Raw genomic sequence first — 72089 nt, 5'->3', positions numbered from 1 at the left:
AATGAAGAAGAGAAAAGTTCATGACCAATAAAGGAAAGGAGAAGATCACAAAAGACAAAACTATTTTTGATTATATAAAATTAAAAAGCTTTCACACAAATAAAATCAATGCAGGTAAACTTAAAAGGAAATAATTAACTGGGGGAAACTTTTATAGTAAATTTCTCTGATAAAATTTTGGCTGTAGAATTGATTCAAATATTTAAGAACAAAAGCCATCCCCCAACTGTAAAAAAATTGTCAAGGGATATGAACAATCAATTCTCAAGAGAAGATATCCAAACTATCAACTAACATGAAAAAATGCTCTGACAAGGTAAATGTAAGTTAAAACAAGTCTGAAATTCTAGCTCAGCTCTATTAGATTCACAAAGATGACGAAAAAAGAAAATGAAAATTATCGGAAAATCCTTGGGAAGCACAGGCACCAACTTGAGCTTCCCCTTAACGAAATACGCCACTGGATTGGTCTGAAGTGGCACTACACTTGAATATATTTATTTGTCACAAGAAAGACTTTTTAAAAAATTGCTGGGGTGGAAGAGAAGGGGGGATTTGGTGGAAAAGGAAGATAACCATAATGATAACCAAAACATTAAGGGAAAAAAAATCATTGCAGCACTTTTTTGTAGTGCTAAGGAAAGAACTAAAGGTAGTTCAAAAGAGAAAGACAAGCAGGACAGCTTGGAAAGTAATATGTTGAATTTATTATGTACTTTTAAAAAATAAGTGGTATATATTAGGTTCCTGTTCTTCATTATATATGGAAAGTCCATGTTTGCTGTTGTTTGCTGTATTTTTTAAAAATAAAGCTCTTCTCACAATCCTGTAAGACATGTAATATAAATGCTGTATTGTTCCCATTTTAACAAATGAGTAAACTGAGAATCTAAGTGGTTAAATGATGTATCTGAAGCAGGACTCAAACTCAAATCCCCTGACTGAGCTGAGCTGCCAAGCCCAGCACTCTATCTACTAGGTCACGCTGTCCCCCACAGATGGAAAGCATGAGTACTATATGGCATTCACAGAATATTCACAAAACCAAGGAAGGGTTTCCAGTGCTCTGAAATGACGTATTTATTGAAATTCCTGACTGTTTCTAATTCCAATTGCTATTTTACTCACCCCTTCTCAAATGACCTTATATTTACCTGCATTCCTCCAGAAGAATATAACATGCTTCAAAGCAGGTACTATTTTGTTTTGTTTTGTTTTTTTTTAACTTGTTATCTCTCCCAGCAACTCTTTGAGGGCCCCGTGTCTAGTAGGTACTTGACAAAAGTGCTGAATTGAAGACCAAGATAAAAAACATCAGATAAAAATGCAAGGAGAGATTGTAGTCTGTATTAATGGAAGTGGTACCCATACCAAAGAGATCACATACGTATCAAGCTATCCTTTAAAGTTAACACTAACAGCTTATCCTTCAGTCCAAAGAAATATACTTTGTCTTTGAAAATATGCTGCTCACATACAGACACCTACACAGACCTAGCAAGACCAAGAATCCTGGTATCTCCAGAAACCTTAAGAGGTCTTCCTACTGCCCCAGCCCCAACTGCAGCCAGATGCTTCAAAGGATTGCTCCATGTAAAAGCTCCATAGTGCAAAGCCCCAGAAGATTCTTAAGAAACATTGCTAATTACCATCGCCAAATATACAACCTTGCTTTGGGCACAAATTCTACAGATGAGATACACAGTGAAAACCTTCCATTTCACAATTCTAATGACTAAAGCCTGAAATGTAACAAATTCACAAGAAATGCAGCACAGAAACCTGTTTGGATTGGCTGATTGCCCATCAAATTATGTCAAGGTCTACAACTAGCCCTTGAAAAGGCCAAGAAAATTCCTATCTGGTGAAAACAACTGAACATATTCAAGAGGCTTTTGAATAAAGTTTATTAAAAAATTCATACATCTAAAAAATCCTTATTACCTAAATTTGTGTTTAAATTGGTGACATCAAGTATATAGCAAAGTCTACTATGTTAAAGTGGGTATGTTGGGAAGAATCCTTATGAAATAAAAATTATACTGTATTGATCTGGAATAAAGGCCACTTCTAATATAGGATATATGTATGTAAATGTATGTGTGTGTGGGTATACACATATATGAGACTTTTTAGAAAGGAATAAAAATGCATTTATTGATAAACACTAAAATTACATAACTATTGAAGTCCACACTCAGGTTTCCTACAAGACAGTCTTGGGGGGAAATTGCAGGATATGTTTGGACTAATATAATAGTAGTTTAAATTATTCATAATGCATGAGGTAGGAGTCTCTTACCCACACAGGAAGAAATTGATCTTGAGGTTGTAATATTTCATTCAAAACAATTAAGTTCAAAGTTTGGCAAGATTTCTCAACATAATAGATGTTCATGTGTATATCTGTAATGTATATTTGGTACCCTTCTTATACAACTAAGAAGGGAAGAAATAAGAAAACACACATTAGAGTAGCAGTGGGGGTTTTTTTAACCCACTAAACCCAAAATTATTATCACTTGGGTAAAAATCAAAATTTTCATACATATATTGGAAGCATAATCACCTACATTTACTGAAAGTTCAAAAAAACTTCAGCTAACTCAACCTTTTCTTTATTTGTGGCAGGTACTCACCTTTCCCTTCCAAAAAAACTAGAGCAGGCCAAAAAAATTGGCAATTACTTTGATGAGTTCACCTTTTAAACCTAACTGCTGGATGTGCTGATCATACTTTTTCAAAGTATTAATCAGTTTTACTGATTTTGTCTTCTTTTTCTTTTATTTCTTTATTTTTTTTTATATTGGATGGCTGTCTGGAGAGGGGAGAGGGTCAGGGATATGAGGAAAATTATGATGATATAACACCATTTCCACCATAGCAGATACCACAAGGTGTAGACAGAAGCCTAGAAATGAAGGTCTAGACAATCTAGAAGTCAATATTCTCCAAACCAATAAGCCACAGAACATAATGGAGATTGAAACATATTTGCAAAGCTCACAAATACTGGTCTTGGGAGTTACTAGAGCATAGAGTAGCCTGGAATGAAAGGATAGAAATTGTAAAGCAAAATATTGGGATTGATGCCTATTTTATGTCATAAAGTTGCCATATAAGTATTTTGATATAATTTCATATTTAAAATTTTAGAGGGCAAACATGACCTGAACTTAAATCCCAGCATGACCACCAACTGTGTGATACTGAACAAAGCTGAGACCCAAAGTTCTGAGACTCAGACTTACAGCATCATGGGACCTCGAATGTCATCTAGTTCAATTCCCTCATTTTACTGAAGAATTTCTAAACTGAGATTTAGAGAGACTAAGTGATTTGTTCAATATCATACATGCAATAAGGCAAATTATTCAGTTAAACTCTGGCCCAAGTCCTTTGACTCCACAGGTAACATGCTTTTCACTTCACCAAGAAGCAGCCTCCTTTCAATTTACTTACCCTCTCTATGCCTCAGTTTTCTCAACGTTAGCATGAGGGAAATCATTGCACTGCTTCCAGCACAAAGGTGTGAGGAAAATAATCTGTAAATGTAAAATATTATCTGTCGCAGTATAGAGCTGTGACATTTTAGTCTTTTACCAAGTGGTAGGTACAGCTCATAGTGTTATCAGAGATATCAAAGGCCCCTAAAACATTACTTCTGTGTACAATACCCACATTAACTGGGATCTCTAAACTTAAAGCAATGAATCACTTGCTGAATGGTTTAAAACCTCACTAAAGCCACAGGCCAAAAAACACAGCTAGTTCCGCTCTGCATGGGGAAAATACAAAAGATAATGGTGAGAAACCTAGAGCAAAAGGAAATAGCTCCTACAAGCTTTCTCTTCTCACTACACCTCTTTAATTTATTTTGAAATTGATAAAAGACAGGGAAGGTCTTTCTGAAATATTTGCTTTGCAGCCCCACGATTTCTAGCTCTTACTGAATAGCTCCTTAAACTAACCAACCACCTAGTACCAAAAATCTTTACTGCTGTACACCAAGGGCAATCTCCTGCCACAAAAATATCTAAGATAGAAATCTGTCTGGGTTGGTTTAGGTACCAGCATTGATAGGGTGGCCTCTCAGTAGAAACTTCTCCACTCCCATAGCCTACATCTTCACTCATCCTCACCATTGAAACTGCTGTCTCCAAAGTTATCAACCATCTCTTAATTGCTAAGACCAATGTGCATTTCTCAGTCTTCATCCTACCTGCCATACCTGCATCTTTTAACAATATTAACCACTTATTTTTTGTTAAATTGAACTGAATGACATTTAAGAATTCTCCAACCTTTGAATTACAATTTTTAAGTCCTCTTTGAAAATAGCTATACATTTCATCTGTTCAAACTGATAAATGGAAATTCATTTTCCTGAGTAGCTCCAATTCAAACACGGCTTCATTTTCAAACACTTTATATAAGAACTTTTATCAATCAGTCAGTAGCACTTATTAATCAAGGCACTTATTACGTATCTACTCTGTGCCAGGCACCCTGCTAGGTGCTGGAGATGTAAAAACAAAAATGCCCTGATGGAGTTTACATTCTACTGGAAGACATAATATGTACAAAAATAAACATATATAAAATAAATCTTTCACAATATTGGTATTCCCTTTTCTTGGCATTTTATATCATTACCATGGCTGGTAAGGCTGTCTGTCAGTTTTGTAATGAAAACACCTGTTTCCATTCCAAGGCAAAACATCCAAATTTCTAAAGTGACATAATAAATTTCAAATATGCTTACCATTTTTTTCTGAATTCTAAAATGGAAGAAATACTTCTTTGATACCATTTCCTGAAGTTTATTTTGACTTGATGTATTTAGTGTCTATTCCTTTCTGGTACATCTTTAGACTAAGTAGTATGCAGACTGATCAGCTGCAGCATAAAGGAGACATGATGGCCAAACATGCATCCTTTTATTCATAAGTCCAAGTTACAGAGAGAATCCCTATAGATGGTGAAGCCTATGAACAGCAGTTGCTAGTTGCATCAAGCTCTAGAACACTGCAGAGCCTCCTGGATAAGATCAATAACCACTCATGATCATCCATACAAGAAAAACCAAGTGGATGAAGAATACCAATTATCCAGATACACAACCTATAGAGTTTACCCACAAAAGAAGAGGACAGGAAAAAGGAAGAGGAGAAGGAAGAAAAGGAAGAGTCAGAAGGAGAGGAAGAAGATGAGGGGAAGAGGAATTTCACAGGTAGGTGTAACGGTGGATAGACCAGTGCCAGGACTGGAGTCATGAAGATGCGAGTTCAAATTCAGCCTCAGGTACTTACTACTGTGTAACTCTGAGTGAGTCACTTAACCTTTGTCTCAATTGTCTCATCCATAAAATAGAGATAATAATATCACCTTCTTCCCAGGGTGGTTGTGAGGATAAAATAAGATATTTCTAAAGCACTTTGTAAACCTTAGAGTTACATAAGTACTAGCCTTTAGTACTATTAAACAGCCAACCTTTCATCGTCATTCCACAAATCCAATCAGTTGCCATGTCTTCATTCTACCTTAAGGACACCTCTCAAATACCCTCCCCATCTCTCCACTCACACAGCTGTCACACCAGTTCAGATTATCATCACCATTTACCTGCTCCACCACAACAGTTTCCTAATTCTTATCCTTGCCTAACTCTCCTTCACAATCCATTCTCCACACAGCTTCCAAATTTATAGTCCTAAAGCATAGGTCAGACCAGGTCACTTCTCTGTTTCAAGAAGCTGTTCCTAGACACCAGATCATGCTTTACTTTCACATCCCACCCAGCCATCCACACTGGCCACCTTCCCATCTGCCTGCCTCCTTGTAATATCTTCTACCGACCCCACTTTCAAACTCTCTTTCTCTGGCTATCACTCCTTGACAATATATATTGTCTTCCCCTTTTAGAACACAAGTTCCTGTTATCACCGGCACTTGGCACAGTGCCAGGGACATGGTATAAATGATGTTTCTCATGAATGAATGAATAAGGACCAGAATTCAATATAAGGAGAGCAGACCAGATTACCTTTGGAAAATTGCAAAGCTCCTTTAATGACTACATAGATGCGTTAAGGTCTATATCACTGGAAGAAATGACCGCAACAAAGAAATCACAGATCTTTATGAGTATTTGGGTATGGAAAGACAAGCAACATAAAATGGAAAAGAAAGGAAAGAGGAGGGAGGGCGGGAGAGAAGGAGAGAGGGAGAGAGAGAGAGAGAGAGAGAGAGAGAGAGAATTCAATTGTTCTGCTTTAATGTGACTTTTTTGAGTGGCAAGACTATAAAACAGCATTTGAATCTTATCTGTGAATACAAAGCTCTAATCCAAACTTTTTAGTTTGGTCAGTATTATATTCATTATGCTAAGATCCTAAGACCCAAAAACAAATTTCAACAAAATGAAGGTAGAAGATACCAACGTTAAACATGATAAAACTAAGGAGAAAATAAGTCTCTTACAAATATGAGAAAGTGACAAAAGTCCACCAATCAATCCAGTTTTTAGCTCTAGAAGGTAAAAAATTTCTCTCAATATAATTCTTCAATTTTTTTGATGGAAATTTTTTTTCAAACAATATAAGTTTACTTCATGTACAAGTAACATGCCATGTATAAAAATTCCTTTTCCTGACCTCCCAACAAATACCAGAAAATAGATTTAAAGTGAACCTCTCCCTTATATAATACATATTTGTAATATATATTATACATATATTTATAATATGTACATATGTATATATATGTGTGTGTATATAGGCATGTACCCAATATATACATATATACACATACATGTATACATATATACATATATACATATATATGTACACATGTATATGTGTGTGTGTATATATATATATATATATACACACACAAAGAAATCCTTACAATTAACCCTTTTCCCCTATGAAATCACCACTTTAAGGTCTGCTTTTCCACATGTGACCCTTAACTCTTGCAATTTTTCTACTGAGTCTACATTAGCTCTCTGCTGTACATACATCACAGTCAGTCCCACCACAGAAACAAGTAGGGATTGACATAATGTCTAAACAATGTTGGTTAGCCCTTTCTTCTACCAATGGTATTGTATTAATCTTCTCCAAGTTCAGTTCTTTTGTCACACATAGCGTTACTCCCCTCTTCTTTTGCCAAGTTCCCTAGCTAGCTGCTTCCAAGATTGGAGAAAGCAGATACGAAAGGGAAGGCCATAGAGTCCAACTGATAAGCCACACTATCTGGGTACAGACTCATGACCCTAAGATTAAGAGCTACTCTAGAGATTTTAAAAGTTATAATAGAACATGTACTACTGACTAAGCCAGAAAAAATTCAACACGATTTGATTGAACACATTTAAATTTATGGCTTTAAAACATTTTAACTATTTCAAAAACTACACTAAGATATTGCGACCATTATTAAAAATAACATTGCATTTCTTCCCCAATTACATGTTACAACAATTTTTAACATTTTTTTAAGTTTTGATTTCCAAATTGTATCCCTTCCTCCCTCTCTCCCTTCCCCTCTCTCCTTCCCCCTCCCTCCTTCCTTCCAAGTCCAGCACCATACCACCTAGCTGTCTGCAGTAAGCTGGGCAGTATACGATCACAAGATAAAATAAGCTTGCCTCGTCTTTATTTGATGGGAGAGCACACAGAATAAAACCTGAACACAGAACACCTATTATTCAAGTTGCGTTTTCCTCATCTACAATAATCTTTTCCTCCCCTAAAGTCCTGTAATGCTTACTTATCTATCAAGGTTTATATACTATCACATTTTATTGTTTATCTTCTAATATATATTCCTTATCTTAATTATTTTTACAATCTCGCTTAAGGCAGAGAATATGTCATAAGTATGTTTGTACCCTTAGTACTTAGAATAATGCCTTACACTTAGTAAACTCTCAATAACCTTTGACAAGGATGGTGCTGGCATAACTAATTAACCCTGTATTTGCCACTGACTGCAAGAAGAGGGCTGTATGACTGCCCACTACCGTCACTTTTAAAGCTGTCTCACAGCTAAACCTGGCGCAAATTTTTCAAGCCATATTTTAATTTTTGCAGGTAAACTGATCTAACACACCAAAATCCAAGTTACATCTACTCAGATAGTAAATCTGAGAGGTTCTGTATCTTCTTTTTATAAGGAAACTTTCCAACAATTACAGGCTGCCCAAAGACTGAGTGGTCTGCTTCAGGAAGCAGCAAGTTCTCCTATGGAAGATCTTCAAAGGCTGGACATGTCCAGATGTTGTAGCTAACGCACACTTATATAGCACTTACCATGCGCCAAAAACTGTGCTAAATGCTTTACGACTGTCATCTCATTTGAGCCTCAAGACCACCTTGTGAGGGTATAGTGCTGCACTGGATGGCCACAGTCATCTTCTGACTAAGTTTCTATACTTCTTTCTCTAGTTGAAGCACAAGACCATATATGGGGGACTCAAAACCTTCCCCAAAAATGTGTCCACATACAAGTATTACATTAAAACTAGGCACAGGAGTCTTTTACTAGTCAATCAGGTCAAAAGTCAGAACTGGACCCAACTTCTGATTTTTTTTTCCACTGGCACTCTGAAGGTACCCTCATCATCACTCAGCTCTAACTTAAAAAACAAGATTGCTGCTAACATTTCTATGAAAGCAATCGTATCAAAGTCCTTTCCTCCGGGGGGAGGGGAAACACTGGGGACTTGAAATTCTTCACTTGATTTTGTGTGGTCTTTATAGTAACAGTAGTGGCTGCCAATCTTCTGATTAATTAGTTTCCTTTTTAAATGTACAGGTTTTATTCTCTGTGCTCTCCCATCAAATAAACTTCAAACTCAATCTTAGGGTCAGGTGGGCCAAAGGTCAGTAGATAAGGTTTCAGACTTTTCTTCTGAAAGCACTGAATTACACTTTGCTTTGTCATTTGCCCACTGACTTAAACATGCATTTAATGTCTGGTATCTATGCAGGACAGGGAAGCATCCTAGGATCTACCACTCAAAATTCCTAATTAAATCCAATCTCCTTTAATAATTTTTCTGAAATTTTCTAGTTGGAACAAAATTTCTTTAGTTTTCTTCTCTAGAATAGAGTATTAAAAGTATATTAGATATAAAACTTTAGAGCTTTATTAGGTGCTGACAGCCTCCAAGTCTACCTTTATGATTGAGTGTATTACATTTCTCGAACACTATTCATCATTGATTTTCATTTGTCAATGTCAAGTTGTTTTCTTTGAAAAATGTTTTACTTAATATTTACTCTCAACTATACTACAGGAACTATAAGCAATATATGCCCCTACCTTTTCTCCATCCCAACCAATTTACATAGTAGCATTATATTTTTGTTTTCCCCATCACAGCCTCATGTCATCTGAATACATACCACTTTCAGTCATGTGGCTGTTTCTCCCCATTTCGAAATCTCCCTTTACAAGTCTTAACACTGGTTATATTATAACATTATATAATTATAGTATAATATTATAATTATATATAACACTGGTCATAAGAGCTTTGTAGTATATCAAGTCTATTATACATATGATATTTATTGATGAGTTAGAAAATATACATGTGAAGTATTTCTCTTCTCAGGATCCTAAGAAACATCCTTTCTTTAGTAGGCCAATTTATATGTAAAAGTTAACTTGTTTTCCACAAAGTTCCCGGGATCCCCAAAATTAAAACCCTAACCAACTGCCCTAGTATCCAGATATGTTTGGAAATAACTTAAAATATTAAAGTCCCGCAGAGAGGCATCTGAGGTAGGATAATATAGTGAAAACAACACAAGGTTTGGAGTTAAGAGTTTGAACCTTGTCTCTCCTACTTGCTTATACAATCTTGTGCAGATCACTTAATCTCTCTTGACCTCTGTTTCACCTTTAAAAAAGGGGGTTTGGACTAGATGACCTCTAAGGTACCTTCCAGCCCTGAATCCTATGATAATCTATGATAAAGACCAGGACTATAAATTGAGCTGATCAGGAACAGCCTTAAGTTACTACAAACCTATAGATACAAAAGGCCAACTAACTCAGGAAAAATCAGGCAAGTACCACAAATTGAGGGCTCAGAATCCAGGTCAGAGTTAGAAAGACTAGGACCCGAGAACGTGACCAAAACCTGATCCTTGGCTGTTTGTCTCCTGCTCTATTTTATGTTATCTTCTTATTATGGGCAGCCCCGGATGAACAGGGGTTGACAACAGCCAGGGGAACAGAAGTCAAGAGATGAAATCTGTCCCTAACTGGGGCAAGGGAGAGATGCCCTAATTATCTCTGGCACATTCTTTCACTATAGTACACAATATTCATAACCTTGTCATAGAGATAGGTAATGTGACAGGACTGCACCTATAATTTCACTTGTATAAGAAATTCCCACGTGAGGAAACTCCACCTACCAATTGTAATTTATAATCTGGCTTCCAAGCTAGCTCAAGATTCACTTGAGACCAATGAAAAGAAGGACAGGGTCAAAAAATAAAAATAAAAACCATGGGGGGAAAAATCAAAGGAAACATGACTTAGCAAGAAAAAGAGAAAACTGAGAGATAATTGTGTTGCTCTTAAGTAATGAAAGGTGATTTAATTAACTAAATAGATCAGAATTTTGAACTCTTTATAAACCAAAAGTAAAATTTCTAGATCATATAATATTGCACATATAACATTTTCTGTAGTACTACCCTTTTTGGCTTTTCCTCTGAGCTTTCAAAAATAGATCTCTAGAGAGCATTATGAAATTTAAAATGGATCATTTGATTACAATAAATTTAAAAGGGTTTGCACAAACAAAATCAATGCAACCAAAATTAGAAGGAATGCAGAAAACTAAGGGGAAAAATTTTTATAGCAAGTTATCTCTGTAAAAGGCCTCATTATTGAAATACATAAAGAACTGGGTCAAATTTATAAGAATACAAGTCACTCCTGAATTGAAAAAGGGTCAAAAGATACAAAAGGATATAAACTCGCATTTTTCAGACATGTAATCAAAGCTATTTATAGTCATATGAAAAAATGCTCTAAATCACTACTGATTAGAAAATCTGAGGTACCACCTCACACCTAACAAATTGGCTAGTATAACAAAAAAGGCAATTGATAAATGTTGGAAGGGATAAGGGAAAACTGGGACACTAATGTGCTGTTGGTGGAGTTGTGAACTGATCCAACCATTGTGGAGAACAATTTGAAACTATACTGAAAGGGTTATAAAACTGTGCATTCCCTGTGATTCAGTAATATGACTGCTAGGTCTGTATCCCAAAGAGATAAAAAAGGGAACAGAACCTATTGGCACAAAAATATTTATAGCAGCCCTTTTTGTGGTGGCTAAGAATTGGAAATTGAAGAGATGCCCATCAATTAGAGAATGGCTGAACCAGTTATGGTATATGATTATAATTGAATATTACTGTGCTATAAGACATGACAAACAGGATGATTTCAGAAAAACCTGCAGAGTGAAATGAGCAGAACCAAGAGAACATTGTACACAGAAACAGCAATAATGTACAGTGAAGAACTGTGAATGACTTTTTGGCTATTCTCAGCAATACAATGATCCAAGACAATCCCAAAGGACTCATGATGAAAAACATTATCCACATCCAGAGGAAGAATTGATGTTGTCTGAATGCAGACTGAAGCGTACCATTTTTCACTTTCTTTCTAATCTTCATGTACAAAATGACTAATATGGAAATGTTTTACATGATTGCACATGTATAGCCTATATCAAATTGCTTACTGTCTCAGGGAGGGTAGAGAGGGAGGGATAGAATTTAGAACTGAAAACTTTAAAAAAAAAGTTTAAAAATTATTTTTAAATGTTATTAGGGAAAAAATAAAAAATATTACTTTAAAAAAATAGATACACAGAACCCATGGCCAAAAAGGAATTTATCTGATGTTCTCAGGACCCTTTTACACTCTTAAAATTAATGAGGATCCCTCTAAAGGGCTTTTGTTTATGTGGGTTATATCAATATCTATTACATTAGAAAATAAAACATCTTAGTATTATTATGAAAATAATTTTGACCTCTAAGATCTCTTTCCTGAAAGGGTCTTGGGGACCACATTTCAAGAACCAACAGAAGACAGAACTTCTGGTGAGTAAACTATGTACTTCTCAATACACAGCGGCAACAAGAGTTTCAGAGTGTCGCCGGGGATTCAGAGAGGTTAAATGGCCTGCCTGAGGTTCCAAAGCTAGCGTGTGTCTACTACCAGATGCGGTAGTAGAACACAGGTCCTCCTGCCTGCAAGACTCATGTGGACCATTATTATTATTCATTAACTATAATGAATAATAATCATCAACATTAAAATATCTGGAACATATCACAAGAATACTAACTACATAAGCATAGAGAATTCTGATTTTAGGTTTAGAGGAAATCAGACAAGAATGTAATTTAGGGAACTCAGCATTTTGTAGATGCCATTACATACACATACACATACACACACACACACATATACACCCTCTACACATTATATACATATATGTGCATATATTTTTAGTAAAATATAATTATAGATTATAGTTATGTCAAATAGAACTACATGGGGAAGTGGAGGTACCAACAGGCTTTGTAGGGATGAGGTTTTGTTTTCTAACAGGTGTAATGTATACTGACATTATAACAGGTATCAATATTAATTTTTTAAACAAAGTTGAATATCAAAAATGAAAATTTCTTTGTGATATAATCTCTAAGAGTATGCCTGTCTATTTCTGAAGACCCACATTTAAAATACTACACAACAGTTTGTGTTTGCATCACCCCTTTATTTCATAACCAGAAATAATACAGTTCCATAGGGTAAAATCATCAATAAATAATGGTTGTTTAATCATTAAACATAAAATCCCACTTCTCTTTGGCATCTGACAGTATTTTATGTCTTGTCAAACTAATGACTGTATAGATATATAGTTTATCTTGGAGATTATTCTTTAATGCAGTAAGTTTAAAAAGGTGCAATTTACTTGAAAATGTACAAAAGCTGAAAATATTTCCAGCAAAACAACTCTGATCAAATCAGCAGGATGTAGGCAAACTATTCCAAGGCTCTTTACTGTAGCTTACTACAGTGGAGGTATAATAAAAATGAGTGAAAAACATTCCTACTGTTTTATAGCACATGCTCAACTCCAGAGCTTGCTATTCAGTCTGGTTAACGGACAGCCGCAATTGCACCAGGAATGACCGATTCATCAATTAAAAGATGTCCCTATTTCATAAACAAGGTTCCCAACCCTTAAATCATTCACCAGCCTTCCAAAATAAAATATTAAATGCTGCCAGAAATGCCACTTCAGTGATAAATTGCACCTTTAAGAGACTGCTCCCCACCCCCACCCACCAAAAAGAAAAAAAAGGAAAAGAAAAGAAATAGGAGCTTTTACAAAAAGGTTAAGTTACATACATTTTCAAAATATATTCAAGCCCAGTCCGAATAGTATTAGTTATTAATGTTTGGACATTATTTCTTCAGCCACAAATTGAACCAGTGCATTTGACATAAATTGTTAGCTAATCCAGGATTAACCCATTAAGACTGCAGAAGCATTATATGCCTTCAAACTAATCTTAGAAGCTAGGTTTTCAATAAAAAATGTTCTGTGCTATGCACAGCTAAAACTGAAATGATTTAATGCCATGCTGAGAGATATCACTTCAATATTAATTTAAATATTCAGTAATAGAAATCATGACTTCATTTCTAAAAGTTTCACTCATTGAAGATTCAGACGCAGTCAGTATTATAACTATAATCCACAATCAAAAACAAAAACAAAAAAACAAATCCTGTACCTCATGATGTTTCAGGTGAATTTCAATTCAGAATTTAGAAGTAAAAAGAACTATTCCACTTCTGAAACTTCATACTATAAACTTCCTGGAGAAGTCTACCCTCATAAATGGTAAAATAAATATTTTGTATCTCAAATTTCATTTTATTAAGATATACTTTAAAGAAATATTTTACAACAGTAGGGAAGATCAATAAATTTCCAAGAGGAAATTTAAAATTGTTCAATAACATTATTGAAGCAAGTGAACAAAGATTTTCTTGTCCATCTGAAATGTTATTTTTTTTCCAGTGCAAAATCAGTTATAAAACATTTAAACTGAATTTTTAAAAATAAAAAGTGGTCCAATACAGCAATATTCAGGTTCTCAATTTCAAAAACATATCATTACCATACATATATATCTATATATCATAGTAAAATACAGAAAGAAATTAAGAAGCAATCGAGTACTTATCTGATATAAATTTCCAGCATGTCATACCAACTTAGCAACAACTAGGCAGATCCCATCTCCAAGCTGCATGTCAAATCATCATAAAGACTTTATATTTACCTATAGAAGTCTGTTTTTGCTATCTAAATAGTTATCCGAAGTAATGCCTACCAATTAAAGTCACTCAGATTTTCCTGAAGATCATTGGTTCTAGAATAACTTTTCCCCCAAATACCTGTAATTTTGCTTCCATATTCAAAATTTTATTCAAATTGTGTTGTTGCTGTAGTAGTAGTTGTTGTTGTTCCAAGAACACTTAGCTGATTAACCTCCTATGATGCTGGAGATTCATTTCTACAGTACAAGAGTGGATTTTTGCAGCCAAGTGAAACCAACCCAGAATTGGCTTACCCTCCCCTAAAAGCAATTCATGTGTTGTTCCTAGCAAACATACGGTCCCCCCGGAGGGTCAGATGTTGAAGTTGATACTGCAATACTTCAGTGTCAGCAGGTTCCTTGATGTTCATTTTATCGAGATTGAGGTAGTCCAGTGATTTTGAATGAGCCCTTTTCCCTTTGAGAAGACAGAGAGGTAAAGGGCCATGGAGGGCCTTGTAAGGTTCATAAGGTAAAGCCTTAGTGCACTTCTCTCCTGAGCTGGGCATTCGTCTTCGCCTCCTTCCATTAACAGCAGGGATTTCATATGGCTGGTAGTACCTACTTCTGGTTTTGTATAAACGAGAGGAACGTGCAAGTCCTGTTTCAAGCTGTTTGGAACGCAAGGTAGGCACAGATTCCCCCTTATTCTCTTCACTTCCTGAGCACTTCTGGGCTAACTTTAAGAGCTCCTCACCAGTTGTGAAGCCAACCAAGTAGTTAGAATCCATATGAAGGATCTGATAACCTGACACGGTCCGTCTCATTGGTGAGCAGGGAGTGCTAGAGCACCGAGGCTTTTCTGTTTCAGCTTTTCCTGGGGAACTCACCTCTGACACGGGTAAAGGAAGGGTAGATAGGGAAGTTCTGGAGTCTCCATTAATGTCTACTTCCATTTTAAGTACCAGCCTGCACACCCCTATAAATAAAACAGACACAGATTAGAAAAATAGAGCATATGAAAATTTTAGCTAAGCTGGATCATTCTGGGAGGCTTAGGAAGCCTGAAATGACACTCGACAGAAATACAGTCAATATTCCTAACAGATTTCAATAAAACGTCTCAGAGCAGCTATAAAGTTACTACTACATTTCTGCGTTCAAGAGCTTATCAGTCAAGTGAAACTAAGGTCTGAAGTGTTTCCAAAATATTTAGTCCTAAAGCACAACAAAGAAGGAAATATGCCTCTTTACTGAGTCACAGAAAGTAGAGTTCTTTGTACAGTATTCAACATCCAGAAAATTACTAATAATAATAGCTAACATTTATCTAGCACTTACTACGAATAATAGCTAACATTTATATAGAACTACGTGCTTTACAGTTATCCCATTTGATCCTCACAACAACCCTAGGAAGTAGGTGTTGTTATTATTCTCATTTTACAGATGACGAAACTGAGGCAAACAGAGGTGAAGTGATTTGTCCAGGATCACACAGCTTCTAAGTGTCTGGGGCTGAATTTGAACTCAGGTCTTCCTCACTCCAGGCCTGGTGCTCTATTTACTGCAGCACTTAACTGCCCCAAAATAAAATGTGACCAAACAAAATTTCAGAAAGGTATCCAACTACATTCCTTGAAAACACATAATTTTATATTCTCAGGGACCTGATTTTTTAAAAAAATATTTTATGGATGCCTTGTCTTAACATCATAATTATTTCTGGAGGTAGAACCTCACCATTCCTTCAGATTAAAGCCTTTTTTTTTAACAAAAAGAAAACAGTTAAGCATAAACAAAATTACCACATCTGCATACATCATTCTGCCCAAAAAGTGCCCCTCTTATTTCTGTAATAAGGAGAAAGCAATGTTGTTTCATTATGTTCTCCTGAACCATGACTAGTTTTTCAATTACGTAATATTCAGCTTTCTTTTTATGCATGTTTAAAATACAGATCCAGCTATTGACATCAACCATCATTTCCAGTTAATTATTTATTTGGCAAGATCTGAGGTAGATAATCTCTAGTTGTGCTCATAAGGAGAAAAATAATTAATTACCATCTCTTTAAATCTTTAAATTTAGTTCTACAACACTTAACCCTTTCCCAAACCACAGATACATAAATCAACAAAGATCCTTTTTCTATATACTCTGAGTTATGCAAATAAAACCAGGGTTTGTTTTTTACTATTATGTTTTAATATTATGTTAAAGTATTTACTGTGTACCTATTTGCAAGGAACTGACAAGACATGACACATTATAAATGCATTCTTGAAATGCTGAAGTTCACGAAGATGGTGCTTGAGCTACATCAAAGAGGAAATAAGAAGGGAGGGGATTCCAGGCATGTGGGACAGCCGGCGAAATGCACAGAAACGAAGCGTCTTGTGTGAGAGACAGAGAAAAGGCCAGTTTGCTTAGTTTAGAGTGCTGCAGGTGGCCAGGCTGCATGGACCTTTAAAAGATTAACAGAGGAATTTACATTTTATCCTAGAGGAGATGACTGAGTAGGGAAACCACAGGGTCAGATCTGAGCTTAAAGAAAATTTCCTAAGCAGTAGTGTGTAAGATGAACTGAAACAATGAGATACTCGAAGCAGGGTGACCCGTGAAGGGACTTTTACAATAACATAGAAAAGGGATGATGAAGGCCTGAACCAAAGTGGTAGCTTTGTGAATGGAGAGGGAAAAGTCAGACATGAGAAATGAAGCAAATATAAATGAAGAAAAATATAAAGAAAATACAAATGAAGCAAATATAAAAATGGCAAGATTTAGCAACTGACTACATATGTGGAGGTGAGGAAAAGAAGCTCAAGATAGTGCTGAGATTATAAATTGAGCCTCCAGAGAGACTACAGTACCTTCAACAGAAATAGGGAGGCTTTGAAGAGGGAAAGGTTTAGAGGGAAGGATAGTGAGTTCAGGTTTAGACGTGTTGAGTTCAAGATAGAACTTGAAATAGCTAATAAGCAACTGGTGATGTGGGACTGACGCTTAGGGGGAAAACTAGGGAGGGAGATCAATAGACAGTCAGAACTGGGAGTCATCTGCAGAGAGGTTATAGTTAAACTCATCGTGGCTGATGAGATTACCAAGGGAAAGACTAGAGAGAGAAGCTGGTTCAGCACAAATCTCGGTGAACACACAATTTAAAGTGTGATATGGATAAGCCAGCAAATGATACAGAGAAGGAACAATCAGATAAGTAGAAGAAACAGGAGAGAGTTGTATCACAAAAAAACTAGAAAGAAAGAATATCCAGGAGAGGGCTGGCAACAGTGCCAAAGGCAGCAGATAAATCGGGAAGGGTTAGGACTGAGAAGAGACTGTAAGGTTTGGCAATTAAGAGATCAATACTAACTTTGGAGAGAGTAGCTAACGATGAGTAATGAGGCCAAAAGTCAGAATGCAAAAGGTTGAGGAGTGAGTGAAGGCAGCAAGTGTAGACTGAATTTTAAAGGAGTTTGTCTGAGAAAGGGCAGAAAAGGCTAGGATGATGGTGTAAGGGGACTGTAGGATTTAGGGAAGGTCTTTTAAGGAGGGGGACACTTAAACTTGTTTGAAGGAAGTAGGGAAGGAACCAACTGATAGGGAGAAGTTAATTCAAGAGGGAAGGGATTGTTGAAGATGAAATCTGCTAAAGATCAGAAGGAATGGGGATCAAGTGCATTGTAGAGGGGTTAGCCTTGTGAAGGAGACGGGTATTTCTCTGTCAATGCCTGAGGAGAGGAGGGGAGAGTGGGAACTGATATTAAGGGCCTCTGAGTCAAAGAGAATGGAAAAAATGATCTTCAAATCCAGTCCCCTCCCCAAAGATAATGGGAGGTTGTCAACTGCACCCTAATACTATATCACCCAAATCTATTTTTTCACAGACCAAACCAAATCCTATGAAAACATCAAATGACATAATTTCATTATCTATTTATGACTACTCTTCAAATGGAATTAGAGACTAACATTTACAGCCTTAAGTTTCTCTGATCCTCAGCATTTATCTTTCCAGAATTTATGGGCTTGTGGATTTAGGACTGAAGACACCTTAAGGAGCATTAAGCCCAACTAGATGATCTTCCATTTGCCTTTGTTCAATCACTTTACCTCTATGGGCCTCAGTTCCCTCAACTGTAAAATTAGGGTATCTTCCAAATATATTCCTCTATCCATTATACTAAACTGCAGCAATTTGTGAAGTACCAATGTACCACAGAAACTTGATCTGAGGGAATTGCTGAACAAATGATGGTATACAAATAAATATATTATACTGAAAGAAATATGATAGATTCAGAGAAACCCAGGGATATTTGTGTGAAGTAAGCAGAACCAGGAAAACAATTTACACAATGATCACAATAATGTAAAGGAAAACAACTCTAAAAGACTTTGGAACTCTGATCAATGACTAGTCATGACTGGTCTGATGATAAAGCAGGCTTCCCATCTTTCTGCAAAGAGGTGACAGATCTGAGGTTCACACTATGTGTTGATTCTTTTTTGCTCGACTGTACATATTTGCTAAAGGCAAGGTGGACAAGTGACAATGATGCCCACAAAAGGAAAAGGGAAATAAAAAGCATCAATGAAACAGTTTCTAAAACAAACAGAAGGAAGATCAGATGGAGATAGAGTCAAGCAGGGAAGTTTTGTTACTACCAAGTTAAACTTAATATATTCTTTAAAAAAGCAAAGTACATAACAGAAATTTAGTCTCATATACAATCCCTTTTTGTTCCTATTCACTGTTAAGTTACCTGTTAAGTTAATAATAAAAAAAGTAGATTTAAAAAAAAAAAGAAACTGATGCTTTCAGGTATTCTGGAGAATTTTTTCATAAACTTCCCAACTATTTTTCAATAACTTCCCAACTAATCTTCTTTTTTAAATATGAATGTCAAATACACTAAACTCCCATATCAATAATCCAAACTGGAAAATACAGATTATCAGAATTCTTCTTTTTTGTACAATTTATTTTTTTACTTATAGAAGGAAAAGCAACAGATATCATGTCAGTACAGATTCAAATCAATCTCCTGCTGTTTTTATATCTTTAACTTGATACTATTATAACTAGTATTTATAAAAAATAACTGAAGTTCAGGGCAAAATTTTCTATTGTCATCTGAACCAGAGATTTAAATAATGTCCTGAATAATTTAAACATGTTTTATGATATATTAATTCTCTGAAAATTTATAATTCAGGTTTGTTATATATGGAAATTCTCAGTTACCTAGAATCTCAGTTAACTAGAATGTACCATTTCCCCACATTCTGAATTTGGTGCTCCTTAGTTTTAAAATATAAATTTTCTCTTAATTTTGAAGGCAGTGAAAGTATTATTATCCTCATTTTATAGAGGAAAAAACTTAGGCATGTAAAGTGATTTGTCCAAGGTCAGAGTATATGATGTGCTCTAATTCATGTCTTCTGACTCTAAATCTAGCATTATCACTGAAGGTAAACAAGACCCTGGGTCAGTATTTTCTTAAAGCAGGATTCACTTGTTTCTAATGGTATTTTAATGGTATACCACTGATATAATGTGGATAATAAAAAAAATGCTGGCATTTACTTTTAAATGCATGTAAACTTGAAGATGTCTGGTTCTGTTGAACACCATTAATTATCACCAAAGTTTTAAGGACTGGTACACATAAGAAAAAGACGTTTTCCTTATCTTCACCTAAGGAAGAATTTTATTGAAATTTTATTTGCTAAAGTGAAAATATATTAAAAGATCATAAATTTAGATCCTGCCCATTCAGAATTTTAAGATAATTTACACAAGGTAAGATGTTATTTTATCTTTGCATTTTCTATAAGGAAAAAAAGTTTTGTAAACATTGTATAAAAACACAATAGTCACTAAATAGCATAATTTTTAAACTACCTTGACTCATTTTTAGGAAAACAAAATTCTAACTATACTTCTTGGTCTATTAATTTAGGCAAATTCCTTAAAAGATTTTACTTGGCAACATTTTTGGAGCCTAAAGTCTCTGCATATAACTGAATGTATTTAAACTATTTATTCTGCATATTTTTTGAAAGTTAATTTCTGTATATAGAATATAATTTAACAGTACTGCTTGCATCTCAGCTAAAATCCTTCCAGATTCCACAATTCTAGTGCTTTCCCTCTTAATTGTCTCCAATTTCTCTCTCTTTTTTTTAAAGGCAATGGGGTTAAGTGACTTGCCCTGGGTTACACAGCTAGTAAGTGTCTAAGACTGGATTTGAAAAATTTATCCTTCATGTAGCTTGTTTATACATAATTGTTTTCATGATGTCTCTTCCATTAGACTATGAGCTCCTTGACAGTAAGGACTGTATTTGTATCCCTAGCACTCAGTACAGTGCCTAGCACATAGCAGACATTTAATTAATATTGATTGACAGAATGATATTTTGAGTGGAAAGAACAAAAATTGTTAATAACAGAAATTTGAAAAAGAAGATAAGCAAGAAGATGGTTTGAAAAAAAAACACCTAGTTGTTCCAAATCAGTTGAGTCACCAGACCTGAATAAACTATATTCCAGGGTTCTCAAAACAAAAAGTTCATGAATATGAAAGATCATGGAAAATGGGAGAGATGCCTCAGGACAGAACCCAATTAAAGAGATGATGTGCAAGTATTTTCAAAGGGAAATGATGACTGCTAAGAGGTAATATGATTTTATCAACAACAAATCAATCCAGACTAACTTAACTTCCCTTAAACCTAATTGATCAGGGGAATGCTGTAGACAATGTAAAATGCTTTTCTGAAATCTTATACAAAGTATCTTATTTTATTCATGCAAATAAGATGGAAAGGTATGGGCTACATGGCCAATTAGGCAGATTCAGAACTGGTTACAGGATCAGATCCAACATTAACCGAAAGGTTTCTCTAGAGAAGCATCCCAGAAATCTGTAGTTGGCCCTGTGCTATTTTTATTTACTATTTTTATCAGTGACTTGGATGAAAACATAAATGGCATGCTTATCAAAACTGCAGATTAACACAAAGCTAGGAGAAAAGACACAATCGGGATCCGAGAATATTTCAACTATCTACAACATATTACTAAAGAGATGGTTACACAATTTTATGAATACTGTAAAACTGAGATAAGCTGAAATTAAAAAGAGAAAACTATTAAGTCTTACATTCACTGACATTAAAAAATTAGCCTTACAAGTACAAGATGGGGGAGGCATACCTAGACAACAGTTCCTATGAAAAAGACCAGGGAGTTTTAGTGAATGACATGTGTAATAAGTGCAAAATGACAGCCAAAAAAAAAAAAGCAGATGCAATTCATTCTACATTAAAAGTACCATGTCCACAATGGGAAAGGTTATTGTCCTACTCTATCTGCCTCAGATAGAGTACATATAGAGTGTCAGGTTCAACTGGGTCCTCCGTTTTAGGAAGAACATGGATGTGATCCAGAAGATGACAACTAAGATGGAGTCTAAGGAAACTAATAGACCTTGCCATCTAAGGACTGGTTGGGGAATGAAGATTGCTGAACAGAAGATAAGCCTTAGAGTGCCACACGGAAGATGCGTTAAGTTAATTCCATTTGACATCAGAGCAACAATGGGTAAAAGCTGCAGAAAGAGGAATTCGGCTTTAATAAAGGGAATCTTCAGAGCAATTAATGCTTGAAAACAAAACAGGTTGCTAGGAAAGTTGTGGCCCCTACTCATCCTTCTTCCTACCTCCTCAAGAAGTCTTTCATTACTGAATGACTATTTGTCAGGCATGATATAGAGGCTAGTCCTATTCAAGTATGAGTTTGACTAGAAAGACATTTTGTGCAGGCTAATTTGCCTTAATTAGTAAGTTTCTATTGTAGAACCAAGAATTTGCAAGCAAAGAAGGCAAGTTAGGAGATTTGACTTACTGGGCATTGAATGACAGTTCTTATGTGACAGTGCTTCTGAGTCCAATTGATTAAGACAGATTCCCTTCAAATTAAATTTAGTTTTAACCTTTTAAATTTCCTCAAATAGCTTTTTTTTTAAGAATTGGGACATATACATTAAATAAAAGCAAATTTTAACTCAACCAGACATTTTTTATACCCATAACCAAACCTCAAGTTGAACTATTTTACCCTATTATTTATATACTTGCATATTTCAATATCCATTTTTTAAAGTCCCAAATGGAACAGAGAATTAAAGTAAAATTTTAAAATGAGTAGTTTTTGAGTAATGGCTACTGTGTTAGGTGACGTAAGAGAAAATGAAGCATAAAATATAGTTTGTGCTTTCAAGGAGTAAAAATCTAGCTGAGGAAACAAAACAAATACATGAGAAGTTAAATAAAAATAGAAAACAAATAACAGTTCACAACAACAATAGATGTCTCAAGGAAGTATACAATTAACTGCAAATTGAATGGTATAAACAATGAGTGTTTGGGAGTTCAGAGCAGAAAAAGATTTCAGGATGATGCGGGTGTTAAAGGAGAAAAGCATCATGGAGAAGGAGATTTTAAGCTGGATCTTTAAGGAGGGGTAGACGTCAGCTAGGTGTAAAGTGAGGAGAGTGCTTGGGACAAAGGCAATGCAAAAGTACAGAAGTGGAAAAACACAAAGAGCAGTAGGGGAAAAATGAGTCAATTTGACCAAAATGTAGGTTGGATGTAGAAGAGTAAAAGGAAGTTATATGGAAAGACTAAGCAGAGACATAAATATGAAGGGTCTTGAATGTCTAGTTAAGAAATCTAGACTTTATCTTACTGTCATAGGGAACCACTAAAGATTTTATGGACAGGAAAGAGACCTGATAAGAGTGTTTCAAAAGTACAAGTACTTCAGCAGCAAATGTACTAAAAGTGTACTAAAAATACAGAGAAGAATAACATGGCCCCTTATGCAAGGATGACATGGAAATTTGTGGAGCGTTCCATATTTTTTTATGGAGAGCAATTTGAAACTATGCACAAAGGGCTATAAAACTTCATGCCCTTTGACCCAGCAATACCACTTCCAGGTCTGTATTCCAAAGAGATCATACAAATAAGAAAGTGATCCACATGTACAAAAATATTTATAGCAGCTCTTTTTGTAGTGGCAAAGAATTGGAAGTTGAGGGGATGCTCAGCAACTGGGGAATGGCTGAACAAGTTGTGGTATATGACTGTAACAGAATACTACTGTGCTATAAGAAATGATGAGCAGGTGGACTTCAGAAAAACCTGAAAAGACTTTTATGAACTGATGCTGAGTAAAGTAAGCAGAACCAGGAGAACACTGTACACGCAGCCACATTGTGTGACAACCAACTCTGAGAGACTTGGTCGTCTTAGCAATGCAAGGATCTAAGACAACTCCAAAAGACTCATGATGAAAAATGCTGTCCACATCCAGAAAAAGAACTATGGAGACTGAATGCACATCGAATCATACTATTTGCTCTCTCTTTTTTTTGTTTCTTCTTTCTCATAGTTTCTCCCATTTGTTCTAATTCTTCTTTACAACATGACTAATGTGAAAATAGGTTTAATATGAATGTATATGTTGAGGCTGTATCAATTTACATGCCATCTTGGGGTGGGGGAGGGGAGAGACGGAGAGAAAATTTGGAACTCAAATCATACAGAAGTGAACGTTGAAAACTAAAAATAAATAAATAAATTTATTAATAAAGAAGAGTATTTTAAAATTTGAGGAAGATTAACCTGGTAGCAATGTGCAGTCTGGATTAGAGGAAAAGACATATAAGCAGGGAACTCAGTTAAGAAGCTATTAGAGTCATGCAGGCATAAATCAATAACGTATTTATGGTAGAGGACAGAAAAAAAAATTCTTTCAGATTTGGTAACTGGATTGAGAGAAGAGAGAAAAAGTCAAAGATGACTCTACTGTTTTGAGTCAAATACACCTAAGGACATTCAAATGGAAATACCCAGCTGGCACCGGCTTGGTTGAGCTCCCTCCAAGTGAGAAGAATGGATGATACACAATGGATCTGAGAAATGAAGCATGAAGTTGTAATCCTTGCACTTCTCTCCAACGGTTTCTCTGCAAGAAGGCTTCAGACCACTGTTCTTAATCTGGTGCAATACGGTGGGCAAGTGCCAACAGCTTTGGCTTCCACTCAGAATCAAGATGCCAATCACATCATCAGGATCCTTTTATATCTTCTGTACTGACAGCACAAGTGAACAGCCCCAAATCAAAGAGGAGAAGAATTAAAAAGAATATTGGGCTAGATCATCTTTGGGAAATTCAGAATTCCTTTAATGGCTTCAAACTTCTCCTTGATATGAATGCCCATCTTTTTAATGCCAGTGCACTTCTGGTGGTGGTGCACAGCTGCAAGTTAGAGAGCACAACAGATCCTGAAGAATTTGAAATGAGTGCCCCTATGAGGAAATAGCAGGGCACACGATGTCTGTAAGCAGCCTTGAACAACTACCAAGCAGAGAATGCTAAAGAAGAACTCCATAGTATGGGATGTTATCAAAAAATGTGTCATTGAAAACAAAAATTAGTTTTTCAAGAATAGTGATCAATGGACAGAATTGTCTACGTGTATGTTAAGGCCATCCTTAATGAGAGTATCAGGATGGAGGGGGCAGACTTTTGCAAATATCATTCTACAAGAGCCCATATCTTTATCATCACACAACTGACTACAAGATATAGAAAATACAAGATTCTACTGTGCTTATTATTTGTTAACTATTAAAAAAACATTTGAGCAAAATGTCACCTTAGAGGTCCTCTTCCAACAAGGAATATATATTCATCATGTAATCATGCCTATTACTTGAAAAACATCCCTCAAATCCAACCTCTTCTTTCTACTCACCCAGCCAACACCTTAGCTCAGGCCCTCATCAGCTCTTGCCTAGATTATCTCAGTGGCCTCCTAATTGTTATCTCTGGTGTCTCAAATCTCTCAGCACTCCAATCCATCCTTCACACTACTGCCAAAGAGATTTTTTTTCCTTAAATGCAGAACTGACTTTGTCACTCACCCTACTCAATAAACTCTGTCGTCTCCCAATAGCCTCAAGCATCAGTAAACTCATCTGATCAGCTTTTAAAGCCCTTCCTAACCTAGATGCAATCTATCTTCAGGGGTTCACAGAACATGACTTCCCTCCAGCACCCTGCATGCCATCCAACCAAACTGGTCTTCACCCTGTTCTTCATACATAGCACTCCAACACTGTGCCTTTCCACTAGTCATTCACCATGACTAGAATATACCCCTTCCTTATCTCTACCTTCAGAGCATTCCTTTCTTCCCTCTAGATGAAGCTCAGACATCAACTTCTACACAAAGACTTTTCTGGTTCCCCAAGTGCCCTCTCCATTTATATTTATTCTGTATATACTCTGATATGTCCTTGTTGTCTCCTCTATTAAAATGGAAGGTCCTTGGGAGTATGAGAGTGATCTTTGCTCTAATAGTTTGGTGATCTGGTTGTTCACAAAACAGCTGATGGGGGGGGATTATCAGTAATAAGTATACTCTTTCCTGTTAAGACATAATTTCTTTTGTGTGATGTTTTTGGATGCTCACCATGTCAAGGGCCTTCCAATTCTTTTCTCAAAGAATGTATTCATAATGTATAGGCATGAAGCGTATTTATAATTTTAGTGACCCCTCTGGTATGCCACCCCCATGTATACCATCTGTACCTTCAGGTTGAGTTCCCCAAGTAACAACTACCCCAGGTTCAAAGTATTTGATGGGTCCACACTCCTAAAACTACAGGTCATGAGTTCTCAATGGTAAGTTTACATTTACTCCAGCCAGCCAGGGGACCCAATTAATTCAAAGCAAAGGCATTTGAAGAGGCACTATAAAAACAGTGAAGACAAAGCATTCCTCCAGGAACCCCTCAATTACATGCAAAAATAAATAGTATTACTATTTAGCAATAACAAAATCAAGAAGGAAATACTAGAAAGGGAAATTTCATTTAAAATAACAACATGCATGGGAGTCAATCTACCAACAGAAGATAAAACTTATACAAACACAATTATAAGACATTCTTCAAAGAAATAATGACCTTAATTGGAGGAATAGTCACTGAAAATGACTATGGGTCACAGAAATATTAGACAAATGATGATGCTATCTAAATTAATTTACTTGGTGAAATACCAAACTACCAAAGGGAAACTTTGTAGAGCTAGTCAAAAAAAGAAACCAAAATTTACTGGAATGAACAATGAACTATGATCTCAAGAGAAATGATGAAAGAACTAGCAATAAGGAGGACCAACCAGACCTCAAATTACATTATAAAGTTCTCATCATCAAAACTATTTGGTATTGATTAAAAAAGAGAAAAGTATATCAATAGAACAGAATAAGGAAGAATCATAAATAATAAAACACAATAACCCAGTATTCAACAAACCTAAGAACTTAGAATGAATTTCTACTTGAATAAGAAAAGCTGGAAAAACCAGAAAACAGTTTATCAGAAATTAGCTTTAGACCGATATCTTATATCATATAGTACAATAAGCTCAAAATGCATAAGCCAACTGAAATAAAAGGTCACACCACTAAAATATTAGAAAAGAACCAGATTAGGTACCTTTCACAGCTACAGCTAAGGGGACAATTCTTAACCAAAAGAGGTACAGTGAATATCAGAAAAGATAAAATATATAATTTTAATTACAGGAAATTTAAAAGTTCTTACAGCTAAGATAAAAAGGCAAAACACTAACTGGGGGGAAAAATCTTTGCATCAAGTATCTCTGAGATTCAATATATAAATGGAATTGACACAAATACATAAGCTCAAGAGCTATTCTCTATCTCATAAATTGCCAAAGAACAAGTTCTCAAAAAATTACAAAGTATTAACAATCAAATGAAAGAATGCTACAAATCATAATTTAATAATAATAATAATAAAAGAAATACAAACTAAAACAATTCAGACCAAATATATAGCAAATCAGCAAAGATGATAAAGTATAGAAATAGTTAATGTTGCAGACGCTTCAGAAAGACAACCACACTAATATAATACTGGTGAGGCTATGAATTGCCCCAACTAGTCCAGAAAGTAATTTGGAATGATGCTAAGAAAATAGCAAAATGTCCATGCCTTTTAATGCAAAGATTCCACTGCTAGGCACCAAACCCAAAGTGGTCAAAGACAGAAAAGAAAAGTCTTTGGTACACTAACATATTTATGGCCACACTATTTGAGGCAAAAAAGAACTGGAAATAAGTTAGAAGCCCATCAGTCAGGGAATGGCTAGACAAGTTGCAGTATACAACTATGATGTAATCTTACTGTTGTGTGAAAAATGAAGCATATGAAGAATTCAGAGAAGCATGGCAAGATTTAAATGAACTAATGTGGAGTGAAATAAGGACCAAGAAAACAATACACATAATGACACTAATAATGTCAATGGAAAGAAGAAAAAGCCTGAATGCCTCCTAATTATAACCAAGTTTGATCCTAGAAAAAAAGTTAAGAAAATGAACCTATCTCTTTCTTCTTTTCTTGGGTACATAGCATTGCATGTACTCTGAGATACTGTTGGTGTGTTGGGTTGGTTTTGCCCCAATTTGTTTTTCTCCTTTTTATTCTATGTTACAAGGAATGGCTCAATTGGATAGGGGGAAGCAATGTAAAAACAAGTCATGGCAACAAAAAGTGTGCTGAAATAGCTTTTTTGCTCTTAGAAATCACTAAAATGAATGTATGAGATAACTCTACTTGGTAAGAACCCTGAATAATTATACACATTATAATAAAAGTAAATTATTCTCTTGAATTATCCTAATATGTGCTACACATGGGTGTTTATTGTACTTTTGATTAAGAGGTCACTTTTTCTTTCACTGAGGAGTAAAGCAGGCTTCTTTTATTCCCCCCTTATATATCCTTCCCTTTTCCCACTCTGAGCAATTGAAAAAACTAAAAAAAATTCCTACATTCCCCTGGGCTTGTCTTGATATTTACTCATAGTCGAACTATAGTAAATCCAATACAAACTGGTAGTTGTAGACTTATTTTACCAGAAGTTATACAATTACCAAGTCCTACTTTTATGCTTCATCATGGTGTGGAGATGACTAGGTTCTTGAAGGCTCTGCCAAGAGAATATAAGCTATGACAGGTTCTACCATGCCAGAAAGGCTTTGAGTATGGTCCCAAAACAGACCAAGTCTATTTTCTAAGGACCAACTTAGCTAACTAAAGAAAGGTACATCCCCAGTAAACTAGACACATCATAATGAATTTTTTTTGGCCATAGAAACCTATGAAACAAAGAAAAACTTTATATGATCCTCAATCCTGCACGGTCCCCGTCCACTTCAGGAGCAAAAAGGAGAGGGGTCGGGGCTGAAGGTGCTAAGAATCAGACAGTTTTTAGACAATCTATAAACTTCAATTTAAGTACTTGCATTCTGAATGTGAGATCATTGTCCACTAACCAATGGGTAGACATATTGCTTGAGGGAGCTAAATCATGTCAATCTTGTCAACCTATAGCAATCCTTACTATAAATGTAGGAAGAAGATAAAAGGAAATTGAAGAGGCAAAGAAAAGAGTTGCTGGAATGGATTTTATCATACACCCAAAGTAACACAAAATATTATATCAGTGAGATATTTGGTCATCACAGATGGAAGAAAGGTAAGCATCTGCAAAAAAAAAAAAAAAAGAAAGGAAAAAAACCACCATGCAGCTTATTCATCAGTGTCAGTTGCTAAACATGAATTAGTAGAGAAATTCCACAAAGAGCTTGATGAGATTCTCCATATTGAATCAACATACATTCTGGTACTTGGTGACTAATGCAAAGGTGAGGAAGAAGTAAGGATGGGGAGGAATATATGGAAAAGCATGATTCAGGAAAAAGGAATAAAAGAGGCCAAAGTTCTATAGATTACACAGAAGACTTACACCCATCATATCAGCCTGATGACTTGGTTCAAAAAAGGAATTGATAAGTGCTTGAAATGTGAGCACCAAAAACACTGCAAAAAAAGCAGATTATATTTTAACAGAAAGGAAAAGACTTGTTATTGGTGTGGGAGTTATCCTAGGGTTACTGGTTTCTGTACGGTCAGACAACTGACTTATCAGAGCTAACATAAGAACTAGCAAAATACAAAAAAGAATAATAACAATAAAAAATATGATGTGTAAAACAACCTAACCCTAAACTATTTAAACAAGTAATTGAAATTCAAAAATGGGAAATGGACAACAGAATGAAATGACATCAACAATGACCATAACAATTTTATCCAGAAGTTTAGCCAATGTAAATTAATTGCCACAACAAAGATACCAAAAAAGCTCAGAAAGAACATTAGTCAGCAAACACAAACATAATTGCCAAAATGAGATGGCTGCCAATGGCAACACCAGGTAATAATATACACTCATTTGTATAATCTTACAGAAGAAGAGTGATGGATATTTATAAGCAGAATCATTTTGTGAAGCAGAAAGAAGCAAAGGAAAATAAAACTAATTTAAAGAAGTTTTGGCAAGGTACCCAACTGAGCAAAGTCATTCAAAGGGCACTTAAAAGACAAAAATGTATGGAGGAAAACAAACAAGAAAAATAGAAAAGATTTGTAGAAAATCATTATAACTGCTTTCTCCAACAAGAACAGTGAAACCGCTACACTGGAGCCCTAATATTAGAGTACCCACTGTGTTTATAGAGGAAGCAGAAATAGCACAAAAGAGAATCAAGAAAGGAAAAGCAGTCAGACGAAGGGACTGATACACAAGGTATCTGAAGAAGGGAAAGATATCAAAGTTTTGGGGAAAAAATCTCAGACTTTATTAATTCATAGAAAAGGTGACCAAAGGAATATCAATAACTACCAATGTATATGCCTACAAGCCCACCTATACAAAATCTTCATATGAATCATTTACATCAGTTGAGAATAGCCTTTATGAAGGTATCAATAAGGAACAAGTTGGCTTTCAAAAAGAATGTTTAACAATAGATCACATTTTTACCATCTCACAATTAACTGAAAGATAATCATTCAAGATTCCTTGAAAGAGATAACAAAAATAGCCCTTTTCAACAACCTCTGGATCGTAAATATCAGACAAGGGATAAAACAGGGTGAGATGATTTGCAACTATGATGGAGGAGACCAGCTCAGGGTCCAAGCTAAAGAGGAATTCCCTTTTGATGGTGAAGTCTTCCAGATGATCCAGTTTGTGAATAATACTATGCTAAACGCATCAAACCGCAGAACACTGTCTGGCATCCTGAAAGAAATCTAATCCATCACGGACTTCATCATCCACAAAGGAAAAACCAAGTAGATGAAGAATGTCTATTTCCCAGATTACAACATGCATTTGAATGTAAAACCAGAAAGAGCACATCCATCAGTATGTATACCTGGAAAATACAACAGAATTATATAACAAGATAGTACAAGGTCTGAATGGGAAGAGGAAGGCAAACTGTACCTTCAGGACACTGAAAAGGTCCTTTAATTATCTTAGTTTCCCATGAAAGCATGTGCATGCACAAGCTTTATTTTTACATGATTTTAGACAGAAAAAAAGCTTTGTATTGAAACAAGGAATTTGTGTCCATTTCCTTATATTCTTTTGTTTATGGCTCCTGATTTATCATTGACCTTACATTCCTAGGTCTGATCTGATCTGTGTACATCTCCATAGTTTTAACACAGTCATGAATTCATAAAGCATCAATCTAAAAGTCCTCCTACCACAGCACACCACCAGCCTGGGCCTGGACTGATAAGGAAGGTCCTTTGGTAGACCCACATTCAATGATGGCTAACTTTGACCTCTGACCCCAGGACCCTCCAGAGATTCCCTCCTATACAAAAGATCAAAGCCTCACCTTCGCACTACTGGCTGTTGTGAATTTCAGAGACAGGAGTCCCAGCTATAAAGCAGACCAGCAGGGATCAATAATAGGCCCTAAGCCAGAGACACCTAGAAGAACAGAGGCGAATGTGACCTAAACTGGAAGTGCTCTAAGCTCGTAAGTCTCTCCTGACCATTTGAGATCAGGGCAATTTTAACGCACCCTAAAATTTCATCCCAGTAACTATGGCTTTATATACGTAAGGTTTATTTTTGAGTTTGCATATGGCAGCTAGGTAGTACAGTGGATAATTCATGGTCAGGAAGACCTGAATTCAAATCTTGCCAAAGACACTTACTAGCTATCAGTCTCAGTTTCTTCATCTGTAAAATGGGGATTATATTAGCACCTCACTCACATGAGATAATACATATAAAGTTAACGTTGCAAAACTTAAAATTCTATATAAGTGCCCGGTTATTATTGTTATCATTATTTAGTTTTCTTGTATGGCCATCAACTTACTACCAAAGTTATCTAACTATAGAATATCTGCTGCTAAGAAGATAAGGAAAATTAAAAATAAGCTCTACTTGTAGATCTCGACTCAAAGACTTGCCCTAAAGCTTTGACCACAATATTTTGAGTATTATTAAAAATGGTGACACTTAAGTACCACCAGGATCTATGGACAGGAAAAGCACTATACATCTCATTAATCTATATCAAATAAAGATCAAAACTCAAATTGATAAGACAAAGAAAAAGAGCTTCTCATCTTTTTTTTTTCAAGCCCTAAATTCTGCTGTCATTTCTACATGTAAATTTAATACATCATTCTTGAAGAATTTAATAAATTAGATTTATTAGAGCATAACCCTGACTTCATCTTCACCTCATCTCTTCACCCCCACAAAATGGGAGAGAGAAAGACTATAGAAACTGGAAAAGTGAATTTCAGTTTTCTGTAGTTTCATCCAAAGAAGCAAACTTCATGCCTGATCTCATGTTTAAACCAAAAGTCAAACAGCAGGAAGACTAGGGGTAATTTAAGCTATAAAAAAGCAGAAAATATCAAGAAAATCGTATTTTTAATAAATAAAATAATTTTTAAAATTTAAAGTAAGTCCCTCTTCTCCCTACTGTACTCCAGACTTTCTCTATTAGGACCAAGAAACTGCTTTATCCTGGAAGCTCACTCCAGCCCTGTAGTTCACACACTGGAACTACCCTCCACCAGCTATATAATCTACAGTGTGTGTGTGTGTGTGTGTGTGTGTGTGTGTGTGTACACAAAATGGCTGTCTGATGAGGCCTTACAAATATCTGAGAAAAGAAGGAAAGTGAAAAGGTAAAGGAGAAATAGAAAGCTATACCCAACTGAATGCAGAATTCCAGAGAACAAGAAGAGATATGGTTTTCTTAAACAAGCAAAGTAAAGAAACATAAGAAAATAATAGTATGAGAAAGACAAGAGATCTCTTCCAGAAAATTAGAGATATCAAGGGAAAAGTTTCATGCAAAAATAGGAATGATAAAAGACAAAAATGGCAGGGATTTAACAGAAGCAAAAGAGATGAAGAAGTGGCAAGAATATTCAGAAGAACTATACAAGATCTTAATGTCACCAATAACCATGATGCTGTGGTAACTGATCTAGAACCAGACATTCTAAAGAATGACATCAAGTGGGCCTTAGAAAGCACTGCTAATAATAAGGCTAGTGACAGAATTCCAGCTGAGCTTTTTAAAACCCTAAAAGATGATGCCTTAAAGTGCTACACTGAATATGCCAACAAATATGGAAAACACAAGACTGGCCACTGGACTGGAAAAGATCTGTTTACGTCCCAGTCCTAAAGAAGGCCAATGTCAAGGAATGTTCAAATTACTGAACAATCGTGCTTATTTCACACACCAGCAGGGTTATGCTTAAGATTCTGCAAGCTGGTCTTCAGCAACCTGTGAATGGAGAATTACCAGAAGAGCAGGCTGGTTTTGGAAGAGGCAGAGGAACCAGAGACCAGATTGCTAACATTCACTGGACTATGGAGAAAGCAAAGGAGTTCCAGAAAAAGAGCCACCTTTGCTTCTCTGACTACTCTAAAGCCTTTGACTGTGTGAATCACAACAAAATGTGGCAAGTCCTCAGAGACAGGAGTACCAGATCATCTAACTCGTCTCTTGAGGAACCTATATGCAGGCCAAGAAGCAACAATTAGAACCAAACATGGAACAACCGATTGGTTTAAGATTAGAAAAGGTGTATAATAAGGCTGTATATTGTCACCTTACTTAATTCATATGCAGAGCACATCATGTGAAATGCCAAGACTGGATGAATCAAAGGCTAGAATCACAGTTGCCAGGAGAAATTATCAACAATCTCAGATATGCTGAGGAACCACTCTGATGGCAGAAAGTAAAGAGGAATTAAGAAGCCTCTTGATGAGGGTGAAAGAGGAGAGTGGAAAAGCTGGCTTGAAGCTTAACATCAAAACAACTAAGATCTTAGCAACTATTCCCATCATTTCCTGGGAAATAGAGGGAGAAGACAGGGAAGCGGTATCACATTTTATATTCTTGGGCTCAAAGATCACTGCAGATGACAACTGTAAGCCATGACATTAAGAGACGTTTGCTCCTTAGAAGGACAGCTATGGCAACTCTGGACAGCATACTAAAAAGCAAAGACATCCCCTGGACAGCAAGGAGGTCAAATCAGTCAACACTTAAAGAAATTAATTCAGACTATTCACTAGACAGTCAAATACTGAAACTAAAGCTTAAATACTTTGATCGCACAAAGAGAAGACAGGACTCATCAGGGGAAAAGGGGAAAAGATCCCTGATGTTAGGAAAGAGTGAAGGCAAAAGGGAAAGAGGATGGCAGAGGATGAGACGGATAGACAGTATCATAGAAACAACAAACATGAACTTGGACAGACTTAGATAATGGAGGACAAAGGGGCCTGGCATGCTATGGTCCATGGGATCACAAAGAGTCAGACATGAATGAACGACTCCACAACAACTATAAAGAGTCAGAATCACATGAATGACTCAACAACAACTATCTAACTATCTATCTATCTATCTATCTATCTATCTATCTATCTATCTATCTATCTATCTATTTCTCTAAGATGCCCCTGACCAGGTACCTAGTCTCATCACCACCCTTCCCAACATTTCAATTTCCTTTTATGTGTTGTCTTGGGGGCAAAGCACCTTGAGGGCAGGGTCCATCTTTCTCTTTTTTTGTGAGGCAATTGCGGTTAAGTGACTTCACATAGCTAGGGAATGTTATGTACCTGAGGCCGTATTTGAACTCAGGTCCTCCTGACTCCAGGGCCAGTGCTCTATCCACTGCACCACCTAGCTGCCCCCAAGGGTCCATCTTTCTTTCGGCTTGTATTTATATCCCCAGTGCTAAGTATGGAGCCTGGCACATAATAAGCGCTGCTTATTGACGGCTGTTGCCTGAGCATACAAATAAACATTTTCATTCAGATTATGGCATCTCTACTTAATTGTTCCAACTACAGCAAATGTAAATTATAGAACCTTATCTGTTAGGCCCAGCACAATCAAGGGGCAATGATCAGAATGTGTATGGAATGCAGCTCTGTACACAGTCACAGACGCTCCTGCTTCCTATGTTTGTGATACAGCAATGCTCTGAAAATACACCCTGCATGAAACTGTAATTGCTTTAACCAGACCTGAAAATTATCAATGTTTTACACCTGTTGCAAGACACTTTTAATAGAATAAGCTCCCCTTTTCCATCATACATGTTAATGAATTTACCCCCAGAAATTTAAAAAAGAATTGTTTCACGTACTTGGCTATATTCTTCTGCTTTTGCCCTAAAAAGTAAAAATGTATCTTAAATGGGAAGAACACAAAAGAGCATGGTGCAGGTGTATATTGAGTTACAGCCTTAAATGCTTTCAAGAAAAAGAGGACAGGTCATTAAGATGTCATCAAAAGTCCTTTCAAATAAAATTCATGAATGTTTTGCATAATTTCTTATATATAATTGGTGTCAATCATATTTCTTCCCTTCAAAGTTCAATGGGCTGGAGAGGCAGGAGGGAGGAAGAGAACTCAAAACTGAAAATTAAAATTAAAAAAATAAAATAAATCTATTTAAAGGAAGTACCTAGCCTAGAACCAGTTGAGTGATCAGGCCTTAGGGGTCTCAGGAGTGATTGCTCAGGCAGGAAAGAGCTTTAAGGGATAATCAAACCCAGATAAGGTGAAGTGATTTATTCAAGGTCACCTAGCTAGTTAGTGGTAGAAACAAAAATAGAATTCAGATTTGTTTACTCCTAGACAGCTAGATGGCACAGTGGATAGTCATGCCTGGAGTCAGGAAGACTCATTTTCCTGAGTTCAAAATTGGCCTCAGACACTTAATAACTGTGTGACCCTGGGCAAGTCACAACCCTGTTTGCCTCAGTTCCCTCATCTATAAAGTGAGCTGGAGAAGGAAATGGCAAAGCACTCAAGTATCTTTGCTAAGAAAACCCCAAATGCGGTCAGGAAGAGTTGGATACGATTGGAAATCACTAAACTAGACCTAAGATTTTTTAACACCACAATGCCCCTTTGGTCCCTGTCCTTCAGACAGCAATTAAAACTTGATCCCTTCAAGTGCTGAAACTTTTTTTTTATTTTAAGCATTTATGGGAATGTTTCTAAAATGTATCTTATACTTCCCTGCCTCCTTAAACAGAGCATAATGCACAAGATAAGACTTGATGTCAACCTTATGAATAGCAATTCTGAAATTGTCTCAAATATAATAATGCTTTCATGGCTAAGATGCATAAAGATGCTATGCTTTCTCAGTTTATCTGTTTATTTTTATACATTTCCTTATTCTACCTCTGCTGCCAGCGTGTTTACTTTCTAACAACCAAACAACAAGCATTTAGTAAGCACCTACTATATAACAAGCAGCATCATGCTAGAAGATGGATGCTGAAGATGGATACAAAGACAAGAAATGAAACAATCCCTCCTCTCGAGGACCTTATATTCATCTTATTATTCATCTTAACAGAGGACGCACAGAAGTACACAGAGAGTAAGTATAAGATAATTAGGGAGGGATGACACTAGCAATTGGAGATTTCAGGACTTTTGCAGAAGGCTGTGCTTGAGATCTATCTTAAAGGAAGCAAAAGATTCTCTGAGGCAGGTGAGAAAATGCCTCCCAAGCATGAAAGATGATCTATGCGAAGGTATGGAGACGACAGATGGAGTGACCCATGAGGGACATGGGAGAGAAGGCAAGTTTGGCTACACAGAAGAGTGCAGAAAGGGAATGAACAGAAAAACAAAAAGAAAAAAAAATAGAAAGCCAAGTTAAGCCCAGGTTGTGAAAGGCTTAAAGACCATACAAAGTTCATGACTGAAGGCATTTGTGCAATGGAAAAGTACTGATTTTGGAGTCAGAAGACTTACGTTTTAATTTTGGTTGCACAATTAACTACCTTTGTAACTTTCAGCAAGAATCTCTTTGCCACAGTTTCTCAAACAAGAGGTTGCACTAGATGACCATTAAGGTTCCTTCAATTCTAAATATATGACCCTATGATCCTATTTGATCTTAGAGGCAACTGGGAGCCCCTGGAATTTACTGAATAGGACTGTGACATAGTCAGATATGCACCAAAGAAAAATATTTTAGCAGCAGCAGCAGTGATGAATAATGATGAATAAGAGGGTGACAGATTTACGACAGGAACATCAAATAGGAGGCCATTGCAATGATGAGGTGTGAAATGATAAGAAGAGGTAGTATGTAAGAGGTGCTCCGGAGGTAGAAACAGTTAAGATCTGACAACTAACTGGCTATGTGAGGGGAGGAGTTAAGGATAACACTGACTTATGCACCACGTAGAATAGAAAAATGGTGACAGAATGACAGAAATAAGGCAATTGGGAAGAGGACAGAGTGTGGGGGAAAAGATAAGTTCCATTTTACTCTTTCAGAGTTTATAATGTTTCTAAGACATTCCATTTGAAATGTCCAATAGGCAGCTGGTAATGTGATGCCAGAGTTATGTAGATCTTAGGAAGACACGTAAGAGATCAAACCAGATCACCAAGAGAAAGGGTGTACAGAGAGATTCATAGGCTGGAAAGGACCTTATAAGTCATCAAGTCCAATCCCTTCATTTAAAATTTTTGTTTAATTTATGGAATAAAACAAGCATTTCCATAACATAGTATGATTTTTAAAAAGATGAATGCATATGAAACTGAAACTCTATTATGTACAACTTGCCACTCCTTTTAAATACATAATAGTTATCATATATTTTTTCATTTTTTTCTTCTCTCCCTCCCCCCACCCTAGAGATGGCTACCATTAGACACAAATAGGTATGTGCGTGTGTGTGTGTGTATAAAATTATTCTATACATACTTCTATTTATCAGTTCTTTCTCTGGATGCAGATAGTATCTTTCTTCATATGTCCTTTATAGTTAATTTGGGTATTTAGAATATTCAAAATGACTTATTTGCTCAAAGTCATTCTTAAAATATTGCTGTTACTGTATACAATGTTCTCTTCGTTCTGCTCATTTCACTTCATTATTTCATGCAAGTGTTTCCATGTTCTTCTAAAATTATTGAGCTCATCATTTCTTATACCACAGCAGTATTCCATCACAATCATACACCACAACTTGTATCAGCCATTCTCCAATTGCTGGGCATCCCTGAAATTTCTAGCTCTTTGCCACAACAAAGAGAGCTGTTGTAAATATTTTAGAACATATAGGTTCTTTTCCTTTTTCTCTAATCATCTTTGGAAATGGACCTAGAAGTGGTATTGCTGAGTCAAAGGGTATAGGCAGCTTAATAACTCTCTGGGCATAACTCCAGACTGTTCTCCAAAACAGTTGGATCAGTTTACAATTCCACCAACAATGAATTAGTGTCCTAATTTTTCCATATCCCCTCCAACATTTGTCACTTTCTTCTTCAATCATTTTAGCCAATCTGGTAGATACAAAATGTTATCTCAAGGTTGTTTTAATTTTCATTTCTCTAATCAATAATGATTCAGAGCATTTTTTTCATATGACTATAAATTGTTTTGATTTCTTCATCAGAAAATTGTCTGCTCATATCCTTTCACCATTTATCAACCGGGGAATGACTTGTATTCTTACAGAGTCGACAAAGTTCTTTATATATTTGAGATATGAGACCTTTTTCTGAGAAACTTAGAAATTTTCCCCCCAATTTTCTGCTTTTCTTCTGATCTTGGATCCTAATTGCCACCCCTGCCTTTTTTTTTTAACATCAGCTGAAGCATAATAAATTCTGCTCCAACCCTCCATTTTAATTTTGTATATATTTCACATTCTTAAATGTATTTCTTGTAAAGAACATATTGTTGGATTCTGATTTTTAATCCATTCTGCTATCCCTTTCTGTTTTATGGGTGACCTTTCCCATTCTCACTCCAAGTTATAATTACTACTTCTGGATTTCCCTCCATCTTATTTTCACTCACTATTTTCCTTCTCAGCCTCTCTTTACTCTATCCCCATTACCTTATTTTCTCCCCTTACTCTCCTATTCCTTATCTTACCTACCCTAAAAGTCCCTCCCTTATCTTCTCCCCCACCCTTCTAGACCGTAATCTATAACACCCTTCTAAAAGTTCCTTCCCCACCCTGTCCCCCAGTTTGTTAACCTCTCTACAAGTTCAGAAGGCTTTTATACCCCTCCAGATGTACACATTGCTTCCACTTCAACCCAGATGAGAGTAAGGTTCCAACATCATCAAACTCTCCAATCCTCACCCTGCTTCCTCTGAATTAGCTCTTCATTTCATGCCCCATTTTTATGTGACAATTGCTCTTTTTTACCTTTTCCTACCCAGTTCTGTTTTTTAGAATCACCCCTTCATACACAATTCAGGCTTTCTTTCAAACCATCTTAGTAATGATGACAGTTTTAAGAATACTGATAACATTTTCATGTATATATATATATATAAGTAAACAGTTTGATCTTAATGAGCACCTTATAATTAGTCTTTAATGTTTTCCTTATATTTCACAAATGAGGAAAATGAGTCCCAGAGAAGGATTTGCCCAGGTTCCCCGCACAGTATCTGAGGCAAGATTTGAATTCAGATCTTCCTGACCCTAAGTCCAATGTTCTATTCACTACACCACCTTAAAACGAAGAAAGCCCAGGAAAGAGCCTAGGGGAATATCTCTATTTAAAAGGTGGGATATGGATGATGAACCAGCAAAGGAAGCCACAAAGGAGTGACCGATCAATGAGGAAAGAGTAGTGTCCCAAAAACTCAGAAAGACAGAAAGACAAAGAGAGGATGGTCAACAACGTTAACCATGGCAGGTAGGTTAAGAAAGCCGAAGACTGCAAAACCTCTATTTAAGGAAGGAGCTCTCCTTATTTCCTATCTGGATGTACTACTTTGAGACTTCTTGGACTAGTCCCCTGCTGGTTTTTCTGTTTCTTTTTATGTTGTCTTGCCCTATTAGATTATAAGCTCCTTGGGCAGCTAGGTGGCACAGTGGATAGAGCACCGGTCCTGGATTCAGGAAGACCTGTGTTCAAATCCAGCCTCAGACACATGATACTCACTAGCTGAGTGACCCTGGGCAAGTCACTTAACCCCAAAGGCCTCACCGAAAGAAAGAAAGGAAGGAAGGAAGAAAGAAAGAAAGAAACAAAGAGAGAGAGAGAGAGAGAGAGAAAGAAAGAGATAGATTACAAGCGCCTTATGGGCAGGAATTATCTTTTTTTTTAAAGCATTTGTATCCCCAGCACTGAGCACAATCCCTGACACAGAATAGGTATGTAACAAATGTTGATTGACTGGCAGGACTAAGAAAAGACCATCAGATTTGGCAGTTGAAAGACTGTTGCTGACTTTGGAAAAAAAACAGTTTTAGTTGAGTGATGAGGTAGGAAGCCAAAATGCAAAGAGTTGAGGAGTAAGAGGAAAAAGAAATAGAGGCAATTGTAGACAATTCACGTTACTCCCTTTACCCTACTCCACACCACAACCTGTTCTAATCTTCTGTGGGCAAAGAAATCAAACTTGCTAGAAGTGCTAATTAAGTAAGAGAAGATGGTCTCTGGACCAGGGCCTGGGGGTTTCTCCTATAAAACAAATAAAAGGCTTTATAGCAACTACTCAGGTTACTCAAAAGCTTTTTTTACTTCTTTATTTACAGGATTATGAGATTTAGGCCTGCAAAGGATCTTCCACACCATCCAGGCCCAATCCCTTCACTTTATAGATGATAAAGGTGAAACCAGTGAGGTGAAATAACCCAATTAAGACCCAAGATCATACAAATAATAAGCAGCATTACCAGGACAGGTCCCCTGGATTTATGCTGAATTTGGGCACATGTCTTGGAGTGGCAGCACTACTCCTAATACTGATTGGTATATGTGTAAAACAAAACTCATCAACACTGTAACAAAGCTTATTTCTATCTAGCCATTCCACCAGGACATCACATCCCAGCCACAGGATGACCATACTGCCCTCTGCTCTGCCATCCATCTCTCACCTCAAGGAGAGAAGCGTGGGACCTACAGAAATCCTGCTCATACATTACCACTCCCACCCTGGGAAATGAATCCACTGAGCTTCGGGTCTTACAAGGGGCAGAACTGCCCTGGCTTGATTGGAGAGTAAATTAAATCTCACTTCAATCTCAAATAGAGCTTTATTTCATGAGCACGATAAGGACAGGCAGGGAGGGCACCTTGCCAATCCTGTCCCCTTCCCCCCCACCCCCCAACACATACACTTACTACTTCTTGCTCAGAAAACAATAATAAGATAAAATTTGCCATTACTGCTGAAAAGGGCATAACCTACTGCCCTGTGGCACCATTCTAAACTCTTGTGATTCTAAGCTGTAGGCTTCTGAAACAAGTTCTGTTCCCTCAGTCACATTCCACACTCCCTCATCCATGACCATGAAGGCCCCAGCCCTCCCAGGTTACTAACTAATTTAACTCTCAACTTCTATTGTTCCTATGGAACCTTCATTCTATTTTTAACCAATATATCTCACCCTCTTCCTATCACCTAGCAATCACAGAAACCTAATTTCCTACAGATATCACAATCCTGGTTCCCTCTTCTGAAATAGGTGTGTTTTCTCTCATATCCCCCTGACATAGTCAAGAGGGGGAATGGAAATATCTCCAGGTCCAGGTCCCTCTATCTGTATTGTTAGGACAAATTAGAGATAATTAACAGAGGGAAGGAATTCAGATTAAGGAGAGCTGAGAAAGGTTTCTTGTAGAAGGGTAAGATGTTCAGCTGTGACTTAAAGGAAGCCAGGGAAGCTAGGAGGGAAGAAGAGAATTCTAGACATAGGAAATAATCAGTGAAAATGTATAGATATGAGAGATGGGAATATCTTGTTTGAGGAACAGCAAGAAGGACAGTGTTACTGGATCTCAGAGTACATACTGGTGGATGTCAGGCAGAGTGTTAGGTATTAGAAGACTAGAAAAGGTAGGAGAGGGGCAAGTTATGAAGGAGTTAGGCGGAGAATGATCTAGGACCTGAGCTTCTTGAGAAAAGAGGGAGAAAGACCTAGGTGCTGGTAGATAATAACCCTAAGAATCCAGATAAAGGAACCTGGGCATGGAAGTAGTTCCATTCCCCCTCTTGACCCTGTTGGGAGAGTATGAGAGAAAGTATACCTATTTCAGAAGATGGACCCAGAATTGTGATATCTCTACATATGTTGATCGCCAAACCCTTGACCTCATCATCACCCACAGATGTTCTACCTCCATAAACCAAAACTCTGAAATTTCTCCATCCAACCAATTTCCTGTTCTTCCAGCTCTCACACCATCAAAATCTTGACTTTTTAGTAACCGGTTCAACTTCACATTTTCCTTGACCCTTGACTCCCTTGTCCCATTATCAGATCACTGCTCATGCCTGTTCAAACCCAGTCTCACGCTATTCCCACCACCCACCTTCTCTTAAAATGTTGCTAAATCCTTCTAGGGTGTCACACCACCATTTTGATTTAGGGCCACTATAGAAATTAAGATGAGCCCTCACTGCTGCATGCTAATCCATTGATACTCCAATGATGGACACCCCAAGGCACTCCCCACAGTGGCTATTCCAAACCTTCTCTTCTCAACTACCTATATTGCCACCTCCAAAGGACTTCACCTCATACTTTACTAAAATAAGCTAAAACCATAAGTTCTGAGCTCACTCTCCTCCCCAATTCCATACTTCAAATCACCTCAGTTTCATTCCCCAATACTTTCCATCCTTAATCCAATCTCAGAGGATGAAGTGGTCCTTCCCCTCAACAGTACCAACCCTCTTAATGGTGCTCTTGTTCCCTTCCCCACTCATCCTCTTTAGCAAACTGCCCTCCTTCAACCACCCTTTCTCTCTCCCTAATTTTCTACCTCCTTTTATCCACTGGTTCCTTTCCTGCTACCTTCATACATACCCAGATCTCCTTGACCTTTAAAGAACCTTCACTTGATCCAAGCATTTCATCAACCTATCATCTTCTATCTTACCTGCCTTTCATAGCCAAACTTCTAGAAAATGTCCTTTCTACTCCTTGCCTCCACTTTCCCACCTCCCATTCACTTTTCAACCCCTTGCAATATGGCTTCTATTTCCACCACTTGATGTTTCCCAAGATCACCTATGATCTCTATTACCAAAAAAAAAGGGGGGGGGTGCTTTTAGTTTTCATCATCCTGTAACATTTAATATACTTAATCAGGCTTTCCCCTTTGGGATTCTCTCTCCTCTCTAGAAGTAGGTGTTCCAGTATAATGCCAAGTCACATAGCAATTCACAAGCACCAAATTCAATCAAGCAACATACAATAAGGATGTTTTCCATATGCAATTACTTTCTTGTCCTTTTTTTTAAATGGAATTTTATTCCCTTATCTTCTCAACACTTTTTGCAAAATTATGATACCCTATATCTGCCTTTTAAAGGAATTCCAAAGTAGCTTTTATAGCTTGTTCTTCTTTATCATTCTGCTGCTAACTAATTGGGCAATGGTTTATTATTAAGCTGCTCAGCTCAAGGATTATGACAATATCTCTAAGTGGTTCTAAGCAATGACCTGCAAAGACTCAGGTCAGGTGGAATGCTGCAATAAACAGTGTGATATAGTGGAAAGAAACTAACAATTCTGCAAAATTTCTGTTTAGTTATGTTGGTAGAGACACACTAACAACATGATAGAAAGAGCACAGGAGTATACTATATTTTTAATGCATTAAGTCATAATGAAAGGAACTTCACAATTCCAATGTATGTATAAATGATGGTTTAATTTTGGCATATCATTACAAAAAACCAATATTTCACACAAAACTTCGGTCAGGGGATCAAGGGGTAACTTTTTTACTAAAATACCACCTAAATTAATCTCCTTGAAAAAAAATTTAAGCTTAAGAATAGCCACAGTATGACTAACTGCTGTACTCTGAAATATGGCCCATAAGACACTGTCCATCTTAAAGAAGCAAAAATATCAAAAGAGAAAAAAATTAGAGTGAAAAAAGTAAAGCAAATTACAATATTGAATGTTAAAAAAACAGCAATTACAAGCATACAATACATTAAAAATGACAAAGTACTGTATGCACAGCATATTTGCAATAATGTCTAGTATTTTATTTTTATTTTATGACATCTCAGAATATATGGTAGAATTATGTTTTTGTTCAAGCACTTAACAAAATAAAAGGTAAAAAATATGGCTCACCAGACTAAGTCCCAGCAGATGTCACGGTACAGTTTCCAGTGAGTCCCAAGGGAGCACAGGCATACTAATTTTCTTGCTATTTTCCGGATCCTAAACATGAAATATAAAAATAAACCTTTAATTTAAACCTCTCCAAAAAATTCTAAGTTACAATTTGCAAAGCAATACGTAATTTGTAAATGCAAAACAAAATAACAAGACCATAACATATCAACTGAGGGTACAAATTATAGAGGATTGAGCATTCAATTCATTCAATTACAATAGTTTTGAGTTTGTTGAACTAAAGGAAAACACAAAAGTTCTAAACTGCGAGTTGCTCTTTTTCCTGTGCTCTATGAAAAAAAAAATCCCTGTGGAGATTCAGAAAAGCTGACTAGTCTAAATTAAAGGATGAGAGTTCAAATCTGAAGATTAAATGTTGGCTCTAATATCCTGATCCTTCTGTGGATTCATACAATTATCTTTTCTGTGTCTCTCCCTCTTACCAGTAAAATGTAGGCAATTATAATCCCCTATAGGAGATTATTGTCAGGAATAAACAATGACTGTCAAACACTAATAAGAAGAAAAGTTGTAATTTTTTAATTTGTAATTTTTAATAACAGCACTAGCTAAGTTTTCCACCATCTCTCTGTCTCTCTCTCTCTTCATGTGTATATATATATAATATATATGTATATACATATATATATACACATACACATATGTTTGTATATATAGGTAGGTAGGTAGTTAAGTAGGTATCTCCTCCTGGAACAGTTTAAGACACACCAAAACTCCTCAGAGTATTTTTCTACCCATAAATGACTTTGCTGTTATTGTGTCATTAAGCAACAATGAAAAGGAAAAAAAAAAACCAAGTTATATCTTTGGACTTGGATATGGTAGGGTTCAAGAAAGAGAGGAACCAAGAATGACTCTAAATTTATGAGCCAGTGTGGCTGAGAAGATGGTGGTACACTCAATAAAAACTGGAAAGCACAGAGGATGGGTTTATGGGGAAAGATGAGTTGTTTGGACACACTGAGCTTGAGGTGTTTGTGGGGCATTCTAGGGGAAATTTAATTTTAACACAATCACACACATTGTCTATTTATTCATCCTTAATCTCCTGTCTCAAATCCCCAACTGCCTATTTTACATCTCAAACTGGATGTCCTGTGGACATCTCAAACTTAAGTCCGAAACAGAACTCATTATCTCCCACACACACATACCCTCCCCTCTTCCTTAACTTTCTAATTACTACTGAAAGAGACCACAATCTTCACAGTCATTCAGGTTCAAAACCTAGGTGTCATTCTTGACTCCACACTTGTAGTATACTTTGCAAAGTCCTGTTAAATTCTATAAAGGCAGCTAGGTGTCACAATGCATAGAGCACTGGGCTTGGAATCATCTTCCTAAGGTCAAAACCAGCCTCCAACACTTACTAGCTGGGTAACCGTGGGGAAATCACTTAACCCTGTTTGCCTCAGTTCCTCAACTGTAAAATGAGCTGGAGAAGGAAATGGCAAACCACTCCAGCATCTTTGCCAAGAAAACCCCAAATGTCACAAGGAGTCAGACACAACTGAAAATGACTCAACAAAACAAAACAAAACAGATTTGATTCTATCTTCACAACACTGCTCACATCTGTGCCCTTCTCTCCACTCACACAGCCACCACCCTGCACCAGGCCCTCATTACCTCATACCTAGACTGCTGCAGTAGCCGGCTGATTGATTTCCCTGCCTGAAGTCTCTCCTCCACTTGGCTGCCAAAGTGAACTTTCTGAAGAACAGACAGGTCTGACCGTGTCACTCCCTGCTCAATAAACTCCAGTGCTCCCTTTAGTGCCAAGATCAAATATAAAAATCCTGTTAAATTTTTTAAGCCCATTTCCCCCTTCACAACATGTTTTCTTCTGACTTCTCTAATCCTTTTATGCTTAAATCCCTTCCATTTGCTCTACCATCCAGGGACACTGATCTCCTTGTGCTTCACAGAACCTCCCTCTTGTCAACTCAGAGCCTGTCTCCATGCCTGGAATGTTCTCCCTGCCTGGCTTTGCCTCCTTCAACACACAGTTCAAATCTCCCTTTGTTTTTTTTTTTTTTGACTAGGCAGTGGGGTTAAGTGACTTGCCCAGGGTCACACTGCTAGTAAGTGTTATGTATCTGAGGCTGGATTTGAACTCAGGTCCTCCTGAATCCAGGGCTGGTGCTCTATTCACTGTGCCACCTAGATGCCCCAAAATCTCCCTTTTTTCAAGAAGCCTTTTCAATCCCCCTTCTCCCCTTTCTAATGCCTTCCCTCTGACATGACCTCCCAACTCAACTGTATATATCTTCTATTTACATAGCTGTCTGCTTGTGGTCTCCTCCATTAGAATGAGAGTTCCTTAAGGGCAGGGACTATATTTTTGCTTTTCTTGGTAACATCTGCCCTTAACACAGCGTCTCCCACATAGTAAGGAGTCATATTCTTGTTGACTTCACTTGACTTTAGCAACAATCAGTGATGCCTAGGCCCTTCACATAAGAAGACAACTTCTTACATAAGGTTTACAAACACAAAAAACAGTACAGGAAAGTAGAAAAAAAAAGATAAAGAGTACCAGATCATCTTACTTGTTTCCTGAGGAACTTGTATGTGGGCCTAGAAGCAACAGTTAGAACCAAACACGGGATAAATGATTGGATGAAGATTGGAAAAGGAATATGACAAGACTATATATTGTCACCTTATTTATTTAACTTATATGCAGAGTACATCATGCAAAATGCCAAAGCTAGAATTAAGGTTGCTGGGAAAATATTAATAATCTCAGATTTGCAGAGGAACCACTCTGATGGCAGAAAGTGAAGAGGAATTAAGAAGCCTCTTGATGGGGTGAAAGAAGAGAGTGGAAAAGCTGGCTTGAAGCTTAACATCGAAAAAACTAAGATCCTGGCAACTGGTCACATCACTTCCTGGCAAATAAAGGGAGATGAAATGGAAGCAATGTCAGATTTTATATTCCTGGGTTCAAAGATTACTTCAGTTAGCAACTGAAAGCCATGACATTAAAAGGCACTTCCTCCTTGGAAGAAAAGCTAGCAAATATGGACAGCATGCTAAAAAGCAGAGGTGCTGACAAAGGTCCACATAGTGAAAGCTATGGTTTATCTAATGGCAATGTATGGCTGTGAGTGTTAGACTATAAGGAAACCTGATTGCTGCAGAATCAAGGCTTTGGAATTATGGTGGTGGAGAAGGCTTTGACAGTCCCTTGGACAGCAAGGAGATCAAATCAGTACTTAAAGAAATTAATTCAGGCTATTCACTGAAAGGTCAAATACTGAAGCTGAAGTTTAAATACTCTGGTCACTTAATGAGAGAATGGAACTCACTAGAAAAGACTCTGATGTTGAGAAAGACTGAGGGCAAAAGGGAAAGGGAACAGCAGGGGTTTGAGATGGATAAGAAAGTATCATGGAAACAACATGAACTTGGACGGACTTTGAGAAATAGTGGAGGATAGAAGGGCCTGGTATGCTATGGTCATAAAGAGTTGGACACAACTGAACAACAACGATTAAAAAAAAGTACTTAAAGGAGAGAAAGAGCATTCTATCTGGTTGGGAGGAAAGAAGGGTCATTGAAGGTTTTGTGGAGGAGGTGACATTTAAGTAGATCCTGAAGGATGAGCTGGACTTCATTTGATAGGCAGAGATGGCAGCCAAGAGCAAAGCCACAGCGGCAGAAAAGGGCAAGGTATGCTTGAGGAGTGGCATTTTGTCTGCAGTATTTTCATGGAGTAATGTCTTTTACTTGCTTATGTTTCCTCATATGTAAAGTGAAGGGAGTTACACCAGTTGGCCTCTGAATTTCCTTCTACCTCCAGACTTACGGCCTTTTGATACTATGGCTTTGGCACCCCTACTACTTATAAGATCAGAACATTACCTTTGCCTCCTGACTTCCTTCCAATCTCCCCTCTTCAAGAGGCTTTTTCCAATCCCCCCTCTCCCCTTTGTAAAGCCTTCCCCCTGAGATGACCTCCCAACTAAATGGTAAAGTGTATGGAGGGCTTTTAACGCTAGGCCCTCCATATATTAGGGCCAACATCCCTCTCCAACCTCAGCTCATTCTGTCTCCCCTCCTGTACTTTATGGGTCACCCAGACTTATACTTAGCAGGTTCTCCCTGGCCACAATTTTCAATCACCAAAATCCTTTGCATCCTTGAATGCAAGCTCTTCCATGTAGTTGCCACTGAGCTAATTCCCTACCCGACCAGCAGTGAGGTTGGCCTCCTCAGAACCCTCACAGTATTTGTACCTCTCCTGAAATTCTGGTTAGTCCTTCAGTTATTTGTGAAAATATTTATCTTCTCTAGTAGATTATAATAAGCTCCTTGAGGGCAAGAATAAGGTCTTGCTCATCCTGATTATCCTTTACATCTAACATAGTGGCTTATATATAAAAGTAGCATAATAAACACTGAATTACTTTCTTAATATTATTATAACAGAAACTAATCTGTATTGAATCACAAAAATTCATTAATGGAGAGCTCATAAGCCCATTGGATAAATAGAGATAGATAAATATACACGCATATATACACTTACACACATCTACACATCTACACACACATACACACACAAGTATGCCTTGTTTTGTGCAACAGTTGATTTTTTGAAAATTCTCGATTTTTTTCTTTTAGGTGTTGATGTGGACAGAATACTAGACATAAATCAGGAAGATCTGAATTAAAATCTGGCCTCAGATACTTACCTGCTATGGGGGTAAATCACTTAATCCCTGCCTGTCTCAGTTTCTTCATCTGTAAAATGAAGATGATAATACCCTCTAGTTCACAAGGTTGTTGTAAGGATCAAATGGAATAATATTTGTAAAGCACTTTACAAACCTTAAAACACTATGTAAATGCTAGCTATTATTAGCATTCTATAAGGGGATTTACCTACACAATATTTAAGGTTCCTTCTGGCTCTTAAAAGAGGCCTGTTATTCAGAATCTTTTTATAAAATGAGTAATTCTGAAATGGTCAAATGAAAAACCATTTGTTAAGAATTGCTATATTCCAAGAACTGTGCTAAGCACCTGAGATCAAGTACAAAGAGCAAAACTTTATTCCCTGACCCCAAAAAGCTTAAATTCTAGTAGAAGGAGACAACATACAGGAGCACTGTGGTATAATAAACCAGTAGTGACATTTTCTAGCATTTAAATTTAAGTAAAAATCATATAATTTAATGACTGTTAGTTGAACTTAGATTTCCAAATATCAAGTCATCTTATCATTGGGCACAACTGTTATATCATAGTATTAAATCAATCAATAACAAACAAGTATTATTAATGAGTCTCATACTACCTTAGCATATACTTTGCATATTTCTGTAGATCACAACTCCTAGAAGGAAGGGAGCATGTCATAAATAAGTTTTTGCATTGCCTAGCACATTGCCCCACATTGTAACACAAATCAAAGACTACAGTAGGAAAAAGAAAAACCAGGAAACACTAACCACTATGCTGCTCTAGACTGAAGTTCCATGTAGTCCTTAGCTTAGCTCCCTGGTTTCAGTCTTATAAGTATTATCTATAATTTGTGTACTTCCAGGATTAGAATTTTAAATAAAGTGATTCCAAAATATATTACAAAGTTGTGTCTTTTACAACAAAACTTACTCATTTTGAACTCTCAGAGGCTTATTTTATCAGCTTTTTCAAGAACAGTACTCAAAACAGTTATGAAGAATATTATAAAATATTTAAACTTCAACTCATTTCTTGACCTTTTATTATAATTTGAGGAAGGGAAGAAGACAAATCAGAGAGGGCCCTATTAACTAAGGACAGATGGCAACAGAGGGAATGGTCAGTAATTTCATAGTAAATAAACCATAGTAACTGATTATACCTATGACTTCCTCACCCAGCTAAAAATAGAACACAGAATCAAAGAGAACATAACAAGGTGAAATCAAGGGAGAACGCTATACTTTATCGCCATTTTATTTGTTTATGATATGACTCATTATTTTGTGTAACTCAATGCTGAGTAATATGTCATTACACAGCTATTTTAAAATGATCACATTTAAGATCACATTTCACATTACTGAAAATACCACAGGAGAGTACAAAAATGAACATTCTCCAAAAGTGACTTTCTAAAAGTGGGTAAAGCTAAGTAGGTAAAGATACACCATAAAGTCACAGAAATTCTTCACCTCTGATCAGAGGTGGTACAGTAGATAGATGAGTCAGAAAAACCAAAGCTGAAATACTAACTAGTTGTGTGACCCTGGGCAAGTCACTTAACCCATGTCTGCCTCAGGATCTAAACTATAAAATGGTGATGATAATAGCAGCACCTACCTCCCAGGGTTGTTGTGTGGATCAAATGAGACAATATTTTTAAAGCACCTGACTCAGAGCAGGCACTTTATAAATACTGGTTTCCTTCCTTCAGTTTAATAACTACTGAATGTTCTGTGAACCTGTGATGTAAAAGCACCATTGACAAAATATCTGACAGCATCAAAAAGGAGAGAAAATTTCATGATCACAGGATCATAGACAGAACTGAAAGGGAACTCAGAGGTCATCTAGTTCAACCTCCTCATTTTACAGATGACTAAAACTGAGGCCCAATGAGACTATGTGACTTGACCAAAGTAACACATGTAGCAAGTAGAAAGGTCATAATTGGAACCCAGGCTAACTCCAAATTCAACATCCTTTCTTTCCACTAATAAGCATATCAAACGCTCTTGAACAATAAGGCTTTTTTAGTCACTACTTTTAACTTAGAAATTAACAGCTAGGACCCCATCATAGATACAAAGACAACATTGGGGGGGAGGGGGGACACAATTAGCACCTTAGGCAAAATGCTGCAAAAAAAAATTAAAAAAGAAAGAAAGAAAAGAAAAGGCATAGCTAGAGAGGCAGATAAGATTTAATGCCCAGAACTACAAGAAATCATGCATAAACCATGTGGAAGCAGACATAAAACACTATGACATTATCCTGGAAACTGCTAAGAATGGAAAAGTCTAAAGATGGTAAAAAGCAACCAGTCTCCTGAAAAAGGAATTCATCAACAGCAGCACAGAAGGCAAAGGGGGTGGAACCGAAAAGGCAAACAAAGCCCATTAGGAAACTGGGGGGAAATTTGCAAAGACTTAGACCTGAAACCAGCCAAGGTACAAACTCCCTAAAAAGAAGATGCTACAGATGCTACACTGAACACCAGCTGCACATATGCAGGTGAAGTAGTAAAAGATATCAAAGACGACAAAAAGGACATCCATCTCTCCAAGATCAAAGGATTAAAAAAAATTACCTACTTGCCAAGGGCTTCCTAAGACCCAGGAGCTCTTACCCAGGGTGTTAAATTATATTTTAAGACAGAGAGGTTCAGAACCTCCCCCCCCCAAAAAATAAAAAAGATTTCAGTGTCCATCCATTTAAAAATACAAGGAGGAGAAAAAGAAGTAAAAAGCATTCACTAAGAAATCAATAGGGATACATTAACAGAAAAGAGTACTCAAAATAGGCAAGTACCCAACTCAGCACACATGCCCTCAAAAGGATAAGCTAATGAATTCTTTCACTATTTCAGGATTTATGAAGAGACAGTTTTTAAGTACAGAAACTGTGAGCCTAAGACATAAATTATAATTCAAGGTCCAAAAACTATTTATTTCTTTTCATGAAAATTGATATTAGTATTTGAGAAGACTCAGATGGGCTGTGAGGATTAATCGATATTTTTAAAAAAACCGTTAAAGGTTAAAGTTCTAAGTATAAGTGTTCTAAGATAGTTTTAAAAAAGTTCTAAGATTATTTCAGACTAATGAAAAATTTTGTTAACTTGGAAAACAAGTGAAAAGGGGATCAAAATATCACCAACTGAGGCAATAATGCTGACAAAAACATTTGATTGATTTTTTAAAAACTCACCACACATAAAAGAGAAAATGTGTGTTAATATATACATGGTTGTTACTTTCAAACCACTGTGCTTTATCAAACAGAGCATTTTCCTAAGCCCTAACCTTTCAAACTTTAAAGGTAAACTTCTAGTTTAATTAGAACAGAACTTTTCCGAAAATAATCTTACACTTCCTAAAAAAAAATAACTTCAAAACTACTACTGGACAATCCATATTTGATGAAGTAAGACAAAACTTATTATTCTAATACTAGTTATTTGAATTTCTATTATTAGAAAAAGAGCACTTTTAATAATTTTAAGGAGCCTGGTATTCAATCATTCTGATACTTTGAACAATTAATACTTTGACATCAAACTAAGGAAGTTATTTGAAATATCAAACTCCCTAAAATTATCTGAAGTGCAGCATTGTTTCATTCAGTATCTTTCAATGCTGCTAAACCTACAAACTAGGTTACCAAGGTTGCCTTTAGTATTGATGAAATCATCCTTGTTTTAGAACTGCTGCAAACATGACTGACAATAACTGCAAATATAGGTCTGTCTGAAGTCTTTTTTGTAACATACAAATCTGTTCTGAAGGACAACCAAAATGTTATACTGATTTTCAAACAAAAAGTGCAGAACTGGCTACACTCTAAAAAGATCTGTTCAAGATTTTCCTCACTGATGTTTTGTTCCTGTTTGAGTTTACAGGACATATATCAGAGAGGGAAAAAAAAAAAAACAACTTCAAATTGTGTATCTAAGTAAAAGAGCTTAATTGCTGTAGCCACACTAAATTCTGGGGTCGTCAAATGAAAAATAAGTCACGAACCAGCATGCATAAAAATACTAAATAAAAATGTACTAACTTTCATTTAAGACAACAAATAACCTACATATTCTGAGCCTTGGGTTTTCATCCCTGAACAATCTGTTCTCCCCATCTAACCTTAACAAATCAAAACTACCTCACTTCCCATTTAACTCTTCCTTCAACTGATACTTTACTAACATGTTCAGTTTCATAAAATACTGTGAAACCTGAAATATGCTACACTCAGTCCAGTTTCATAACCACAACCCCAAAATTAATCCAGAGTCATAAGATTTTGAAGGTTTTTGCTGACAATATTTAAATCTGTAAAAACAATGGGAATAAACTTCGGGGAGAGGAAGTGTACTCTCTGAGCTTTCCATCTCTGAGCTTTATAAGCAAATTAAAAAACAACAGACCAGTAACAAGCCCCACAGCATATGGTAGCTCAAAAGGGGGGGAGGGGTGGAGAGAAGAATGTAAAACTTAGGCTTGCTGCAGTGCCACGATGTTTTGCAGACTGTCTTTTCAGCTAGGGTAAAATAGCTTCAATGGGTGCTCCTATAAATGCCATCTCTGGGATTTTTCCTTCTCCCTCTGACATGAGTGAAAAGTTACCAGCCCTTGTCCTTTGCTACTTATGTACCTTTAACCACCCCTCACACGGGCACGTGAAAAAGAAGGGTGAAAAAAAGAACTGAATCATTGAGGCTGAAATAGATTACCTGGGGCTGCATGCAAGCCAGGGTGGGAAAGGAAGAGACAGGTCCTTGAGAATGCTGGGCTAAGGAGAGGCCGGAGAGAGCATCAGAAGAGGAATTCCCTCACCAACCTGCTACTCCCCTCTCGCGCTCTCTCCATCCTGGCGGTGATATTTAGGCTCTACCACCAGAGAGAATTTGGCAGCCTCAACAATGGGGTCAGCAGCATCACTGGTCCACGTCCCCGTAGCCTCCCACTGCCTCTTGCAAGCCCTTTCTCCTCACCTTCCAAGGTAACCCCAAGTCCAGAAGGGACAGGGATGGATGCCAGCGCCACCAGCCGCGCTCCGGCACTTTCACTTCTGGCCCGTGCGCGCTCCCACCCACAATCACCCCCCGAGGCAGCAGAGCCTAAGGAAGCAGGTCAAGGCCCATCCCGCCCTCCTCCCCGTGCCCGGGCAGGGCAAGAGGGCAGGGCAGCGGGAACTCCTTCCCAATTACACCCAGATCTGCCGTGGAAGGAAGACTTCGAGGAGAGGGAAGCTGGAGAGGGGAGAGGCAGGGCACGATAAGGACAGGGAGACACCCACGCAGAAGTCACTATCTGTCACCTTCCCCCTCCCCCAGACTCTCCGGGGCAGGGACCAAGTGCAACCTGGGTGTAGCTGGGAAACGAAGCAGGCGGCAGAGCGGTCCCCCGGAAATACACCCTGAACACCCGGACACACCGGCGTGTGTGCGTGACCGTAAAAAGTGTGGATGCATGCATTTGCACGGCCCAAAGGCGTACACAAACACAGACGCACGGATCGCAAACGATGGAGAGCCCAGGGTTGGTAGGATTCAAAAGCACCATTCCACACTCTCAGGGAACACACCCGGTCGTGGGCACACACATGCACACACACACACATCTCCAGCCCCACCCCAGGGCCGCTGACACACTGTAATCCTCCTCCTACGTAGTGCCCCCTACCCCCATCCCTGCAGGACCAGCTCTCTATCCCCCGCGCGCCCTCCCCGGGGCTGGCACGGGCCCCTTGGCCCCACCCCCCGACACGCGCGCGCCCTCGCCAAAGCCGGTTCGAAGCCTCCCCGCGGGAGCGGGGCCGGCAGCGGCCCGGGATCCCTCCGAGCTGCAGCGAACAGTCTCCGGGAGGCTGGGGCCGGGCCGGCCTCCGCCCAGGAGCTGGGGGCTGCGCTCGCGGGAAGGGATGCGTTGGAGTCGCGGGGGCGCGTAGGGCACCCGCACCTAGGCGTACCGCCTTCCCTGCAGTACAAAAGGCAGCTCCAAGCGCCATGGTCCCTGTGCCACCTACCTGGGTCCTGGAGCCCCAGTGCCAGCAGCGCCCTCCTGGGCAGGGCAGGGCCTGGCCGGGGACGCAGGGAGACGGGCGCCCCGAGATCCGAGCAGCGTGGCGGAGAAGTCCCCCAGGAGCGGAGCCAAGCGGCAGCAGGAGCCGTGGCAGCGGCAGCAGTCCCGGGCTTGTCTCCGCCTCCTCCTCTGGCTGCGGAGGCGCTGCCAGTCAGCGTCCCGTGCTCCGCCTCCTCGGGCCCAAAACAGAAGCGGGGTGGGGCCACCTCGGAGGGAAAGAGCGGGAGCCGGAGGAAGGGTGGAGCGGGGAGGAAGGGTGGCACCCCCTGCCTAGTCCCAAACTGCAACTCCAGCTGCCGCATCCTCCGGCTGGCTGCCTCAAAGATAAACACGTCCCGTGCTCCTATCTCACCTTCCAATTTTGCACATTGTCAAGAATTTAAAGTTGGAAGGGATCTTAGGGGATTATCTGGTCCCAAACCCTCCTCCTACAGACAACACGAGGAAACTGAGCTCAGAATGAAGTGATTTGCTCAAGGTCATGTCATCAAGTCTACGAGCACTTACTATGCGCCTACTATGTGCCAGGCTTTGTGCTAAACGCCAAGAATGTGGAGAAAAGCAAAAGATAAACCCTGCTCTCAAACAGCTCACTGTCTGATGGGAGAGACAGCATGCAAAAAGCTATGTACAAACAATGTACAGACAGGAAAAATCAAGAGATCAGCGAGGAAGGGAAAATATTAGCATTAAGGGAGATAGAGAAAGATTTCTTGTAGGTGAGATTTTAGCTTGGACTTGAAGGAACCTACGAAAGCCAGGAGGCAGAGATGAGGAGGGAGAGAATTCCAGGAATGGGGAGCAGGCCAGTAACTCCTACATTGGAATGTGAGCTCCTTGAGGACAGGGATCAAGAAACCCATGGAGGAAGAAAAAAAAAAAATAATGTCCCTTTCCACTGGCAATGGTGAAATGACAGGATGGCAAAAAGTGCTAAGAAACAGAATTTTTTTTTAACAGAAAAACATTACCATCTATACAAACTTTTTCCATCAATCAATTTGTGTATGAATATGTCCCTTTCAAGAAATCACTGTTTGACAAAAATTGCTGTGAAAACTGGAAAGCACTTTGGCAGAAACTAGGTATAGACCAACATCTCATACCATATGCTGAGGTAAGGTCAAAATGGGTACATGATTTAGACATTAAGAGTGATATCATAAGCATGGAATGCTTTACCTGTCAGATCTATGGTTAAGAGAAGAATTTATGACCAAACAAGAGATAGAAAGCGTAGTTGTTGTTCGGTTGTGTCCAACTCTTTATGACTCCATTTAGGGTTTTCTTTTTTCTTTTTTTTTTTTTAGGCAATTGGGGTTAAGTGATTTGCCCAGGGTCACACAGCTAGTAAGTGTCAAGTGTTTGGTCTGAGGCTGAATTTGAACTCAGATCCTCCTGACTTAGGGCCAGTGCTCTATCCACTGTGCCACCTAGCTGCCCCCATTTAGGGTTTTCTTGGCAAAGGTAATGGAGTGGTTTGCCATTTCCTTCTCCAGTTCATTTTACAGATAAGGAAACTGAGGCAAACAGGGGTAAGTGACTTGCCCAGGGTCAAAAGCTAGTAAGTGTCTGAGGCCAGTTTTAAACTTAGGAAAATGAGTTTTCCTGACTCCAGGCCCCACATTCTATCCACCTACGTGCCCTGGGTGTATTTAGAGATGTAAAATGAATAATTATGATTACATAAAATTTAAAAGGTTTTGCATAAACAAAACCAATGCAGCCAAGTTAGAAGGAAAGCAATAAGCGGGGGAAGAGATTTTACAGCAAATGTTTCTGATAAAGGCCTCATTCTCAAATAGAAAACTGAGTCAAATTTATAAGAACAGGAGTCATTACACACATGATAAATGGTCAAAGGATATGAACAATTTTCAGAAGAAGAAATCAGTTATCTATTGTCATTAAAAAATGTCCTAAATCACTATTGATTAGAGAAATGCGAATTAAAACCTCAAACCTGTCAGATTGGCTAATATTATTCAATAATGTTGTTGTTGTTGTTTGTCCTTCATTCTCAAAGAGGACCATGACATCAGGAAGATGATGCCATTACTGGCAAATGAATTGGATTTAAGTGAGGGACGGCTGTGCAAGGTCACCAAGCTCACTTTCTCCTCTGGAGCCATCAGAGTCCAGTGGCAAGATACAGATCAGGATGACTGGAGATGGCCCCCTATGGAATAATAATGTGATAGAAAAGGAAAATGACAAATGTTGGAGGGCATATGGAAAAATTGGGACGCTAATGCTCTGTTGGTGGAGTTGTAAACTGGTACAGCTATAGTAGAGAACAATTTGGGAGTATGCCCAAAGGACTATAAAACTGTATATACCCTTTGATCTGGCAATACCACTACTATGTCTGTACCCTAAAACGATCAAGGAAAAGGGCACATATGTACAAAAACATTTATAGCAACTCTCTTTGTAGTGGCAAAAAAAACTGGAAGATGAGGGAATGCCCATCAGTTGGGGAATGGTTGAACAAGTTGTGATATACAATTGTGATGGAATACTATTGTGCTGTAAGAAATGATGGTCAGTATGCTTTCATGAAAAACCTGGAAAGACCTACATAAACTGGTGCAAAGTAAAGTGAGCAGAACCAGCAGAATGTTATACACAGTACAGGAATAATGTGAGATGATCAACTGTGAATGACTTAGCTATTCTCAGCAATACAATGATCCAACACAATTCCAAAGGACTCATGATGGAAAATGCTGTCCACCTCCAGAGAAAGAACTGATGTAGTCTGACTGCAGATTGAAGCAAACTTTTTTTCATTCTTGGTTTATTCTTTATACTTTATTCTTTTTCTTTTTCTTTTTTTTTTGGTCTGTGTTTTCTTTTGCAACATGGCTAATATGGAAATGTTTTGCCAAACTGTACACATATAATCTATATAAAATCGCTTGCTCTCTCAAGGAGGAGGGAGGTATGGGAGGGAGGGAGAGAATTTGGAACTCAAAATTTTAAAAAAAGAATGTAAAAAATTTTTGCATACATGTAATTGAGAAAAAAATAAAATGTAAAAAAAATTTTAAAAGAATGTGTCCCTTTAAAAATTATGAAAAGTTGAATGCTGTAGGGGCAAAGACAGAGAGAATGAAATGTAAAGTCAAGTACCTTTCAAGTGTAAATGCCATATTTGGAAGGGATTCTGAAGCTTTTAATAATTCAATTGTATATGAAAAGGCCAGCAGAGAAAATGAACTTGCCCAAGTTCTTTTGTCTCAGTACTTTTGTCCCCAGATATTTATTTCAATAAGACCCAATAGGAGTCTGGGAAATGTAGCTATATTGTTACTATTGGTTCGGACTAGGTCTCTTCTTGAGAAAACCCAGCTCTGAACTAGGAAAAATTGACACAGAAGAGGGGGGCCTCCTACTTAGGAGATGACCAACCTCAGAACAGAGGCATTGAGTAAGGAGGATTGGAGAGGCTTCAGCCAATCTTAGGCTTTTTGAAATGGCACAGAAACAGTCCAAGTATAATACCCCAGCTGAAAGAGTACAAGAACACCCAGCCTAGCCTACAGCTAGAGGTGTTGATTGGAGACTGCACTGGCTCATCAAAGGAACAAGCCCAGGAAGTCCAACAGATTGACCTGTCCAGCAGAAGTGTAACACTCTGTAAATAGCCAACCTAGCCCCGCTGCTGAGCTACCTGCCACACCATGTCCAATAGCAGATCAACTCATCCACCTTACATGCCATATTCTGTGGAAAGATAGCTACTTTTCTGCCTTGCGGCAGAGTGATTGATATGTCACCAACACCAATACCTCATACCACAGTGATCCTGAGCATTCTCTAGAGAGAGAAAGGACTTTTGAGGCCCTCTTGCTGAGTTCAAAGGTTGTGTACTTTGCCCACAGGTGTTCTCTACACATTGTCTCTCTATTATTGTACTTTTAATCTTTGCCCACTCTCTTCTCCCTCCTCCCACCCTAGACCCAATATCTTTGTAGGAAAATGTGCCCCAGGTTTGGAGGAGAAATGCTTTGTAATCACTGCTCTTACTCTTCCATTTGAGTGAATGTCTTTTCTAAGAACTAATCAAGTCTATTCATTGATAGTTAATGGAAAGTACACTAGTGGGGGAAAGGGTGATTGACCTACAGTGTTAGGAATAGTCACCTACATAGTTACCCCTGGAACTTCCAAGGTAGCTGCCACCTTTTTGAGGATCCATCCTGCCAGTGAGAGTGGGTATTGGAGAAGTGAGACCAGAAAGGGCAGTAACTTTTAACACACCTGGAAAAACTGGACCACATCAATATTGATATTGTTACAATGCAGTAATGAGATGATAAAGGATCCTACCATCCCTCAATTTTTCAGCCTATTTTCCCTGTCTTTCACAACCAAAATCTTACCAACCAAACACAACCAAGTCAACAAGCATTAATTAAGCACTTATTATGTGCCAGTAACTGTGCTAAGTACTGAGGATACAAAGACAGGCAAAAATAGTCACTTTTCTCAAGAAGTTCATGTTCCAATGGGGGAGAAAATAAACAACTATGTATATACAAGATGAATACAGCATAATCTGTAAATATAGCATAATCTCAGAGGAAAGGCACTAGTATTGAAGGTAACAGACAAAAGTCTTTTCCAGAAGATGGGATTTGAGTTGATCCTTGAAGAAAGCCTGGGAAGCCAGGAAGCAAAGACAAGGAAGAAGCACATTCCAGGCATAGAAGGTCAGTGAAAAGGTGCAGAGTCAGTATCCGGGATGTTGAGTTCAAGGAAAAGCAGGGAGGCCAGTGTTGCTGGATAATAAAAAACAGTGAGGAATAAAATATAAAACTGGAAAGATGGGGAGGAGTCAGAATTTAATCCTGGAAATAATAGGAAGCCACTGGAGTCTATTAATGGCAGGGGGAGAGATGACATGATCAAACCTGAACTTTATAAATTTTACTCTTGGCAACTGAGTAGAGAATGGCCTAGAGGGGGAAGAAACTTGTGGCAGGGAGCTCTAGTCCAGATGTGAGGTGATGAAAGCCTGGATTAAGGCAGTGGCTGTGTCAGAGGGAAAAGGGGACATATATGAGAGATGTTAACAAGGTAGAATCAACAGAACTTGGCAACAAATTTGATTTCTGGAGTTGATAGATTTCAAGCTTGTGTGATGGGAAAGACGGTGGACTTTCATAAGTAATAGGGTTTGGGGGAAAACAATGAGTTCAGTTTTTGGCATGTTAATTTTCAGGTGTCTACAGGGCATCTAGTTCAAGATATAAAATAAGCAGTTGGAAATGCAAGACTGAAGGGCAAAAGAGAAGTAGTTGTTTACTCTCCCTACTCTTCACTCACTTTTCAATCCTTTGCAATTTGACTTCAGATCTCATCACTCAAACTGAAACTGCCCTCTTCAAAGTTACCAATAATATTTAAATTGCCAGATCTGATGGCTTTTTCCTAATCTTCATCTTTCTCTACCCCTGTGTAGCACTTGACATTGTTGACTACCCTCTCTATACATTCTTTCCTCTACGTTTTCGTGACACTGATCTTTTTGGTTCTATTCCTGTCTATCTGTTCCTCCTTGGTCTCCCTTACTATCACTCAGTCAGCTAATATTCACTGAGTACCCACTATGTGCTAGATATTCTGCTAAGCTCTAAGGCTACAAAGAAAGGCAAAAAACTGGATCATCATCAATTACTGGATCATCATCAATCATTCAATACACATTTATTAAGTGCTCACTATGTGCCAGGAACTGTGCAGAGATATAGAACCCCATGACTATGGTTGTACCACAAGACTCTTGCTGGACCCCTTGTATTCTTTTTCTGTACCCCTTTACTTGGTGACCTCAACTCCCAAAGATTTAATTATTATTCACCAAGGTTCACCTTAGACTCTACTCTCCTTCAACTCACGTATGTAATCATTTGCTAAATCTTGCTCATTCTATCTTAATAGCATTCCTAACATCTGTCCTCTTTTTCTACAGACCCTCATCACCTCTTGCCTCCACTTTTTTGATAGCCTTGTAATTGGTCTCTTAGCTTTGTCACTCCAGTCTCCTTCATCTTCCATATTGTTGACAAAGTGATTTTCTTAAAGCACACATCACTTTCCTGCTCAACTTTAATATTTACTTAACTCCTTATTGCCTCAAGGATCAAATATACTCTGTTTGACATTTAAAGTTCTTTATAACCTATTCCCAATCTGTCTAAACTCATCATACATTATTCTCACTCCTGAACTCTACAGTCTATGCAAATTGACCTTCTATTCTTCATACACAATGCTCCATCTCCTGTCTCCATGTGTTTACACTAGCTGTCCTCCATACATGGAATCTGCTCTTTCCTTATATCCACCTCTTAGAATCCCTTGTGTCTTTCAGAACTCAGCTCAAGGACCACCTTCTACATGAAGCTTTTCTTTGATTTTGATAGTACCTCACCCTCCAAAAGTTACCTTCTATTTACCTAGCAGCAGTGGTGGCAGGCTTCTAATAGTGTGTAGGGTAGGTGAAAAGTTGGTGAGCAGAACTAGTTACTACCTCTGGGTTGGCTCTCACCCCCATGTGAGCAGTGTGTTTTCTCCCCAGGTCTCCCTTAAGACCATGACTTTTCTATTTAGTCAATTCCTTTTATACCTACCAAAGGAAGAACAAAAGGAAATCAGAGATGTCAGAGGCCACTGCCTCAACAGTCCATCTCCCACTCATTTGCAACACCTTCCCCTACAGGGAGATCTAGCTCCCATTTTATGTTTGAGTATTGTCCCAATTCATTATTTCATTCTACTTTGGGTGAGCTATAAAACATGTGCATCAATAAAATCTCTTATTACTTCAAGCCTCCAGCCACAAAAATTCTTGCAATTAAAGAGTCTCAGTCTCTGTCTCTCTATCCTTCTTCCTCCCTCTCTTCTCTCTCCCCCCTCTCTCCCTCCCTCCCTTTTTCTCTCCCTCTCTCTCTAATATATATATATAATATATACAAATATGTGTATACATATGCACATATATGTAATATGTATGTATAATCTACTACTTCTCTCTCCTATGTATTTTACCATCTATCTCCCCGCTCTGAGCTGCATTTAACCTCCAAGGACACGCACAAAAACCAGCACTGCAGTGAATATCAAGATTATCTTAGCAAAACTAATGTCTTTCAAAACAAATGGCAAAACAGAAAGTGAATCAACTTTTAAAGAAAATAGACTCAGAGCTCTCCTAGAACAGTGTAAGAGTCAGAATGATGCAAGGTTTAGGATAGTTGGACATCACCAGTTCCCTTATTAGCAACTGGAATGTCTCCAGATACTCTGCATCTACTCTTTATGGCTTTTGCATAGCTCAGCTATAATCTTTATCTTAGCATTTTTTGGTGTTCTCTCTGCTGCCAGTTTTGCTTGTGGTCTTAGTGCCTGCCTTGGCTGCCTGTCTTGGCAGCAGCTGCAGCTCCAGCTCACTGTGGCAGTGGCAGAGTAGAGTGACCTATTCTCATCCTCACAGCCTATCTCTTGTTGACTATTATACCATATGATGTAGCTGCCTCTCGAGAGAATTCTGTTCTTCTCCCTGTTCTTCCTTAGGAATGAAAGAGGCTATGCTGTCAATCAGAATTTCAAGACACTACAGAGACTCAGGAAAATAAACACCAGGATTTCCTGTCTGCCAGTGGACACCAATAACCAACATCCTTCTACATTTGCTGTAGATATAGATATAGATACACACATATGTGTGTATGTATATATTTGTGTACATGTATTTATAGGTAATATATATTATAAATACTTATACATGTACATCCGTATAGCAGAATATAGGCCGCTAAAGTGCAGGGTTTGTTTCATTTTTCTTTGTACCCCCAACAAGTAGCACAGTGCCTGGCACATAGTAGATACTTAGTGAATTATTGTTGATTGATTGATTGGTTTTATAAGATAATTCATGGAGGGAAAGATATCATAAGAATGGAGAAAAAAGGTCACAGTTATGATTCCAAAGAAGTTGAATAAGAAAAAATCAATAAATACCAATCCATATGCCTGCTTTCTCAGTTTTGTAAAATACTTTGGAGAGAGATCTATACATGTATCCAGAATATCTTTTATATAAGACAGAAGCAGATAATATTCAATTGGAAAGGAAATATCTTTCTCAAAACTCAAAGACATCACCAAAATATTTTTCCAAGACTACAATCCCTCATATGATACCTATGTGCTCAGAGGCAGCCTACTCAAAAACAAAACAAAAACAACAAAGCAAAATCAAAATAGTTTAATGGAACTTTCTTATGTGACCATGGCATAGGGTATATATCCCACATTGCATCTGAGGAAATGCAATAGTTCAAGTAGCCCATATTGGTTCATGTGCTGACTTTCTTAGGCCTATGGGAAAGCTTATCGACCACCAAGGGAATGCGATAATTTGCTCACCAGGTGGGCAAGCAACTATAGCCAAGCCACTGGGCCAGAAGGGTAAATTTTATAGTTAAGAGTACTGGTCTTGGAGTCAATGAGAACTGTATTCAAATCTGTCCTCACATACTTATTAATTGTTTGACCTTAGGCAAGGGACTTAACTTTCTCCAGACCTTGAGGTCATCATCTATAAAATGACATGATTTGACTTGACTTCTAAAATCCTTTCTGAGCTCTAAAATCTATGATCCTATGATATAGTGGCCTTATCAAAGTTTCCCTGATGAATCCACAGGACATCCTTTCTAGTGAGCCTCCCATAAATCCCACCTCATAAGTTTCGTGACTTCAAATGAATGGGCAAGAAAGAAACTTTTGCTTGCTGGTTTTTAAATTCTAGTTTAGAGTTCATATAAAATATTGCCCAGAATTCAGAATTATTCAACTCAATAAACATTTTTTCAAGTATCTATTGTATGTGGGCACTGTGCTAATTATACTAAGGAAGTGACTAAAATGTCCATACTCATTGACTCAGAAATCCCACTGCTTGACCAATATTCCATGGAGGTCAGAGAAAGACAGAAAGATCAATTTTTATATATATGTATATATATATATATGTATGTGTGTATATATATGTATATATATATGTATATATGTGTGTATGTGTATATGCATGTATGAATGTAGGTATATATACCAATAAATTCATAATTACTTTTTTTTTGAAGTAGTAGTAGCAAAGCAGTAAAAACAAAATAAGGGTGGGGAGGAAAGGAAGAGAATAAGCATTTATATAGCACCTGCTATGTGCCAGATACTGTGCTAAGCCCTTTTAACAAATATTATCTTAACTGAGCTTCACAATAACCCTGAGAGGAAGGTGCTATTATTATCCCTATTTTAAAATTGAGGAAACTGAGTTTAAGAATTTAAGTGACTTGCCCAGGGTCACACAGCTAGTTAGTATTTGAGGACAGTTTTAATCTCAGGTCTTTCTGACTCCAGGTCTAGTGCTATATCCACTGCCCCACCAAATGCCTATTGATAGATGAAGACAAGAATTAAAGTTGTGTTTTAATAAATTTTTTCTTGAGATAATTAAAACACAAAAATCTGTAGACTGATATACCTTGATCATTCCCTGCTACTCCACTACTACCCCATAGGAGCACATTCCTAGCTGTGTTCTATATTCATATTACATAAGCAAACAACTTTTGTAGCTACATAGTGAATTTAACATAGTAGTCACAAGGGGAAAAAAAATGAAAAAAAAAGTGTCTGTGTTGCTACATGGGTGCCCCTCCCATGAGCTGATGAGGTTTTCTAAAATTGCCTATCTTGGCCACCTGGGCTGAACTGACTTTCTGCCTTCTTTGCTTAAATGGCAACTTTTCAAGGCGAGAACATTTGTCACTTTGTTCCCCTCTCTAGTTCCCAGTCCAATCTCCGCTCTAAAAGTCTCAGTTTCAAGGGTCAAAGGCCCATATCTGTAACATTTTTCTCAGCTCCCTACACCCAGTGGAATGGCTGACAGAAAGTCCTGCTTAAGCACAAAGTAAATGAACAGGGAGCTCACCTTCCCTTCCTCCTAACTCATGGTTTTTTTCTGGGAGTGTCTCCAATATAGTTCAGACATTTTCCCAGTGAGGAAGTGAAGAAAAACACAGTGATAACCATGAGTGCTCTTTTCTTCCTTCTTCTTTTTCCCAAACCACCATCTCCTTGGATCCTGGGGCAAGTAATAATTTAGGATAGATAAGAGGGCATGACACGAGCACTAGTTATGTGTAAAATAGAGATAATTATATCTGCCTTACTTCACAGGGCTGTCGTGAGGAAAGAGCTTTATAAACTTTAAAGTGCTATATAAATGTAAGCTATTTTCATCTCCCATGGATACCACCCGCTCCCCACACTGACACTGCCTTTTCTGTATGCTCCACACCCAAATCTGGCAGCCCTATATTAGTGTATACTTGGCAGGCTTAGAATGTTTGTATTACTACCTTTTGCTAAAAAGATATATGTAATGCCTAATGTAAAATTATGTTGTAGTGGAAAGAGCACTGTGTTTAGAGTCAGATAGCTTGAGGTCAAGTCTCCCTCTACTAATTTCTAGATGTGTGTGACCTTGGCCAAGCACTTCACCATTCTGGTCCTTTGCTTCTCCATTTGTAAAATGAGGGGGTTGTACTGGATCCTTTCCAAATTTAAGAAGGAGACTGTTGCAGTATGGTAGGCATAAAGAGATAAAAGACCTGGATTTCACCAGTAGAAATGGGAAGCAAAAGGGAATTTTCAGACATCATGGAAGAGAAACTGAATTGACAAGACTTTGTAACTGCCCGTATGTGGTGAGTGAGGAGGAAAGAAATTAAAAATAGCTTCCTAAATTGGACGATGGACATGTGACGTTGAGGATACTGGAGAAGTTTAGAAAGGAAACTAATTTGAAAGGGTGGGGTCACATTACAATAGCTTCTGTTTTTAACGTATCAAAATTTAGATGTAGGCAAGATTCTAAAAGTAAAATTGAATCAGATTCTATTTATTGCATGCCCAGATGGATTTTATTTCTTTAGGATTATAAGAGACAGTATTGCTTAGTTGATAGAATGCTGGATTTAGAATCAGGAAGACACAGAATAAGCTTCTAATAAGGGCAAGTTACTCAAACTTTGAATCTCAGTTTCCCCATCTATAAAATGGGAATAAGTCTGCCCATACAGCCAACCTCACAGGGTTGTTGTACATTTCAAATGAGATAATATATATGAATATCTTTGAAAACTTTAAAGTGCTATATAAAGTTCAGTTATTACTGCTGTCATCTTTTGCAATGGAATTCAGATAGAAACAGTTTTGGGACAAGATACTTTCCTACTGTTATTCTTTTATTTTGAATGTTCTACAGATTATTCCCCTGATAGAAATAACTGGTTTCTGTAGTTGAATAAAAGTGTTAGGATATAAGCTCATTTTCTTATGAGCTCACTGAAAAAAAAGCATCATATAGTCACTGTAGCAGACAGGATGACCGGGATGACTTTTTTTTTTTGCTTATTTTCTGTTTTGTTCTGGTTTTTTTTTTTTGTCTTTATATCCCCCAGTGCCTAGGACAGTTCCTACCACATAATAGCTGCTTAATAAATACCTATTGATTAATGATTGGTTGATCTAGTGCTTTCATGATTTTGATTTCTTCTGCTTTTTCTCTACATATTGAAAGCAGTTCTATATAGCTTAGAGATTATAAGTGAAGTATGGAAAAATCTATTTAAAATGTTGTCTTTAAGTTTTTATGTATAAGTACTTTTATCTAGATGATTGTGAGCAGTAAATAGTTCAGTCTATGACAACCCAATTCTGGTATAGTTTATTGATTGAGTTATCCAGTATATTTTGAAGTGTGCATTTGTAGTGTAGGGATTTGTAATGTTAGTTTATAATTTATAATTGTTTATAAATGTATAATTCTATATAGAATAGAATTCTATATATGATAGAATATAAATATATAATTCTATATTCCAGGTCATATTTTACTTGGTATTTAGCAGATGCTAAATTTTTGGCTCCTGAAGTAAAAATGTTGCAATTTTTACCATTTCCTTTCATAATCTGCATTGATCCCTAAGTTAGGACTCCTTGAAAATACTCCTTTTTAACTTCCAGTGGGAACCACCCAGTTCTGAATTGCCATCACAAATAATCCCTTCCATTTCTATAAACAAATTCACACTAATCATCTATTTGTTTGGTGTTTATTTTTAGTTGTAGTATTCACTGAATTCATGAGGATATTGCCAGTGAAGGCCTTTTTAATTCTACTCTTCATACTCAGCTATGTTGTAGGCTTCATCCAAAGGTAAACAACTTTTGCTTAGACATGACAAATCCAGTGGCAAGTACCTGTTAGCAACTTTTGTTATGCTCACTGACGTAGTGCCTGTTTGTTCCTGAAGTGTATCTGTAGGCTTCTGACCTGTTTAATCGTATGTTCTAAGAGTTTCTATTAATCTTCTTCCTCCTTTTTATCAAGTAAGTATTAATCTTTCTCTAGTTGTCTTACAGTCAGGCATCCTATGTTTCATTAATAGCATTCAGATTTTTGTTATGTTACTTACGTCTCTTGGCATTATTGTAGAGTAAAAAATTTTTGAGCACAGTACAAATTTATACCAGTGCTACCTGTGTTCTACTGATTACATACATTATGCAACTTACAAAAAATAAAAAGTTTAAAAGGATGAGATAAAAATGGAATAATATTTCATTCTAGAGTCAATAAGGAGTGACTCGAGCTTATTAAGTATGAGAGTGATATGGTCAGACCTATGCTTTAGGAAAATCACTTTGGCAGTGGTTTGGAAACTGGGTAAGAATGAGGAGAGCCTTGAGGTATCTCAAGACCAGCTAGGATGCTACTGCAGTAGACCAGGTGAGAGGTGGTGAGGGTCTGAACTAGGATGGCAGCCTTGTGATAGAGAGGATGAGAAAGATGTGAAAGATGTGTGTGGAGAACCTATAACATTTGGCAACTGATTGGATATATGAGTGTTGATAGGGAAAAATAAGGAATCAGAGATGATGCTGAGGTTGTTAAAAAAAAAAACTATGTAATTAAAAGGATGATCATGTTGTCCTTAAAAGTAATAGAGAAGTTTGGAAAATGGGTAATTTGTTTTGTGTCTTGGTGGGAGGAGCAGTTGGCGGCAATATAGTAATACCTGTGATCTAAATCAAAATCCATAGCTTATGATACTTACTCTGCCTCAATCAAAATGAAAAGAGGAGAGGAAGGGCTGGTACTCCCTGGTTATAGCCCCTAAGTACAAAAGCCCACCGTTGTAAGGGTACTGACAATAGCTAAGACATAATTTAGGAGGGAAGAGATGATAGGGGCAGAATTTCCCTATGATATCTGTTCAGTCTCTGTAGACAGAGATTAAACTTAGATTATTACTTCCTTGAGGGAGCAATATCGAAATAAGAAGGAGAGAAGTTGGGAGCTTGCATGGAAGAAGGAGGGGGCCGAGTGGGGAAGTGAGGGAGAAGAAGGTTCAACATGCCTCCACGTTTAGTTTTTGCCACTAGGGCAATATGTGACCTATCTCTCCATAGCCTAAATGGGTGATAACACACTCTTTGGGGTTAGGCCACAGCACCCTGAATATGACACCCCACTCCCAGTTTGGAGATAATAATAGCACCTATCTATCAAGGTTGTTGGGCATTTAGGTGGCACTGTAGATAGAATGCCCAGTCTGAAGTCAGAAAGACTCATCTTCTTGAATTCAAATCTGGCCTGAGACACTTCTAGCTGTGTGACCTTGGGCAAGTCACTTAACCCTCAGTTCCTCATCTGTAAAATGAACTGGAGAAGGAAATGGCAAACCACTCCAGCATCGTTGCCAAGAAAACCCTAAATAGGGTCATGAAGAGTCAGACACAATTGAAACAACTAAACAACAACAAAAATCAAGGTTGTTGTGAGAATAAAATGAAATATTTGCAAAATGCTGTGCATACTCTAAAGCATTATATAAATGCTAGCCATTATTATTACATTCACCTCAGATATAGATTAAAGTCTCTTTAATTAAATTAATAAAATCTTCATATTTCTTCTCAAGATATATTAAGTCTCAGGGAAAATCTAGATTAATTCTTTCTCTTTGTCTTTTCTTAATTAATTGCAGTAAACACTCTTTCTAAAAGGTACTATACTTGCCAGCTCCTCCCAGAACCTTCATAAAATTGTCTTTATGAGATTCTTTATTACACCACAGTTAAAATAGTTCCTACAAAGAAGAAATTTTTTTCTCACTTCCTTCCTCTCTTCCTACTGCTCATATTTCCTTATAGATCCTCATGTATCACAGAAAAAAGTTCTGTTAAGAGATCTGGGTAAGGTACCAAGAAGGAATACAAGTTTGTGAGGATGAAAAATCACACAATTTATTACTCACAAACATGCAAATATATGGTTCCCCCATCCTTCAGTCTCATAGGAAAGCAAGGGCAATAGTGTGGATATATGGTAGGTCACATACCCCCAGGTGACAGCCCAGAACTCTGGGTCTCTGTCCCTATATCTGATTGCTGTTGCTGGGCAGATTCACAGGAACCAAGTGGGAGGAGGACCTTAGGGGCAGTTAAGCAGCAAGCAGCTGTACTGAAACTCTCCTTATCAACCACAACAGCATTATGATTAAGAAATTTTGCTAAAATCATTATGGTTGGAAGAACCTTAAAGATCTTGCTTGAATGAAGCTGGCTTATACCAGTGTCTGGGTGCATAGAAATATCACGGTATATAAATGGGCCAATTAGTTATCAAACATGTAGTCACTTCTGTCAGGTAGGGCCTAGCAATAGACCGATCCTTATAACTCCTTAAGAGAGAAGCACTTCATATTCAAATATTTCTCAACTATCTTCAAATTGCCAACACAAAACTGCTTTCCTTAACATTCCAATTTGGATGTTATCCTCTAAAAGAGATAGCCGTAGTCTCTATATTCTGTGAACTAGACGTTCAAAACAAGATTTACTATAATTATATGGTTATAACTTTTTAAATTACTGTCTTGTTATAATTGATCTGCTAATTGAATTCTTGTTGTCAAATTTGAAAAAAGACTTTTAGAAATTCCGGTCTATATATGCCCATGTCTCCTTTTCACAATCAGTTGAGATATTAGTGTTATTTGTTATGTTTTGTTATTAGGTCTAGTTACTATAGTTTGAATTAATAGGTGATTTTTCAGTCGACTCAGGATCTTCAACTTTACTTCAAATTTTAGTAGCTCCTTAATTTATTTTCTTATTTCATCTGAGTTAGGCTTAAGATGGAAGTTGTTTTGTTTTGTTTTTTTATTATTACTCTGTTCTCGATGATAATATATTGTTATAGAACTTGGAGCTGAAGGTACCTTTGAGAAAAAGCAGTATGAATCACTTACCTGTAAGTCGTGAAATTATTGCAGTTTTGTTGATTTTAATATGCTATTGTACTGGTACATATGGAAACTATTTGTGTCTTCAGTCCATTCATGAACATTCATGGTTTGCCTACTTTAGTGGACCGTGCCATCTGCTGAAACATTTCTAGCAGGTAGGATGTTAGCATTTCTGATTTGTTCCCCTGTATCTCCCCTTTTTGGAAGCTGGAACCAGACACCATTTGTTACATAGTTCTCTAGGCCAAAGTCTTCATCGTTGTGAATTCAAGTAGCATCAGCTGGCAGCCTTATGCTATCCCTTCTATTTCTTTGATTCACAGGAACAGTTTCATTGTATTGGCCAATGTGCAAACCAATCAGTGGTATCAATAGAGCCCAAGTGGCAAACATTTTAGGGTTCCTGCCTGGCTTTGTAGCTATCAGTAATCTCAGGGCGTGAAGAGTCCCCACTATAGAACATTCTATCTAACATTCCCATATTTTTGCTCCTCTCCCCACCATGTTATAGTCAATGGGTTGGAATGTGAGGTAGTTACTGTTGTTTCTATGTGTTGTTATAGGAGTGATTAAAGTTCCTGTAGCCCAACCTCACATATGTGTATGTTTATAAACATATATATATGTTATATGTGTATATATATACATATATATGGTGGTAGATATGTAATCTCATTAATGTGTGAATTTTCTCTGACCACACAGAGAGGAATCCATTCAAGTTTTCTCATTCTGAGTGATTTGGGTAGCCAGACTGAGTCAGAGAGTCTGCATTTGATCCAGGCTTTGCCACTCACTGTCTGTGTGACTCTAGAGAAATCACTTAGTCTCTGAGCCTATCTCCTCTTCTGTTATGATCCCTAATCCTGTGAAAAGTGTATTAACTCAAAGGGAAAGAATAAATATGAAGGACACAAGTACCTTTTATGATACTGTTTCTTTGGATTTCAAGTATCAAACAACTAACTTACATGTAAACTTTTAGAATAGAATTTATTTGTAAATTGTAAATTACAAATTTGTAAATTGTAAATCTCTACAGCTGCTTTGCAAAGTATTCTTAAAACAGCAGTTTAAGCTATCTTGAACTTCTTATATAAGAAAATTCTGGAGCATCAAGGCCTAGTGATAACTGCTGCATTTAATCTAATAAACACCTATTCAAAAATCACAATAGTACCTCTGCTGAAAACTGCTTTGCTTCAATTTCCTAAATATTTCCCCAGTATTCTGATAACTTTCTAATGGGGATATGTCCCTTTTGTTATCTATTTATGGCTATTAGAATTATTTTTCAAATTTATTTTGATTACCAGACATGTCATTATACCTAATAATTTTAAATTTTCTTTTTTTAAAATTCTGAACTTAAATGTCAAAAAGGAGCATTTATATATGCACAGTAGCAGCCAAATACAAGAGGATTGTATATAAAACCACAAAACTCCATTTTATATTGTTTTTTTTAAAGTATAAAAACATTCTACACCTTACTTTCAAAACTACCTTGTCTGTACTTCCTTCTGAACTTCTATTCTTTTCTGTTCATTTTGTAAAATGTTTCAATGGTTTTCCTTTTGGGGGGGCAGTAGTATTTCTAGGCCTCCATTCTCCCCCAACCATCTATCCCAATTACGAAACCAAGAGTTAGAAACCCTTGTAGTAAATAAGTATAGTCAAACAAAACTAATCCACCCAGTGTTCATATGAAAAAATGTGTCTCTTTCTGCACCTTGAGTTCATCACCTCTCTGTCTGAAGATAGATAACTTGTTTTATCATAG

The 72089-nt window shown here is 37.5% G+C and overlaps 1 protein-coding gene and 1 non-coding gene across 2 annotated transcripts; one reads left to right on the top strand and one right to left on the bottom strand.

The window, feature by feature from the left end:
• Nucleotides 1–12828: 12828 nt before the first annotated feature.
• CUNH5orf30 (chromosome unknown C5orf30 homolog) lies at nt 12829–54935 on the bottom strand. Its single transcript, XM_027869196.1, has 3 exons — nt 54853–54935; nt 44065–44154; nt 12829–15378 (listed from the first exon to the last, which is right to left on the bottom strand). The coding sequence occupies exon 3, from the start codon at nt 15353–15355 to the stop codon at nt 14732–14734; it is 624 nt and encodes a 207-aa protein (XP_027724997.1). The 5' UTR covers nt 15356–15378; nt 44065–44154; nt 54853–54935; the 3' UTR covers nt 12829–14731.
• Nucleotides 23230–23336, top strand: LOC114048369. Its single transcript, XR_003569744.1, has one exon. It is a non-coding gene; the product is annotated as a U6 spliceosomal RNA (small nuclear RNA).
• Nucleotides 54936–72089: the final 17154 nt, after the last annotated feature.

Source organism: Vombatus ursinus, unplaced genomic scaffold (genome assembly GCF_900497805.2).
Source record: "Vombatus ursinus unplaced genomic scaffold, bare-nosed wombat genome assembly UNPS02014792.1, whole genome shotgun sequence".
In the NCBI taxonomy this organism is placed as follows: Eukaryota; Metazoa; Chordata; class Mammalia; order Diprotodontia; family Vombatidae; genus Vombatus; species Vombatus ursinus.
The sequence above is the reverse complement of the archived record's forward strand: the minus strand, read 5'-3'. Positions and strand labels throughout refer to the sequence as shown.

Excerpts from the sequence above, each read along its gene's own strand:
- CUNH5orf30 (XM_027869196.1), bottom strand. The coding sequence starts at position 15,355 with ATGGAAGTAGACATTAATGGAGACTCCAGAACTTCCCTATCTACCCTT.